This window comes from Serinus canaria, chromosome 1, assembly GCF_022539315.1.
Source record: "Serinus canaria isolate serCan28SL12 chromosome 1, serCan2020, whole genome shotgun sequence".
In the NCBI taxonomy this organism is placed as follows: Eukaryota; Metazoa; Chordata; class Aves; order Passeriformes; family Fringillidae; genus Serinus; species Serinus canaria.
The window spans coordinates 97,593,865-97,665,547 of record NC_066313.1 but is presented as its reverse complement, the minus strand read 5'-3'; the positions used below and the strand labels follow the sequence as shown (position 1 = coordinate 97,665,547).

The window sequence follows — 71,683 nt, the reverse complement described above, 5'->3', positions numbered from 1 at the left end:
CACTCACAGCTCTGCATGACCAGCCAAGGAAGGGCTGAAGATGCCACAGTGTGAGAAGAGCTCCTGGCCTGGGGACAACCACCCTGCTGCAAGGCAGCTCTGTCTTTGGAGAGACTTTGCACCCACCCTGTTGGAGATATGTCCATGTGTCTGTGTCAGCTGAGGGAACAGACTGCTTCTCACAAAAAGCAGTGAGCTGGGAAAGGACTTGATGATGGCTGTAACACAGAGGAAAAAAACATAAAAAGAAATGTCAGGAAGGTTATATTGGTTCTCTATGTGGCAATTGTAAGGCTGCTGCTAGAATAGTGTATTGTCAAGGATGATATTGGAGGGGGGAGATTCAAAGAAAGAACACAAAAAAGGATCCAGAATGAGGAAGGTATTCTTAGAACTGAGCTACTCAGCTTTTTTGAGAAAGGGTAAGAGATCTTACAATCTTTTAGATAGGTATCTACATGAGAAAAAGTGCTGGTTTGGGGGTTACTTTTAATGGATTACTTTTAATGGCTACTTTTAATAAATAAATGGAAAAAGGGAGGAGGAAAGCTTTAATAGAGTTGGACCCACAAATTTCCCCTTCCTCCCTGGGAAAGTGGAGCAGCTTCCACAGCCTGTCTCTTCCATTCTGCAGACAGCAGGTTACCAGCATTCAGTAGCTAGAAGCTGAACTCTGCCAGATAAACTCCGATTTGAAATAGGACAGAATTTCCCTGAAATAAGGTAATTAACAGCTCGAATGATTTTTCAGGGGAAATGCACAGGCTCCTAAAATGAAATTGTCTTTTGAAATAGGCTGTAATCCAGTTGGAGAGAACAGCTTTATGGCCTGTTTATGCAGAAGACCAGAGTGAAAAAATACAGGGGTTCCTTTCACCTCTACAGTCTATGAAAAATGCACCTGATGTTTATAGACACTTCAGTTCCTGATCATGCTGACTTTGCAGTAGTGTGGGCTCCCAAGCTGACTTGAGGCAGGATGTGGTGCTGCTCTATTTGCTATTTGTCAAATTTGACAGTTACAGGGAGGAGGGGAATGGATCACTTGCAAAAACTACATATGCATTTTCCTCTCTTCTCTTTTCAAAAACCAATCAGTGTAGTATCTAGTTAAAACAAAAAAACAGAGGGAAAAAAAATCTAGTGCAAAATTTATGCCTGTTTGGTAAAATTTTTAAAATAAATGTGTGGATGTTGAGAAATTCTACAGAAGAAAGAGGTCAGTCAGATCTCAATAGCCCAGCTCTGGCAGTTTGCATTTCCTTTGGTTCCATCCCCTTCTATGTGGCATGTCTGAGCAAAGCCCAGAGTGCCAGTGGCTGTGCCTTGGCTGACAGGGATGAGGATGCAATCCGGAGAAATGGAACTGCCATTGTGTCCTCCACTTTCTTCTCTGATCCTGATGCTTGCTGGCCATGAAATGGTGCTGTAGCACTTGTGCTTTACACATACACTGGCCAAGCCTTAATGTGCATTCAGAGCAAGCTGTTTTCCTTGGTCATGCCAGCTGCAATGCAGAGTAAAAGGGAAGGCAAACAGGCACTTATATGGGCTTTGAAGCCCTCATTGCAATGCAGTGAGAATAAAAGCCTCTTTGCTGCCAAAAAAAAAAAAAAAAGAAAAATCAATTTGCAGCAGTATAGAGGCTCTTTCTTCACAGTATCCTCAGCTTACACTCACACTTTTACTTATGTTAATCCACAAATTGACACCAGTTAAGATGTGGCAGCATGTGTTGTCTGGCACTATGCTGGCACCATGGCTGGCCTGGGAGAGCATCCCACTCCTCCACTTTCCTGGCTTGCCTTGATCACCTGCCTTCCAGCATGGAGGTGAATATGACGTGGAAGTGGCAGGACCTTCCTGCATTCCTCTGCTCAGTTGGAGCATGAGGTCAGGTGCTGATTGGGTCAGGGGCACCAGTGGGAGCTGGCTGCAGGTTCCACTTTGCACAGGTGGGTTTTGGTCACAGCACTGCCAAAGGCTGTCTTGGCAGCTTTGGCCAGGCATTTCCTTCTCTGAGCCTTTGCCTTTCTCCTCTCATCCTGCAAGCTTCTCAGGTCTGGGGGTCTTTTCCTGTGCAATGTGCAGAATTTCACCAAATAATAAATAAGCAGTCTATAACAATCCATGTTGCTCTATTCTTCCCCTGGCTGCAAACATAGCTCCTCTACTTCTTGATGTTTTTGCAGCAGTCAGTCCAAGCAGGTTCCTGAGCACAGGACCACAGATGTCTACCCTAACCTGCCCAGTTGTTGCTGAGCGAGCACTCCCCAGAGCTGCTTCCAGACACCGTCTGGCAGTGAAGGCAGCAGGGTGGCCCTGGCTAGCAGGCAGTGTGCCCACAGCCACCTCCATCTGCCAGCCAGATGGTGAGCTGGCACAAACATGGGCTGTCCCACAGCAGGCAGCCCTGACTCCCAGGGAAGTTTCTGGGCATGCTTCATTTTTGATTCGAGGCACGTGTCCATGGTCAGCGTGCCCTGAGTCTGTTTAGCCCCAACACAGGCAGTGTCTGACTGCAGACTGTGCACAGCTGCACCCTACAGCAGGTCCAAAAGATGTAAACTGTTTTTTAGAACCAAGCTGGACTGAGCTCGTAGCCCAAAAGGAGTGGAAAGTAAAGCAGCCTCATATCCATGTTATTGCTTTCATTTCTCAGCTGTTCCAGAGACTGGAGTTGTTTTTGACATAATTAGGGCTCTACGGCTCTGCCTACAGAGCTTGTGGCGCAGTCCTTGTGAAGAAACCTTGATAGCAGCTATCCTCTATTGCTAGAAGATTTCTGCAATCATACCCTTGGCTTTTCCTTCATTTACTGAAGAGAAAGGAGTAAGAAAGTATATCTTTATATTGCACAAAATATATGAGAGGTCTGAGAGTAGCATCTCAAAAGCAATAGATTTTAACTTCATGGACAATATTTGAATAACCAACTGGACAAAAATCTGTATTTAAGTAAGTATTCCCAAAGTCTACAAACTTTATACTCCTGGCAGATTTTGATTTTGATATTCTTATTATTCAGCTTTGTACCTGAGGTTGAGAAGCTAGGTGGAAAATATGAGGTGGTCCTAACTGCTATTTATACAGTTTTAAATTATAGAAAACATAAGCTTTTTCTTGAATAACGCTTGCACCACCTTTTTCCAAGCAGCTGCACAAAATCATTACATTTTCCAAAATTAATATTTTTTGCTCGATTTTGGAAAAGAAGAATTTGCCCACATCAGCATTTTGTTTCAGCAACTTAAAAATTATTTCCAAATGTCAGATTCTACACCATGATTAATAGCAGGCAATTTTACCTCGAAACTGTCCAAGTTTTAGTGTAAAAATCCGTAGGTCTTAGTGAAGGACCTGAGTTCATAATGAAATCCAAAAATGCAAGTTTAATTATTTTTCATTCTCAAGCTGTCAGGATAGTTGAACTAGTTTCTCGGAAAAGCAAGCTCAGGTTTGGGAGATGAAAATCCAGCCACAAGATGGCATCTCGTTCTCACAGGAACACCCAGCAATGGGCAGGAATATTGCTAAAAACAAAATGAAGCAGTGATAGGCATTTCAGTAAAACAAAACCATTTTAGGCAGGACATTTGCTGAAAATGCTGCCCAGAATAGGGCTGGCATGAGAATGAAGTAAAATGTGGAGCAAAGAGTGTATCTTGCTCTCACCCCACCGAATCTGTGGTTGTGATCTAATGGTTTTAATTGCTGCGATTGAAAGAGAAAAAAAGTCTGAATCCACCATGAACATAATACAGGCACTTCAGGGCTATTAAAGGGAAGGTGGATCACTGAAACTGGTTTGAGAACTTTTTGAGTTTTAACTACTCCAAAAGACAGTCTGTGGCTAATGTTCTGAACAGGAAAATACTTTGTCACTCTCAGGGATGAGACAACTCTTTTCTATAATTCTTTTTTTCCAGTACATGCATAATATCTCTGGTATGTTTCCAGTTATCAAAGAGTGATGAGACACAAAATAAAGCTATGGGCTCAGCTGAGAACTACTTTAGTAATATTACCACAGGGAAAATGTGACTGGCTCTGGAATTGATATAGTATGAAAGCTAAATTTAAAAATAAACACATTTTAGCTGACACTGCACTTAAAGGCTCTAGAAGGCTCTAGAACATAAATGTCTTTTTATTTCTTATGTGTCCTATTAAGTAGAACCTTTGCAGTCTCAAAGCACTGTATTTATTAAAAACATGAGTGTGGGTCCTCTCTGGCCTCAGACATTTGTTTTTCCCTGAGTAGCACTACACACCTCTGCACTAGAAGCAGTACCCCAGGGACCCCAGTGCCTTGGGGAATGTGCCCCCAAGAGCAGAGGGAGAGAAAAGGCAGCAAGGTTCCCTCCAGACTGCCCTCTGCTTTATGGCAGCAGCAGCACATTCACCACCGTCTGGTTTCAGCTAGGGTTTAAACAGGACCCGTGGGATGAGGGGCATGGTAGGGCCCCTCATCTTCAGCTTCTGGCTAAGCAGTTACCTGCTTAGCCAGAAGCTGCCCAAAATCTCCCTCTTGGCCTGGGTCATGCCTCTGTGCTGGTGGTGGATGAGGTTACAGGCAGCCCCAAGAGCAGGGGAGTGGGACCAAGTGGACAGAAAGCAGATGAGCTGAAAGGTGAACAGAGTGGCCTGTGATATCCCCAAAACCAGCAGCATATTTTGGCAAGAGAGTGCCTTGTAAATCATGGTTCTTCCAAAGGCTGTTCCTCTAAGGGTGCACATATGAGAGACCTTGCTCAGGCACACTGCCCTACTTGCTGCTGCTGTTCTGCTTGCTCTGAAGTGAAATATTTTGTAAATGTTCTGTAAATCATAAGCTAAGACAATACTGCATCTGTCTGAAACTGCAGTGAGAATTTCAAGAGTCAGGCTGCTGTCATCTGTATTGGATTGACAGCACCTCTTCACAAAATTTTACATGGGCCCTCTAAAGACCACAAACCCCCCACAATGGTTCATCAGGCAGAGAGCACCATGATCCCCAGGAAAATACTGAGGCTTCAGCTCATCTGCTCAACCCTGAATATTGACTGCTGGAGTACCTATGTCCTACTGAAGGCTTTCACTAATACATTGGACAAGTATCCTCTGCAATTAGCACCTGAAATCTAAGAAACAAAACTACAGCTCCCTTCAGCTGTGGCTTGGAGAAATGCCTTATCAAAGTTCTCCCAAGGTCTGCCCCTTTCGTATCTGTGTAAAAGACAAAACATTACTGGAATGATTGTGTATTATTCCCATGTTTATTAAAGGAAGGAAACACTTTCTAAAGCTTTGCCTGTTATTGAATAGAAAGAGCCATGCAAAAAAAAAACCCCAAAAACAGTTATGACAGGAGTTCAGGAAAATATCAGGGAAAATATAACTGAAATTGTCCTTTTTTTCCCACATTGAATTCTGTCTTGTTTTTATTCAGCCTGTTTAAAAATGGATGTGTTCTGTTTGCAGTAGAAAAACAATAGCATAGATAATTTACTCAGAACAATCACTTATTTGAGATATGTTATAGTCAGAGAGCTCCAACAAAACCTGTGTCATCATAAAAGCTCATAAATGCTATTACACATCTGCACACACAAAATGTGACAGTCCTGACACTCCACTGCCATCTGAATAGATGGAAAAATACTTTTGGACACACTTCAGAGTTTAGAGCAACTTGCAAGAGCTTCCACGATTTAAAACATTGAATCAAAGGGGTTTTTTTAAATTAATTGTGAAAATTGTACACAGAATTATTAATATTTTGTTTCTAGTACTGTGGCTTAATTGCAGCTTTCTCATCAGCATTGATTTCACCCAGGAGAGCTATGTTCCAACTTGTGCTGCATCAAAGTCCTGACACTTTGAGAAAAGCCCACACTGAATGCCACTACACTCCCAGAACTCACAGAGCTCCCCAGAACTGAATCTTGCTCAGGTAGACATGACTGCTTTGCCTACATACCATGAGTCTGAACTTCCCAAGTCAGAGAGGAAGCAAAAAATGAGTCAGATTTGAGATTTTTGCTCATGGTCTTGCCAGCAGCTCCTCCATTTACTTGAGAGCTGGGACTTCACAATAAAACTGTTTAGCCCTGAAGATTACCCCTGCTTCCAGCTTTGTTATCAAACCTGGGAGCACACTGGAGTTCTGGTACCTGAACCACAGCAAGCACCAGTGATGAAGTGGTGTCTCTCCTCCACTGTGGTTCCCATGGACAGAATGCTCTGATGAGAGCTGCAATCTATCTGCAGGTAAATACAGGTGCAACTTCAGCTTAAACAGCTTACATGGAATGTTCTCCCAGAGGTTCAATAATATGAGCCCATGTTCTAAAACACATGTAACATACATAGAATAGAATACATGCAGGCTTTTCAGACTCCAAAATGAGTGGATCTTCGCCAAGGTTATCCAAATAATTCAAAGAGATAGATTAAATAACAAATGCAATATGTATTTTCCAGACTTAGTATGTCTTCAAGTTTGAACTGGATCATCTAAGATATTCACACAAGTCCCATAACTCCCTTTTTGACCATTATGCTTCTTTTGCCATTGAACATCAGCCTTCCTGACACAGTGAGTTCTGAGGTTAAAAGATCTGCCTGTTCATCATAACTCCTGCCAAAAGAAACCTCTTGACTCTCATGAGGAGTTTATCCCCAAACTCCTCATGTGGCTCCACATGCTGCAATCTTCTATAGAGTTGTGACAAGCACACAATGAGAACTACGTACAATGAGAACTGCCAGGGCCCAATGCAGTCAAAACACCCAGCTTCTGCCTTGGGTCAGAGTAAAGTCTGAATTGGCAGCTGTCGAAGGGAAGGGAAGGGAAGGGAAGGGAAGGGAAGGGAAGGGAAGGGAAGGGAAGGGAAGGGAAGGGAAGGGAAGGGAAGGGAAGGGAAGGGAAGGGAAGGGAAGGGAAGGGAAGGGAAGGGAAGGAAGGGAAGGGAAGGGAAGGGAAGGGAAGGGAAGGGAAGGGAAGGGAAGGGAAGGGACGGTAAGGGCAGTGACGGGAAGGGAAGGGAAGGGAAGGGAAGGGAAGGGAAGGGAAGCACAGTACAACCTTGGCAATTCTGCCTTTCTAACTCCACATTTCATACTGGTATCACATCAGTAGTTACAGATTATAGTGGAAATCTCAGAAGCCACAGACCAGAAGACCACCTTTCCTGACCATGGCAGTAGCCTGTCAACATAATGGGGCTTCAGCTTCTCACCTAAAAAGCCACTTTCTGGATACATTTTCCCTCACAGATGTTTTATCCAGACACTTCTTCCTAGAGAGAGCTTGTATTTTCCCTTCCTTATGCATAAATTCATTTGTGGTACAAGACTTGCAAAGGTTTTAATATTTGTTCTGTTTGTACATGGTCCATAAGCACATTATTGTGACACAGAACAAATGTTTCAGTTCCAAATGTGTACAGCCTGGGGACAGATCATGGACACAGATGCATCTCAGAAATATACCAGAGACTGGCAACATTTACTGTGTGGTTAGCAAGAAAATTTTCTATTTACAGTAGACCCTTCCTAACTTGGCTGCAAAATTTATTAGAAGAATGGGATTTAGGAGATGGTAAAAATGCTATTGCTATAATCAAAGAACATCTTTAAGCCTTAAGGTGCTTGAGGATTGCTCTGGTTCCACAATGAGTAGATCTAATCAATTAGTAAAATCAGTAACAATTCTTCAAAAGGATGTAAGGAACCCTTACCAAATAGCAAATGCAAATTGGTGGCATCAGACCATACTACAGATCAATTGGCCTATAATTTTCTCTTTTCCCTATGGAACAGGGAAAGGGAGCACCACACTGCCAATAAGAGAAATATTAATCCAATGCTGAGACTGCTTTGCCATGTCCACAACATACAGTTAAGGAGAAAAAATAATTTCAGAAGACCACTTTAAATGGAAAACAAGAAAGCTTCTCTCTGATTCACTTCCAGCTGCCACTCTTATGACTTCATTTCAGTGTTCAGAATGCAGTTTTCAATCCAAGGTGCAGGTGTTGCACCAAAGTGGTGGTGAGGATGTTCTGTATGATGTCCAAGGGATGGAAGCATGGACAGCAAACCCTGTGCAGACTTCTGCACTCACAAAACCAGCATGGATCTGTTGAACACCACTGAACGCAAAAGGAAGAAGGAGACCATGAAGCCCAGTGCTCTCATATCTGAAAATAAAATATGAAAACATTTCATTGAAACCCTGATTTAGCCTGTAAGCATCCAGACAATATTTCCACAGTACCTAACACACTAGGTTTTGGAAGGTCTAGGGACCAGAAAATAACACTATTTTTTTCCTAGATAAGATTTAAATAATCATTATAGAACTACTTCAGCAAATTTATTTATTTATTTTATTTACTCAACATTAATGTGCTGAGTATCTTCCTTGACAAAATTAAAATGACCTAATAAAAACATCTAAATGTTTCAGATTATCCTCTGGGCTTTAAAAGAGGATTATCATGAGACCATATTATTTAAGCATTTTTCAGGCACAATTAAGGAAACAGTGATTGGAAAAGTATCCCAATTGGGACAGATAACATTTATATGGTGTGTGGGCTGATGGGAGATTTAAAAGTGCTGTTGTTACGCTACAGACAGTTATGAAACAAATGATCTGGCTCTAACATAAACTGTTAAACTGAAAATATGCCAGAGGGAGACAGCTGCCAGTACATTAAAAAGTCATTTTCTCAGACAACAAAGACTTAAACCAATCATTTTATAAACATATTTCTTTCCCCAACCAGATTTTGGTAATTCTAATGGTTTGCCTACTGCACGGATAAATAAAGTAAGCTTTTGCTCATATGATTTGTCAGGAATTTCTGATTTTGAAGAACAGATGTTGCTAAAAAACTGAACAGGGATAACAGAATTATCAGGCTTTCAACTACAAAATCCATTCTTTCTACACGCGTTTAAAATAGAAGCAATGCATATCACAAGCCTCTGACCACAGCCAATCCACAGTTTGCATTTACTTGGGAACAGTTTCCAGTGCTGAAGATCAAAGTTTGGAGTAATGTTTTCTGGATTTGTGACAAAGATTTTTAATTATAAATTAAAGACATGGCTAAACTTGCCATTGGTGCAAATTTGGACATCCCTATTAAACTGCTGAATGTTGGGATTTACACAGAATAAGGACTCAATGCCACACTTACTAAACAATCTATGCCATATTTCATGCTGACCCAGGTTACTGCCTGGACAGGTCTTAGGGAAGTTGAATATTGAGGCAAAGGTCAGAGAACTGTCTTTCCCCCTCCAAAAAAAATTGTACTTTCATAGCATCACCCAAACAATTTTACAGCACAGTACTGAGAGTGGCAGGTGGCAGCTATGCACAGACACAATCTGTTAAAGCAATAATAATGATCACCACTCAGCATTCCTCTCTCTCCAGAAGTGGCAACACTGATGAAAATGTAATCTGATCTATTTTAAATATGTCATTACCAGGAATTTCTGAGACAAGTCTAACAGCACTGTCTGCATCCACCAGCAGCAAGGCCCACAGCTTCTGTCTCCTAAGAGAAGGCAAGGCACTGGCTCCACTCTGCAGCAAAGGGAGAAAAGGGCAACCACATAAGTCTGCCTGCCTGGTGTCTGGTGAATCTGCCTTTTTCTGGTATGGACCCTGCATGCCTGGCTCTGCCTGGTTCCAGAGGCATCTGCCCTGTGTGCATGGGAGAATGTCTGTAGAATGTCCAGGAATCAAGAGTGTCCCAAACCCCAAAATTCACCCCGAACCTCAAAGCTCACCCTGAGCCCCAGTCAGGCACAGCCTCTCAGCACAGTGGCATCCCTGGCATCCCTCCCCTGGCCAGGTGCTGCTCATCCCAGCTGAGCAGGATGATTCAGCACTCAGTAGAAGGTAAGCAGAGATGCTGCCAAAGTCTCCAAAGTGTTGATGTCTACACTGAAGAGTTATTCAGGGCTCCCAGCCAGTTTCCAGCCTGCACATATCCATTGTTCCCTCCTCAGTCTGGCAATTTCAGTCTGAAGCTGCTTTAAGATCCAAAACTAACCAACCTAGTGTCTGTCTGTTTGTAGGACTGGGTAGGTCTGCAGGGAGGGCTCAGGCAAGCCAGTGTCAGTAGTCCTGCATCCCTGACCCACAGCCCTGTCATTCCCAGGCATGCCAGGGCTCCCATGGGTGGCACAATGGCAGGTCCTGGCACACAGAGAGCTACTGGCTCAATGCTCCAGTACACACGAATGGGTACAGCAATATTGAGTCAATGGGAGCATCCGTCACACTGTGACATGGAAATGTTCCCACGTTGGGCTAATGTGTAAGCTCAGAGCTCCTCAGCTCTGAGGGGGGACCTCAGCAATGTGTGCAGTGGGCAAGCATCAGATCTAAGCATGCACACCTTGGTCTTAAATGAACCTTCTTGTGGAACATGCCAAGTCACACAGAAAGGATCTTTTAAAGCACATCACTCCTAATTTAGGAAATTTTCTCATAAAAATTGTTTTGAGCACACATATAAATGAAAGATAGAAAAGGAACAAAAGCTCTTTTATTCTCAGCATTTTAGTAAATTCAGCCTAATCAATTAAATCAATATAAACTACAACCATTTCCAGTTCAGACTCTACCTGGTTTGCATGATGTTGTACATTGTCACTGATAGAATTTTCCCAGGAAGGAACTCATTTCCCAGGAAATGAGTGCAAATGTACATTCAATAACACTTTCTCAGACACCGATGTGAGCACAGGCTTTGAGCTCTTGCTGAGCATGGGTTTCTGACACCAGCCAGCCCCTGAGGCCTGGTCAGACAGTGAAATGATGGTGGTACACTCTACTCTGAGCCATCTGCAGTGACATTCTCCTTAACCAGAGACTACCCTTTTCCTTACCACTTTCTAGAAAAGAAACAGGAAAGTCAGCTTCACAATAAATGTTTACAAACAAGCATTCCTGTTTCCATTTTTAAATCACTGTTTACTCATACTGTCCTTCCTTTTATGGTGATAAAATTGATGCTTTCTTCTGCCTACACTGGCATCACAAGTAGTTTCGTCCAGCTGCCTATGAAGAGATAACTTTTATTCTTGAATTTGTGAACAAATTAGGTATCTAAGAGAGAGCAGCCCAGCTCTCTGTTTCATTAGGAGATATACAAACTGTATATTCTATATGACAATTCTAAATGCAATATTCTTAGGTGTGAGGCCTTCTTTGGGGGAAATTAAACTGAGACTTTAATTTCTATCTCTTTTCTTCAGACAGTATTGTTTTACCAATATATAGACACCCATACCCAACCACAGACACCCATCTGAGTACCCACATTCACCTGTCAGCCACCACCTCATCTAAGCCACCTTGGCTGTTGTATGAAAATGAGGGTAATGTGGGGAAAGAGCAGACTAGCTTAGTTCATCTGCTAAATGTACTCAAAAATAAAGTGGTGAAGTAAACGATACCTAACTAGCACTTAAGATAGTCTCTGCATCTGTAGTCTTTGCAAGCTGTAATAACCCAGGCACACTGTGTACACAGAAGAGTGAGAAATCTTCTGAAAACTGATGTGCACAGAAGTGTCTCTCAAAGAAGGCAGCTGTGATGGGGAAACCACTGATCTCTAGCTTTGGACAACCATGCTGCTTTCCTGGTTTTGCACTATTTCCTTTTTCAGCTACTTAGCTGTGATGAATTGTAATGGGAGCCATTCTGGGTAACGCAAGTGAGAGTGGGCTGAAGCAGGCAAGCTGCTACATAAATTGGGCTGTTTGTTACAGCTTTTAAGTTGCTTAAACAGCCACACTGATGAAATGTTGGTAACCATCTGCTACAAACATTTGTAAATAAATAGAAACCAACCTAAATATTTCCTGGCTTGTTGCTCTGTTTCAGGCATGGGTCTCTTGTCTGCGGAACCTTCTAAAATTTACCTGTAGTTTATGCACAGGCCAAATTTTTTCAGACTGTTCAGCTACTTGGGGGTGATTTCACTACACTGTTTTAAATGACTAATTATGCAAATTACTCATGACTGAATGGAGAGGAAAGATGCTTAATTCTGATGACAATGATGATGATGATGATTATCATTGATATCATTTATCAGTGTCAAAGCAAACTGTTAAAATTTGAATTCTTCATGGAAGACTGGTTAGAGAATCTAATTTTAAGCTTTCTTTAAATCAAATTTTTCTGTAAATCTGAGCAAGTGGGATCTCCTTACAAAAGGAAAAAATTTCAAAGCATTTAGGAGCCCTATCCAAAGCTCAGCTGTGTTTGGCTCTATAGAAATAAGGGATAGAATTTTGAATGTCTGAATCTTTAGTTTCAGCCTTACATCAGGGTCGACTGTGTTATACACAACACTCCTCATTTTAACGCATCCTATTCAATACTTCCTCTCTAGCTTGTGATCACAAAATATCTCTTTTGTTTCCATAACAGATGCTTAAGAGGAAAAATATTATTATGAAAACTGTACTAGAAATCAGCTATTGGATACTTCTTCAAGCATCTACCACAAAAAATGTTACTTGTTGACTGTCACTATGATTTTGCACCAGACTGCCCCAAGGAAACGATGCTGCTCACTCTCAGATCCACTTTCTGACACCTTTGCCCCTGCAACACACACCACCTCCAAGCTAAGAGTGCTCTAAGCAAAATCTACAATTTGTGGCGAGTGTTTAAAATATGATGAAGAAATGAAAGGACTTCTTGAAAGACAGATTTTTCTGTTTGAGTATTTGTAGGCGAGACTGGGGGTTGCACGGCCGGGACGGACGGAGACGAGAGATCTCTGAAGCCAAGTCGTGGAACTTGCGGTTTATTGCAAAGGGCGTGGGTACAGGGCCCTGCTGGGAGCTGCCAGCTGCAGCTCGGAGCAGGCCCGAGAGAAGAGAGAGGATGAGAGGGTAAGAACGTAAAAGGCAAGAGCTAAGAGCATAGAAAAGTAAGAGCAAGAGCAAAAGCAAGAGAGCAAGAGCAAGAGAGCAAGAGAGCAAGAGAGCAAGAGAGCGAAGTTCCCGTTACAATACAATAAATCATCTTCTGTGTTGAATATTCTGATTCTCGCTAACCAATCTAGTAGAGCATACAAATCCTATAGCATTTACATACAGCCTATAAGAATCACTACATTACCACATTGTGGTACATTTTAAACCCTAAATCTACTCTTCGGACCCCTTCTGTCAAGCTGGCAGGGTCTGCTCTGACCCTTGGACCTGCCTGCTTGCAGAGGGTATTGTTTCATCAAGAGGGGATTACCTTCATCCGGCCACACCATTGTTTTCCCGTTGTTCAGTAACTAAGGGATGTCAAAGCTTGCTTTCATTTCAATCTCGCTTATAGTTTCTATATTCTCAAAATCTTTTGCCAGGCAATCATATTTGTAAGGCTTTCCTGTTTCATCTTCCCCAACAAGTATTACTTTCTGGCAAGGGGTAGTTAAGGTTTACAACATGATTTTACAACTCCTCCAATACAACAAGGACCGTGCTTATTTTAGACATCTTTTCTCCTTTATTGATGATCTGCATTGAGTTATCTCTTATCTGAACAAGACTTCTAAATCAACTGGTCAGATGTAATGTAGTAGAAATATCTTTCAATTTTTTTTTAAAAAAAGGTTCAATTATTCCTTTTCCACTAGAGAACTAGATCAAATATAAGCATAGCTGTATTATTTTGCACAAATCAGTGGTCTTTTTATTTCTTTTCTTGCTTCCACATGATTGCAATGCTTCTGAAAGCTGCCAGGATGCATTAAAATAATTCAGGAATTTATAATAAAGGCCTTGGGTTCCGCACGGCAAGTGTTTTGCAGTAGAAAGGACACACTGCCAAAGGATTCATCCTTGTTAATAGCATGCTCTCTACTTGTGAAACATTGGCCTTTCAGACTTGAGCAAATAATTGAATGTCCTTTTGGCAGTGTTCCACTAATGACCCTCTGGAATAGCACAGAATCCTAAAGTCAGAGAGTAAATGGGGTCCCTTCTTACTGGTCTTCTAAGTGTATTTGATATCCAGCTGTATTAAATAAATCATGATTTAACAAAAACGTGAGGCTTGCACTTGAACAAAATGTTCAGGGAGTAGGAGGAGCTACTTGTTTCTTTTACAGTGATTTGAAAAAATATTAAGATTGGCATTAATGGAGTGAGAATCGAAGTGTCTGTGTGTCTCTCTGTGTGTGTGTGTGTGTGTGTGTGTGTGTGTGAAAGTACCAGAAGAAGTTGGATGTGTTAAAAAGTTCTGTGGACAGAGAGGAAGAACAAACTGACCTAAAGATAAGGTATCAAACAAGACAAAGAACAAGTCCAGGGCAAAAAAATGCACAAAGGCAACACACATTCATGAAATTCATTGATTTGTGAAAAGTGAAACAAAATAGTGAGGCAAAGTATCCCAAACACCACTCCCTCCCAGAGAATATAAAAAGCAAGTTCAAAATCAGGTCACTTGCCAACCAAGAAATCCAGAGGCACAATGAGGAATAAGACAGCATCCTTATTCTCTGTATGATCCCATACATGATCTTGGCCAGACCAATCAAACACACACATTTTGGTATATCCCAGGATATGGGTGTGAAAACACAAGAAACAGTCAACAGTTTAAACAGATTTTGTTTATAAAATCCCATTCCACGAGACACTATGCTGAGCCTTATCACACTCATCCCATATGCACTCTAGTTCTTCAAAATCTGTCAAAACCTCGAGTTCCCAGGTAAATGATGCACATATCCCCCTGGCAGAGATTTTTGCTGTATTGCTGTCCTGCAGCTTTGTGGAAGACTGAGGGTTGCACTGCAAAGACTGGCTTCACAAAGCCTTGGAAATAGTGGTGGTCTAGGCAGCTTGAATGAGAATTCACATGGATAAAATTGTCACAAGTGGATACAGCCAGAACAATATCTATGCATCATTTAAATTCTTCTCGAACCTTTAAAACTAGACAGTAAATGGATTATAGGCTTTGACTGTCCCAGTTTCATCATCTTAAAACACTTCAACCAAAGAAGAAAACAGCAGTAAATGGAGACCTTATGGATTGTGTGATCCCTTTATGGAAGTGGCAGAACATGCAGTATATTTTCTTTAAAACAATAGAGGAAGTTATACTGAGTCTTCCAGAATGATTTGAAATGAAAGCTTAGTGTAAGATAATAGAATCAGTGTGGAAGTTTGGGAGATTGATGAGTTTGATAATAGCATGAAAAATTCTCATTTCAGGTTGCCACCTTAAAGTCAGAGCAGTTTCCAAGTTTTCATTAAAAATTTCTATGTGCTGAAAATTAGGACACTTGCTGTGGAAGTCTGTATCTCATGGCTATGCAAAGCAATGTGCCAATCCAGGAAAGTCAGAGGTTGGAAACTGGATTATCTCCTTGGTGCAAAAGGCAGTACCTCCTAAGGTATGTTAGATCAGTCTCCATACACAGACCAAGAAGCCTTACAGGATCACCAGTTGGGCCTGTCTCAAAGCAGGGGCCAAAGCGGACATAGATGCCTAAATGAGGTCATCAGTGTAGTTTGGATGACCAAAGTGTGTACCAGAAAACCTGTTGCAGCGTCTTCCTCTGAATGTCTGACTTCCCCAGTGTCCTATCCAAAATTATGCCCTGGTATGTTAAAAAAAAATAACTTAATCCAGGGAAACATCGAGTAGTTCTGCACAAGCCTGTCCAGATACTCCTCCATATAAGGGGATGGATACAGCAAGCACATTAACCTGCAGCATCAGCCACTTCAGCAACCACAGTGGCAGCAACTGCTTTCTCAGGATTGCCAAAGCGGGAGCAAGATATACGTGAGGTGCGATATCGAACAACTCTTTAGAGCATTGATGCAGTCTCAGAAATCCCAGCCTCCTCTCCTTTCCTCTCTCCATTCCTCCCAGCCACTTTCTTGTGAGACTAAAAAATCAGGTTTCCTCACACACTTCCTTCAGAAACTGTTCGGTTCTTTGCCGCACTATGGCAGTTTATAGCAGTGGAAGAGGAGGAAGCATTAGCAGTTGTAACAACTTCTTCATAAATGTCTGCAGTGCAGTTATTTTCTTCACTTTTGGGGCCCCTGAGCACTACTCCAATATAAACAGGGATAAGCAGAAGATAAAAACATGACCTATATAAGAGAAAAATCTGCAGCTCACTAACCTAATACAGCCAGTGCTGCCAGCTGGTTTGTGCGTGTCCTATTCAAATGGCTCCTGTGTCTTGCACCAGGCTGAGGCTAATAAATACGGCAGCTAAGAGGAAGCCCTCACTGACTGGCATCTACCATACTCCCTTTCCTCATTTCTACACTTCCAGGTACTTTCAAAAGCAAGTTTTTATTTTCCAAAGCACAGGACACATGTAAGGCATGGTTTAGACTATAATTCTCATAACCAGGCTGCACACTTCAGCTTCAAACTATTCCTTCAGCTCTGAAAATTCAGCTTCAGGGATAAATGTCCACGATAATCATTTTGGAGCTGTGCCTGTCACACATGTGACCTGGCATCTGTGTTCTTGAGAGCCATATGTGTCTGTTGAAAACCAACTGTGTTTAAAAGAAGACAGGCAAACTGGTAACCCCCACAAAGAAAAGACAGAGGAGTAAGGACACCAGTCACAATCTGATGATTTAATAGCACCTAGCAATCAGGCTACTAGATTGCACTTAATAGTATTTCATCAAGACGGATTGCTCACTGTAAAAAAAAAAAAAAAAAAAAAAAAAAAGAGCAGAACAATGAAAACTGTCCTTTGTGGTCTCATTTATACTTCCACTGGTTCCACTGGGATTAGTGTTCTGCATGAATCATAATGGGACACTGATAGCTTGGCCAATACTCAGACAGCACATGAGGGAAGGGAACTGCATACAGTAACGTAACATCCTGTTTGGAGGCTTCAGAGGCAAAAATCCAGCAGCAATCACTTCCAAGGGTAGTAACTCAATTCTTATTGCCTTCATAATGACTCCACAGTTATTCAGTCGATGAAAATGTAGCCTGATATTGAGCATCAAGAAGATAAATTAACAGTAAAGTGAGTCTGACTCACACATCCACGCCCTATTTTAGTAGAGGACTGCAAAAACACAGCATGTACTCCCAAAGTATGTTGCCCTCCCCTGTAAGGTGCTGAAATGGCTGAAAAGCAGGCAGGAGAAAACCCTTTCTTTACAAAATACTGTGTGAAGAAAAAAAAAAAAAGCTGTTTTAATTTAGTAAGCAAATTTTCCATAGCAATTATTGAATAGTTCATGTTATCATTTTGGCTGAGAGTGAAAACACAACAAAATTATTTTATGAGCTTCAGATTTGGCAATAACAACATGGATAAAGTGCCAAATACCAGGAGGTTATGGCATTAATTTTTGTATAAGACTCACTATTACAGACAAAACAACTAGAGTCTAATTAAATAAAAGCAAACAAACAAATCCACCAAAATTGACATAAACCATGCCAGTCAAATCCAAGCAAATTTAATCTTGTTTGATGTAAGCTTCCTTCCTGCCTCTCTCCTCAGCTCCAGGCAGTTCTCTTCTGTTTCTCAAGTCATGCTGGAAATAACTTACAAAGCAAACTCTTGGCTGAAGACCGCAAATGTCTTATGGTCAATGAACATATCCCCTGAAGATTTGCCTGACATCTAAAATGGAATACAAAAGATTCTCCAACTATACAAAGGATTCTACAACTATAGCAGCTTAAAAAAAAAAAAATCCATCCAAAATAAATCAGGGGATTATTATCAAGCTGGATATAAGACAATGAACAAAAGCTAATGAACAGAAGACTCACTGTGTCATGTTAAAATTAGACTGCATTGACATTTGCACTGTCATGGGTTTGTGGAATACTCAAAGGCACATTATTGTTGTAAGCATCGTATATATCTTTATCAGTTCGATAATTAGAGCTAATTCAGTACATTTCTAGCTCAATGGGCAAGTGACAGGATAATGTCATACAGGAACAAATGATGGAGTTGGTATTAACAGGCACAATTAGTACAAATTTTAACACTGAAAAAAAAAAGTGAACACCAAGTCTTCTGAAGTTCCTGAAAGAGACAGCAGGAACAGAAGGGACAGCATTACCTTTGTCACTGTCCCCCAACACAGGTGCTCAGTCCTGAAGCCAACTCCCTCAGTCACCTGTACAGCCAAAACCAGCCTTGTCGGCAATAGGAGATGAAGCAAAGTGCCAGAACAAGAAAAGGGACGGGAACACAGAGGTGGAAATGGAAGGAGAGGGTGGTAGAAGTTGGTGTTAAATGACCTGAAACTGACATGGAATCACACCTTTAACTGCTTAAAATAAGCAGGGTCATTTTGAAAGAAATTAGTTAAGGAATGATCATATGAGTGGTAATCCCAGCAGGCTTGAGAACATTGCATCCTCTGTCTGAAATAGGGATGAGGAGGCAGGACAGTCTGTGGAAGATAGAAAGCTTCTGCCAAGTTGCATCTGGCTAGAGTTTACACCAGTGCATGTAGCACAGGTCTCACATGCCTTATCACAGCACCTAAAACTGTGTATAGCAGAGTGATTCTGCCGAGATGTAATGAAGAAACTCCAGGTTAGAGTCTGAAGAAATCCAGCCAAGTAAAAGAGTGAAGGGAGAAAAGTAGTGGAACAATTGCCCTTGTATCACTGTATGAAATGATACACTGCAAATGAACAGTAAATTCTGGCAAAAAAAAAAAAAAAAAAAGAAGAAAAAAATATACAGGACTGAAAAACAAAACAAAAAGAATCTGAAGCTTCAAGACATTATGCCACCAAAACTTGGACATTTCTTGAACTGTGTAGTTTGATTTCAATCAACTATGTCTTTGAAAAATGTGTGGTTTGATCCATATGCAGAAATATTCCACTGAGCTGGGAAGTGACAAATCATAACACAGGTCTGGTGTAACTCCTTCAGAAATTCATTTTGGAGCTCCCATTACCATAACGATGCTAATAAACTGGAAGTTGCACAGATGAAGAGAAATAAAAGTTGGTTGCCAGCTTAAATTATGATTTAGAAGTCTCAAAGCCCCTGAAGTGTACATGCACTCAGAGAATCACGTTGCTGAATTCAAAGATGAGCAAAACGCTGATTAGGAAAGAGACTGTTTATGAACGTTTTCTGAAAAACAGGGTATTTTAGACCACGGAATAACCTCACAGGAAAAAAGCAGAACTGCAAAGCCTGGCAACTGCTGGGACAAAGTAACAGCCTGGTGTAAGGGCAGCTTCTCTGAGGTAACAGATCCACACACAACTGTTCCTGTGCTTGATGAAAGGCAGGTTAACATGAGAACAGGACAGCTGCTCAACGAACATTAAATGTGACGGGAACAAGCCCCTACAACAGCAGCTCTCATTTTCTACACGACCTCTAATACTGCAATTGCCTGATCCATTCAGCTTGGTTTCACATATGCCTCCTTGTCAGCATGCCACTTCACTCTCAGAATTATTAGCTCTTCTATAAAATCAGGAATACATCTGCAGTTTTCCTCAAGTACAGTTAACTATAGCATTCCTTGAAACGTCAGAAAATTGGCTTTCCTTTCAGACCATGCACATTTTCACACAAAAGCATTTCCAGCCCCAGTTTCTGCTGCCATAGCCGTTTCGTAGCCAGAAGAATGGGCGTTTATTTAAAGTGTCAATAATAGAAAGTAATAAAAGCGTGACACATCCTGAGGCGCTCTGAGCTGCTCCTGAGGGAGAGCTGCTTTGGGAGCACGACTCTTTCCCGGGTTCTGTCGGTCACTGACACATCATTATCGGATCAGCTCGGTCAGGGCACTGCTGATCATTTACTGCTGGGGGGTGGTGGTGAGCAGCGACGATGCTGAGAGCTTTAGGTGCTCGAAACATCGTTTTTACAACAAGGGGCTCCGAGTTCGGCTTGCTGAGACACCGCTCTGTTTCTTCCAGCTAATTAATCCGTTTTCAGCCCACCTCCATTAGAATTTTAAAACCAAACCAATGCACAACACAACCAAAACGGGCCAACCAACCAAACCCCACACTGAGCTGTTTCAGCACGCAAAGCCTCTGTAGACACACATGAATGATATTTTTAAAACCAAGCAATAATGGAACACGACACCGCTAAATCACTGTCGGCGGCTGCTCCTGCCAATCTAACTGCAGCTCTCAATTAAGGTGACTTTAGGGGAAAAACTTCCCCTTGCAGGGACATCCCCTCACAGGGTCGGTCCCTCAGAAGGACAATCCCCGGAGGGGGACGGTCCCCTCAGAAGGACAATCCCCGCACGGACTCGGTCCCCTGAGAAGAACAGTCCCCTCAGACTCTGTCCCCTCACGCAGCCCCTCAGCCTCCGCCCCCCGGACGCGCACGTGCTGGAAGCAAACACCGCGCGGCGCATGCGCGGCTCGGCCGCCCCTCCTTTAAGCTCCCCCAGTTCGGGGCTGGAGGGGCCGGGGGAAGAGCCTCAGTCTCCGGGCGCCTGATTGACTGATGTCATTTCCCCGGCTCCGTGCCGCGCCCGCTCATTGGCTGCTCTCGGACCGCTATCTGCACCGCGCCGCCTGGTTGGCTGTTGCCGCGCCTGCCGTTGCCTTATCGCAATTCGGGCCACGCGGATTAGGGCATCTAAACCCCGCCTCTTGCTCCAGCCCCTCCTGCCTCCAACACCAGCTCCGCCTTCCCCGCCTTTTCCTGCTTCTCATTGGTCGGGAACTGCTTCGCTCCTCCCTCCCGCCCGCGCGCTGAGCTCTCCGATTGGGTGACGGCCGAGCTCTCCCCGGTCCTCCCTCCCGCGGTCGCTGATAAAGTTTTGTCCTGAGGCTCTCGGACCACGCCCCCTCCATCCTGGCCCCGCCCTCCCGCTGTCCCGGCCACGCCCCTGACCTGCCCGAGGGGGGCGGCCGTTGAGGCGCGCGCGCGCTCGCGGCGGCGGCACCTCCCGTCCCCTCCCGACCCCTCCCTCAGTCCCGCTCGGCGGCCGCGGCGGCAGCATCGCAGTACCAGTCTGGGCAGAGCTGCCTGCTTCTTCTTCGCCCCATCTCCGTTATCCCCCGGACACGGTGAGCACAGCCGCGCGGAGCCGGGCTCTCCTCCTGAGCCGCCCGCTCCGCGACGGGGGAGCCGGGGCGGTGCTGGGGCCGGCGGGGAGGCGAGGCGGGATGTTGGGAGGCTGCGGGGGCTGCGGGGCTCTGCCCCCGCCCTGGCACCGCGGAGCCGCTGCGGGCGCGGCCGCCGCTCGTCGCGGCTGGCGCTGGTCACGCTTGTCACCCAGGGACCAGGCTGGGCTTTCGCATCGTATTTCATGTCTGTCATAATTGCCTGGGAAACTTCTCCAGCCCGATACAACTTCGAGCAAAAAGGCAAAAGAAAAAAGCCTGAACCTTTTCATTTAATGTTACCGCTGCTGGAAAACACAGCTCGGCAAGTTCCTCTTAAAATATAATTGCAACATCACTCCTTTAGAGGAAGCGAGACCGCAGGGAAAGCACTTAATCTCTCCTTTTGTGTAACGTGGGAAAAGACTGGGCTTTTCTGTGCCGTAGGACTCTCCGCTGGGAGGTTTGATGTCTTTTAAAGTATTCCGAGGCTTTTCAGAAAGATTTTAAGTGCAAATTGCTCCTCTAAGGCTCTAATCCGGTGAATTGGAAATGAGGCTGGGTATTGGAAGAGTCTGCCGTGCTGTTTTTCTGTCATTTTGGGTAGAGAACGCAAATGAAACCATAGGAGTGCTGGACGTGGCTGGTCTGAAATTCGGGTGTATTCACTCCCCAGCCCGTGGTTCTGACACCTTTCTGAAACTTGTGTGCGCTTTCTTCTGCCTTTGGCTTGACTGACCTTGCTCTGCAGAATCCTTTGTATCATTGCTTCTTCCAAATCTTGTGTAACATCTGCCAGTGCTATAGAAATACGTAATGTAGTTAGGGTTTTGGATGTCCGACTTGCTTCCTGCTTGGTTTTTCTCAGATCTTTTTGAAACTCGGAGACTGAGATTAATGGTTTTTGTTTTTTTTTTCCCCTCCTTCCAATTCAACAGATGCAGTTTATGTTGCTTTTTAGTCGCCAGGGGAAACTGAGACTCCAGAAGTGGTATGTCCCATTATCTGACAAAGAAAAGAAGAAAATCACAAGGGAACTTGTTCAAACAGTATTAGCCCGTAAACCGAAAATGTGCAGCTTCCTGGAATGGAGAGACCTGAAGATTGTCTACAAAAGGTGGTTCTGTCTCACTAACCTCGTAATTGCCATACATTACAAACCGTGTATTAAGTAGCACGAAAATAATGAAGGTTGTTCCTGTTTTGTTGTTTTTTTTTTCTTTCCTTCCCCCTGCTGGTTACAGAGAAGACTGACTTTTGCCTTGCATCTAATTTGATAACTAAGCAGGAGTCATTCATGTGTGGAAAATCACTCATGCATTTAGAAATGTACTGAAGAAATGAGCTTTCCTCCTATTTTTATAAGGAGTGGCAGTTCTTCTTGGTAGTCTGTTTAGGTTCACGCAGTACGTACATGCTTCATATTTGTACACATTTCAGATTTAATAAGTGATAAAAAATTTATAAATATTTACCTCAAAAAGTGGCATACATTTTCATAAATCACCTGAAAATGTAACTTGCTTTTAAAGGGTTCTAGAAATTAGGAAATAGTTTTTTGTAGTATTTGGTTTGGGTGTTGTTATTTTTTTCCCCCCCGTATGTACAAAAAGCGATTTTTCATTATTGAAAAAATAATGGCTAGCTTTCTTTTGGTGGAAGTACTGTATAATTTTCTTCACGATAATTTCATTTTTCAGTTGTTCCCTAACCTTTGTGGGAGTATTTGGCAGGCATTTTTTAGCTTTGTGCTGGTCTTTAAAATGTATCAGAGTGTAGTGGTGTGACCATAGTTCTTCTCCAGAAATAACAGTAATCCTCCTCCTGATGTGGTATGCTGCATCTCTTCCAGCTAAAGGTGGTGCTACAAAGCCTTGAGTTATCTCTCTTCCCTAGTTAGTTGTAAACCTGAGAATGTTTATGCATTCCTGTTTCTTGTGGAGATGGTAGATAGTTTGTGCCCCACAGTAAATATTGTTGTATTCCCTGTAGATAGGACAGAAAGGACTGGACCAGAAATGAGGAGTTTGTAACTCTTCTCCAGGATAACAAATGGGTAGTATCAAATATGTTTAGATGTTTTAAGTGCTGCTCTCATATATACATTGGTTTGTGTAAAGATATGTGTGTGAGTATGCACATAGTTCTTCAACATGAGGAGGAAAGAGGAGAAACAATGCATGAAGCTATGCTGATAGCATACACAGTTCTTTCTGCTGCTTGATTTCCTCACAAAACTCCTTGAACATGTATGTAGACAAGCTTGCTCAAACACTTGCTGTGCTTCCTTCCATATTAATGCCTGCAAGTGCCTTTTCAGTTGGGCATTCATGGGACTAAATCAGAAAAATGAGGCATTAGTAGGCCTGCCTGTTTCCTTCCTTACCCAGCTTTGAACAGCAGTAGTTGTTCTGGGGATGCTTCCACACAGCTGCTTTCCCTCCCTGTATGTTGCTGTTAACAACTACTTGCCATGTCCTTTTGTGTCTAGTGAGCTGGTGGAAATTGGGATAGGACTCTTTGAATTGCTAAACGTTGTGGAGTTCTTGCATGTCAGTGGTGTGTTGTGGGTCCTGTGGTCAAGGAGAGCAAAGAAATTTGCTGGGAGACATCTATGTCTGGCTAAAAATGGTCTAAATACTGCAGTCTGTCTGCTGGACTGCTGGTGTGCACAGCTGACTGCAGTAGCTTATTTCACTCTCTGCAGACCAGTCTGGCACAGAGAGCCTATGAAACTGCTGAAGATGAGCTTGTACCAAGCTAATGAACACCTCAACTTTTTTTTTTGACTGAAACATCACCAGAAGGATTAGGTGTTAAAGTTGATAGTTTAAATGTCTGTATCTGGTAACACTAACAGCTCTTAGGTTTGTGGGACTTGTTCCCATCATTGCATCATAATTTAAGATGATGAGCACCAGCTAGTATGATTTCTTTGTAAAGGGTGACTTTCTGTAGCTGAGAAGGTGGTGGCTAAAAGCAAAACCCACCAGAAGGAGCTCTGTGGCTTATGAAATTGCAAAATGTGCTTGCAGTTCCTATTGAGCATCTCTAGAGGATTTCTGCTAAGATTTGTTCTTGTCTGATCTATTGCTGGGAATGATCAGAACCTGCTGGTGCAAATGTTTTACAAAATAAGTTCTAAAAGTATGTTCCCATTGCTATTTGCGTCTTAAGTTCTTGAAAATTAAATGCTGGTTTTGTTTTTAGAGTGTGTTTGTTGTTCACATGTAGGAGAATGGAACCTAGATATTGCAGCTCAAAGAATGATTGGCAGTATCAGAACCATATTCAAGGGTCTCATCATACCTTTTTGAAGGAATAAAATGAACTTAAATGCAGCAGTTGGCAAGACAGTAGCTTTAACTTCCTTATGATACTTCCATTTATTAAGACTGCTGGGCTATTTTGCTTAGCCTCCTTAGCTGTGTTGCATTTTGTCTTTATAGGATGTTTTCTGAATTTTCAAGGAAATAGATCTTAAAATTCATCTAAATTTAGGTGATGTAGCTTTTATTTCCCTCTGGTTTTGTACATGTACCATTTATAATGGTTGCAACATCGGCTCAGTCATTGCCTTCTAAAGTTTTTTTTCCTTCAGCACTATAGAACACAGAAAGGTGCCCAGCTTTTGTCATGGTGCATGAATTGGCTTAAATGTATTCTGTAGCTGGTTTGGAAGATAGTTTTTCAGGCTGATAGACACTGGAAGATTAAAAAGAGGATGTGAGCTTCTAACTTCAAGAAGCGTAGAGATATGACGTGACTTGCTGGGAAAATAAAAAATAAAAAATGGGAAGCCAACCACAATTATGCTTTATGAAAATAGAGGGGGAGTCATCTGCAGACAGCTGATTAGAAATTTAACAAACACAGCTGATGTGTTTGCTCTTCACATTTTGTCATTTAAAAAGTGACATAGGGGTTTTGGAGCATATAGGGTAGAAGTTCATGCAGCTTTCTCCCTGTGGCAGAAAAATGTGTTAAATGTGAAAATTCCTAATTTTTTCTTGGAAGACTTCTGTTAATGATTTTAGCTTCTGGCAATATGCGTTATTTTCATTGTGCAGTATATTGCAGTCAAAGTCAGAACTTGGAGAAAAACTTATTTTATATAAATTTTACTTTGCTAGCATTTGTTTAGCTGCGTTCCTGGGATGTAGTTTAGTTATTTAGTTGTTTGATTAAGGATTATGGCTTTGCTTTTATGTGTCAGTTTGGAACTGTATTTGGCATATGATATTATGAAACTGCAATAGCTTTTGCTCCTCTTGAAGTGGCAGTTGTCTTTTACTTTTGCACCACATAACCATAATCAGAGGTTATGTTGAAGACTTAGAATAAGTTTTAAAACTTTATTTCTACCACTGAAGAAGCAATGAAAGAGCCCATTGTGCAGGTACTGTGTCTCTTAAAGTGTTGTGAGCTGAAGGTACAGTCATGTGGTCAGTGGGATGTGCCCAGCTAGGCATGATCCTTGTTTTTCCTTATATATAACTTAGCAGCCAGTTGTACCTCTTAAAAGTATTGCTGTGATGTAAGTTAGGTAGCTTTGTAAAACTGGCTGAATGCAATGTTTTTAGTGAATTAGGTACTTGGACTTGACAAATTTAATTAGATAAAGTCTTCTTTGTACAGAGTTTTAGTTTGTGTGGCACTAGGAGGACTTGAGTATCAAGAAGCAAGAGTTTTTTCTTAGAGAATTAGCAGAATCAAATCCTTGTTCATTTTGGAGCTGCTGGGGGCTATTGCCTTGCTGAAATAGAAAGAAACTGGAAAAGTGCTTCACTTTGATAGACTGTGTCCTGGAGCCTCAGAAGTTCATGTTTTTTTAAAGAAATGTGTAAAGTTGTGGGACAAGAAAAAAATTACGTCAAGCACAGCTTATTAGTTGTACCAATTTTCATTGGGTTAGCTATCAGCAAACCACAGATTCTTGGGCTCATTAAGCACTTGTCTGCCTCCTCGTTGTCATTTAGAGTTCAGTTTTGTTCTTACCAAGCCTTGTAAACTTTAAACTTCCAATTAGGATCTACATGCAAAGTGACTTAGATGCTGACAGACTTATGGCTTGTTTGCAGGCTTATCTGGTGCTGAGCTTCCAGGGGTGACTTCAAGCAGGTGTTCTCTCATCTAGAAGGAGAACACCACTGAGCTGGTAGGATTTGTAAGTTGTGCTCTGCCCACAGTGACCTGATCTCTCAGCAGAGTTACTGAACCTGGCTGTGAGAGCAGAAGAGGAGAACTCTGCTGAAACATTGCCTGCCTGTTTTGAGGCTTCCTACTGCTGAATTATTGCAACTCTTGATGGGAAGATGCATGGAGTTGTTTCCTATCAAAAAAGAAAAATCTCAAGGCCATCTGTCTGAAGGCAGGAATTTGCATAAGTATTTATACCTGCTGTGTTACCTTTTTTGTTCTTTAAATCCTGTATTACATTTTCAGGTGATGTGGTCCAAACAGTTTTTGGTCTCTCTGGTTTTGGTCTCCTTTCTGATAGGTGGAGGATATTTATCATAAAATATTTTCCTAAATGAGGGTAAGCAGCTGAGTTGAGTCTGACAATTATTTTCATAAAATTTAGTGAAATAAAAAAAGACCAGAACTGCAATAGGAATAAAAAAGGCAGAATGTTTCTTATGAACTACACTTTTTTTAACTTCTGAGTATGTACTTTTCTATCAGGGTTTGCCTTTTCATTGGGTGCATATGACAGATTTCTGTCAGGCTCATTAGGAAGAAACTGTTTCTGCAGAGCAGAAATCTTTTTGAGCCTGACTAGTCTACTTGTCTTTGTGTGGATACTGTCCATGTAAACTTCTGCACTTGGCAAAACTTCCAGTGTCTGCTGGGGATTATAAGTGAACTCTTTTTTTTTTTTTTTTTCTGAAGCCCTTCCTGCAGGGAAAAAAATTAAAATAATGCCTCTGAGAGCTTGGATCTGAAGCATTCCTTTGTAGTATGCTCATGCCCTTTGGTATGACTTGTTTTTACTCTTCTGCCTTTTGCCATTCAGGCTCATTAAATCTGCATTTGTTTTCTTTTGTTGAGTAGTGATCCATTAGTCGTGGTTGCTACCTAAAAAATGAATACTAAAATATTCTCTGCGTATAATAATAGATACCCAGGCCTCCATTTTGTGTCAATACCCACTGAGTAGTTTTTATTTCTTGGTCTTATTTCTCCAGAACTGCAGTTGGCAGGGGTTGAATGTGCAGTCTACTTGCTAGCTGCCAAATACGGTCTTTTGAAAGTATGTTTCATGCTCTCTTAAATGAGGACACTGAGAGCAGACAATGTTCTGAGAAAGTATTTTGTGTTGGACTCCCTCCCTCCCCTCCTCCCTTCTTTTTCCATGGAATAGTTCTGTGTGTCAAGAAAGACCTCTAAGTACTTCAGGAGCAGAGAGTGACTGTCCCATGTGGATAAAGTTAAAATATTTGAGTCAAATTTGATTTGATAAGGTCTGCTGGTACATGGTTCAACTTGTGTTTAAGCACTATGAGGAAGCAGTTGAACTGCGCTTCATCATAATCAGTGCTGATCTTCTGCAGGTGATGAAAGGCTTTGTTTAGTGAGTGCTGGTGATTAGTGTAAATAGCAAATAATGTGTCAATGCTCTTTTTTGCTACAATGAAATATAACATGGAGCTTGACTTACAAATTCCTCAGTAGTTTGAAAGCATGTTTTTTCTTTATAATATTTCTTTCCAGTAATTTTAAAAATAGTTTCGGTTCCTCATACAGATTGAATGTTGCAAGCTACTACAGTGACTGTAAATGTCCTTGAAAAATTAGTGAGGCATAAACAGAACAATGTAAAATCAAAAGAACTGTGCTCAGATAGGACTTCTGATGAGCTGATGAATCCCCGTGGTGAAGAGATGAAAGAGAGAGGGAATGAAGGTGTCCTTCACTGGAGGTGTCTTCCTCTCTTCCCCCGTCATGTTTTGTGGTAGGATAGGCAATAATATTTTACAGTAGTTTAAAAGATTTTGTACAAAACCTTGTATAAAAGCTATTCTGACTAATCTTTCATGTTGAAGCTGTAGCAATTTGATTTGGAGCAGTCTGGGAGAAGGGGGGATGTATGAAGATCATAAATGGTACTGGATAGGTGTCTTGGAGATGAATTTCAGCATAGCTGAAAATACAGCGGGGTTTTTTCAGAACTTCGGACTTCTAAAAAGTCTGACAAGTCCCAGCTGATAAAATGTGTTTAATGTTTAAAGGATGGATGGATTTCTCTGTATGGGAAACAATTATGCACCTTAAACTAGGTATTCACATCTGAATGACTTATTTTTCAGTAGGGCTGGCTACACCGAAGTGTTTAATGTGACCAGTTGTCCCCTCTAAAGAGGCAAACAAAAGCTGTTTCTGATGTAAATTAGCAGTTGAAACAGGTGGTACTTGAAATCTGGTTTGTGCCATGTGTGACTGAAAGGCATATGGTTTTGGCATGTTAGAAAAGATTAAATGGGGTTTTCAGCTTTCATTCCTGGTTTGGTGTTTTTTTTGTTTTTTTTTTTTTTCAATCAGGTTTCTTTAGACATGGCTTGAACAAAAATATAATAGAGCACAGTAGAATTGGATGGTCTTTTTCTTAAAGTGGAACTTGATCATATCTGAAGACTTCCCTGTCTTCCAAGATGGAAGTGGATTGCTAGGAACTATTTGATGGCCTCTCGTCAGTCTGATGCTAGGACAGTTAGTAGGGATTGCATCGTTGACTTAGTATTAGTTGGGGTGGATGACACTGGTGTTGGTTTTGGAGTTTTTGAATTTTTAAAATTCTCTTTAAAGACCAAACCTAATTACTAATTCAGTCTATGTTTCTTGAGGCATTTTCTATGGTTTTTATTATCTGTGTATAGCTTAATGTTCCAGTTGTATGGCTGTTACAGAGAGAAGAGAAGGTATGTCATTTCAGAACTCTGCCATGATGCCATAAAATCAAATATATTTAGTTTTCCAGCCCCCTCTTTGGCTATTTTAGTTCTGTCAGCTAAAGGATGGCAGAGAGTGAAGTCGTGCTTGACTCAGAGACATTACTCCCATGTACGTGTGTGTGTTTTTGGGTCTTTCAGCCATTCTTTGGTAAGACTTGCTTGGTTGTGATTTGGAGTACCAATATGCTGAATCTGAGCATGAAGACTGTTGAGAATGTGATACTCCTCAAGTGCATTCATTTTGCTTATGCGTGTATGCTAACCTCAGGATTATTTTGTTATTACAGATATGCAAGCCTCTATTTCTGCTGTGCTATTGAAGATCAGGACAATGAACTAATAACTCTGGAAATAATTCATCGCTATGTAGAACTTCTTGACAAGTATTTTGGCAGTGTGAGTTAGTTTCTTTATATTTTATCATTTTGTTTTATGCCCACCACATTTCTACAAGAACATAACCAACTAGTAATTGAAAAGGTGTATTTAATACATTTGGTGTGGCTTGCTTGGCCAAACTAAGCTGATGGTTCCGTCTATTAAAATACAAAATTAAATTATTGATTTGTACAAGAACTTTCATTAATCTGGTGTTAATTGCCTGTGTTTGTTTCATTTCATAGTAGTCTCACTTGGGATTATATAAAATCTTGCTCTTAGCAGGAAGCTTTTCTTCTCCCTGGCACTGCTCTGGTGTGAGCACCTCTTATATCTGCTTCCAAAGGAGGCAGTTGGTTGTGAAGTGGCAGGAATGGTAAGGAAAGATGTGAGAGACACCTGCTTACCCAGACAGCAAACACAAACTGCTACAGTAATGTACATGAACACTCCTAGAAAAGCTGGTGCTCATTCTGCCTTCCTTTGTAGTCCTTCTGACTATGAAATGCACAGACTGAACAAGAAATCTGAGATTATTTATTTTCATATCTTTCTGTAAGATTGCATGAGCTGCCTTTGCATACTGCAGGCAACAAGAGAACTTTTATAGGGAATGTTCTCTTGTGTCTTGAGGAGCTGTGTCTTACAGGCTGCTGTGAATTGAAGCTTTTATTATTGCCCCAGTCCTTACAAGGTTACAGCCTTAGGCTAACATTTTGATTGGATGAAGCTGGGAACAAGTTTTGTGAGAGGATATACCTCAAGTGAGAGTGTCCTCCCTCTTTGCAATAATGCTTGATGTTCTTTTTAGGTCTGTGAACTTGATATCATCTTCAATTTTGAAAAAGCCTATTTCATTTTGGATGAGTTCCTTTTAGGAGGGGAGGTTCAGGAGACATCCAAGAAAAATGTTCTTAAAGCCATTGAACAAGCAGATCTTTTACAGGAGGTAAGCACATCCAACTTCTCTGGCCAAAGTGTCAGCATGGTAGGCTGTGGCTCAGAAACCTCCTATTCCTCTAAGCTTCTAGAAGATATTTTTTAGCATGCTTAGCATGTAGTTTCAGCTGGTTGTTCTAAGTGTGCGATAGGATGATGTTAGCTGCTCTTTTCGTTTGGTTTGGCATGTTGATGTTGTAACCTACTGTGACTTCATGTTCTGCTAGTCAATGCAAGTGGCTGTTCTATGTTTATACCTAGATAATTGTAGATCCTGTTAATTTAACTTAGTGTTGTTCATGTGTCTTTCATTCCTTCTTTTTATTTATTAACCATTAATTTTTTTCTCATACCTGATGCATGTTCACTTCTTTACTTTTTCATTGCTGAAATCCAGAAGCTAGACTCTCTTCTTTGAGACTTGTTCAGGTATAGTTCTAATTAGTTCTTAGACCTGCTTTTCTGCTATAGGCTGCTTACTGTGGAACATTTCCAAGCTGTCAAAGCAGTAATAGTAGTGCCATAGAAACATACAGAATAAAGTATAAGAACATTGTTTTTTTACTTTGAATGCTTTTGTTGTTTGTTAAAGAATGATGGATTGCATGTCTACCATTAAAAAAAAAAAAAAATTGATGTGAAGGCATTCAATGGTATAGAAAAACTTAATGTCATTTCTCCATATTTCTCCATCCTATGCTGGTTATTTTGGATTTATCTGATTCTGTTTGGTTTTTTTTCCTTAAATGTACTCTGTTAAGGTCCTTGAATGTCTGTCTGAATGGGAGTCAAAAATGCTGGTGTTCTGGGGGAATCATCAAGTCTTGTAAGCAAGTCAGTGAACATATGTTTTAACAGGGAGAGTTCACCTTCAAAAAATAAAGTGTATTGAGGTTTACTGCCTAGATGCTATATAGATCCTAGTTGCTCTATTTCCCCCTATGTGAACCTTCAATGTGTTATTTTCTCCTGTGAATTAATTGCTTAATTCTCTTACAAGCCCTCTGTGTTCCACTTGGTAGTTTTTTGTTGGACGTAGTATTAGTATAATGGAGAAACACAAGGTGTTTTTTACCCTGGCAGCTGTTTTTTTAGTCCCTTCAGAATACATGCAGATCCACTGCACATTAAAGTTCTTGTCATGAGCAAGGTCAGCCATTACACACAGATTTGCTACTCTATTTTTCTAGAAAGGAAGTATATGCACTTATTTACTTCTTGTGTTTTCATTCAATTTAAGTCCTTACTCTTTGTAGGAATTATCTTAACCAGAAGTCCTGTTGGAGTTTACAAAGAGGGGAGAAAAATAATCTGTTCATTCTTTTAAAATATTTTGCTCCTTATATGAAAACAGGTGTAACATATTAGTTATATATTCCAGTTTGTCTTCTGCAAATACAGATAATTGTACATAAAGTAGAATAAGTATATTCTTTCTCATAGTTACTGTTTTTGAATGTTATTTTCACTACTTTTGTGGGCCTCTTCTAAGGAAAAAATATATTTCTAGGACTTCATTAATATTTTTCTTTCCAAGCAACAAACATTCTCTTTTTACAAAGAATATAATTTCATATTAATGTAACATCAAGTTAGAAGTCTTAGGCAAAGGGAAATACCACTTTTTCAATGTGAGACTTTTCCTTAACCCTGGTAGTTTTTACTCTGATTACCCTTCCTTTCCTCATCTTTAGAAGATTTTATTGCCAATGTTTATTAAATAATTCTGATTAACTTGAAATGTAGCTGTTTATCACAGCACCACTGGAGTCCTACATTGGGCTTCTGTGTTTTTCAGTCTTAGTTGTATTGACTGTTGATCAAGTATAAAACTACTCCCTATACCTGTATTTTAACTTATAAACCCTGTAAAAATCTGGGTTCATATTTAAACTGAGCTTCCGATAAATTTGGACTCTTTTCTATGGAAATTTGGTTTTTTATCAACTGCTTCTGTGTAAATGCATGTTGGATGAAGAAAATTGTTAAAATAAGTTTCTCACATGTGGAGAATTTTTAGTATTTTGGGTTGATATCTGCTTCCCAGAATACTTCAGAACTACCAAACTGAAACATGGTGTGATTCCAAATGCAAAATTTATTTCTTGCAGGTTTGTCATGTGTTTGTTTTTGACCATTCAGATTTTAATTATATGCAACAAAGTAATTTTTTTTGGCCCTGAATACTCATATTGCCAAATATATATATGTACATATGTACCCACATACATATATATATATAGTTAAATATACAATATTATTAATTGAATATGCAACATTATTAATTAATAATCCCATGGGCATTGGTGTCTGAAGGACCTTAAAGATGAAGAGCTGTACAGAATACTCATACAAAAAAAAATCATTGCAGATCTATTAAGTGACTGTTTGTGTAATGTTAAGAGGAAATACACTAAGGCACAAATTGTTGAGTAGCGAATTAGTTCTTAACAGCTTTGCCTACTTGTATTTTCTGTTGAAGTTTTCCAGGATGTGCTTCTGTGTTTGAGCACCTGCTTCAGTTTGTCATAAAGTTTTTGGTGCTGTGAGATCCCTTCACTAACTGCTACAGTTTGTGTGATGGAAACACACCAACTTCTTTACGCCTCTCACCTTCACATTCTTGTTAGTTCTTCAGGAATGTACTTAGTTCAAGTATTCATTCCCTATCCCCTCCCCCATATTTATTACCACCTGATAACTTATCAGTAGTCAGTCATCAATACTGGCAGTGGTACCCAGATGAAGGGTAGTAAAAGGCGATTAACTCCATTGCTTCCTTGTCTCTTCTTTTGTAGAAATGCTTCTGTTCAAAAGAATGCTGATGATTTTATATCTTGTTTGCGAGAGAGATTTTAATACTTAACTAGTGATTACAAAGGCACTGCTGAAAAGGTGGTTTTTGCTTGTGTGAACAACTCAATTATACTGAAAGAAATTGGTCGATGCAGTGTGTTGTTGCATGAATTATATATACATGTGATATGTGGAACAGCTAAAAGATAAGCCTGTGCATCATTTTGTGACACTTGAGTTAAGGCGTGAAACTACCAGTGATAGATGTTCTATACAAAAGAGAGGATTTATTTCTCTCAAAAGTCTGATTGCTCTGGATGTATTTTTTTTTTTGATGGCTTGACTAATTCAGTATGGTGCTTGGAAGTTTGTGGTCATTTCCTGTGCTAAAATGCTGAAATCAAGGAGTTAATAATTATAATATTTAAACCGGGCAGTCATGCATATATTTTAAAGCAAATCTGTTCAGACTTGCTCCTCTTCATTTGAAGTAGGAAAAATTTCCTAAGCATTGGCTATGAATGAAAATGGTTTTTGTTGATTATCCTAGGTAAATTTTAGAAAAGTATTTTGGAAATTACCCCCATTTTGTTCACCACTGTTCTTTTGTAGGATTTTTGTGTATTTTTTTAGTATTTGATTGCAGAACATCTAAATACTCAAACCCACATATTTTTAAAGAGGTTTCTAAATAAAAAGGCTAGTGATTCTGTCCACAAATCAGACTTGCTTGTTTGTGTCACTGCTTCAGTAATGACCAAAAACTTTAAAACTATGAATGGATTTTTTTCTTAGGCTCTTGCAGTTTGGCCTCAGGCAGTATTTACTAGTCCTTCCACATGAAGAATAAGAGATAAGCTATCAATTAACCTTATTTTCTTTGCTTTTCCAAACCCTTACCTCATCCTATATCCAGAGGGTGCTGACAGTATTCATGTTGGCTGAGTTGCCTTAGATTTTTAAGGGTTGCTGCATAGATTTAAGCTTTTTGGTTTAGAATGAGCATCTTTGGAAATTAAACTCTGGTGAATTTCCAGCATACTCTGCGAGAATTTTCTTATTGGAAATGAAATGTATTTATTGGAAACCATAGGTTTGAAAGTATGCATGATTGTAGATATTAGGTTGTTCTTGAGATGTGCCAGAACTCCTTCATTATGTCATCAGCACTGGCAAAATTCTTACATTTAAATTTACTCCAGTGGGCCGGAGTGAGTGTAAGGGATTTTGTCTAGTTTAGGAAACAGCCTTTGTAAACACCTTTTTATTACCATTTGCCTGAGAAACTGACCACAACGAATGCAATTAATTCAGTCTTCACTTACTGTTTTTTCTTAAATATGGACTGTTGAAATAGACTGCCTTTCTCAGTTGGCAGTGGCATTATTTGCCTTGGCTGTACCTGTGTTCCCCTGAATGTGAAACAAGAATGAATAATGGAATCTTTTTTATCATGGAGATCCAAGTGCCTTGACTGCCGTCTTCACATATAACTTCAGTCTCAGTTTCAGGTGGTCAGCTTTGTTGATCAGTTGGTCACTGCAATTTTAAGACATGTATCTGCTTGATTTTAGGCAGAGATAAGGATCTACAGTTACGTTTTAGAAGATATATGTGGGGACCTATGAGAGTTACTGTGAATGAGAAATGATAGATTGTTAGTTCATTATTTGGGGATTAGGAAATAGCTATGATTTTTATGGATTTGGAATCCCTCCCTGCTCACAGAAAAGCAAGTTGTAGTGTTTTGGTAGCTGATGCTTTTGTAAAATGTGTTTCAGAACTCAGTCTCTGGAGATGTATTTATAGAAGAAAGGGGTTATAGTGCTGTTAGAGTGTTTGGCACTCTCCATGACCCTCAAAAAAGTCACGGCAATCAGATGTAGTCCCAGGTGACTGGGAAGAGGGAAGCTTTGTACCCATTTTTTGAAAGGGTAGAAAGGAGGACTCTGGAAACTACCAACCTGTGGCATCCTGACTGCTGTCCATACCTGGAAGGATCATGGACCAGATCCTCCTAGGAGCTGTGCTAGGGCATGTGGAAGACAGGCAGGTGATTTAGGACAGCCATCACAGCTCCACCAGGGGCAACTCCTGCCACCCCCTTCTACGGGTTTACCTTCTATAATGGAGCAACTCTATCAGTGGGCCAGGGGAGGGCTACAGATGTCATTTATCTGGACACAGTTCCCAATACAATTGCTTTCTCTAAATTCAAGAGGGGTGGATTTGATGGGACAGTTACATCCAAAGGATAGCAGTCAGTGGCTTGGTGTCCTGATGAATTTCAGTGGTGTTCCTCAGGGGTCAGTAATGGGACCAGTGCTGTTTGATAGAGGGATTAAGTGCACCCTCAATAGGTTTGCAGGTGACATGAAGCTGAGTGGTGCAGTTGACACATGTGAAGGATGGGATGCCATCCAGAGGGACCTGGACAAAGCTGGAGAAGTGGGCCCCTAGGAATCTCAGCAAGTTCCACAAGATCATGTACAAGATGGTGCACCTGGGTCAAGGCAATCCCTGGTATCTGTATAGGCTGTACAGAGGTCAAGAGCTGCTGAGAAGGACTTGTGGTGCTGGTGGATGAGAGGCTGGACATGACCTGGCAATGAGTGTTTGCAGCCCAGAAAGCCAGTTCTACCCAGGGCTGCATCAGTAGCAGTGTCCCAGCAGGTCGGCGGAGGGGATTCTGCCTTTCTACCCTGCTCTGGTGAGACCCCATCTGGAGAGTTGCATGCAGCTCTTAGGAACAACCTCTAAAGACTATAAATTTAATTTTAACAGACAGGTCTGTAAACCTTGATATTTCTTTTTTTTTTTTAACCAGATAATTTTAAATTCTCCTTCTTGCACTGCAGAGTAGGCTTTCCTGTAAATACTGACCAAATCCTTCTTTCATGTTTAAAGCAATAGAAAGTATTCCAGAAAATGAACAGTAGAACCTGCATCTCTTTTTCCCAAATAGTAGTGGGGGAAGAGGAGGTTAACATTTTAAGATTTAAATATCTTATTGAAAAAGTGGCACTGAGTATCCAGGAAGTTAGCATTATCATGCTTTGACCTCTTCCCATGCTCAGTCTGATTTTTTTTTTAATTGTTGTTTCTTTGTTTGAGTATGTATGCATGTAAGATGTGACTAGTTCTATTACATCAAAGAAATCAAAATTAGAAGATCTTAAGACTCAACAAGTTGAAGAAGGAGTCTTTCATAAAAGTGTTAAATGTGCATTCATAAGCTTTGCAAATTGAAACATCAGAACGTTTCAATTAAAAATAAGACAAATTAGCATAGGCAGTCCTTGCTGTCTCCTGACTATCCAGTACGCTCTCTGAATTCCATTACTGATCAGTTAGCAAACTGTGAACTTGATCATTTATTGATATAAGCAATTCTTGTAGCACTGTTGAGGGTATATTAACAATACACTGAACTCTTTGTAGATTATAATTCTAGTTAGGACGTATTTATTCTGTACGATAAGCTGAGAGATTCTTTTCCAGAAACATTCTTCTGTCCTCAGCAATAGAAGCACTGTGTCAGGGTGATGCAGTGGAAGTTTTAGCACTGCTGCATGTGCCATAGCTGTTTTCAGGGCTTGAGTTGTGTGCTGCTCATCAATTAGCATAGTAAATTCAGTGAACAATTGCAGGAGGCTGCTTGAGAGTAAGGAGTATCTTATCTTCAAAATCAGGTGCTCTTTCTGAATGCTCACATTAATCTGCATTTTAATGGAACAAGTTCATTGGATGTGGCAGGATGTTGAAAAGATCAATGTTAATGTTTGGATCTCGAGATTGTGAGGAGAAAATTCCATTTTTACTCTGTTGTCTGAGATGTATCATGTTGCAGTGCTACTACCCTTTCCTAGAATTTTCACTGCCTGTGAGATGGTCTTAGAGTGCCAGAGAATATTAGGTGAAAAGAATATGAATGTCCCCAGGAGGCATCGTCTTGTGTTTGGTTTTAGATTCTCATTTCTTTGTGGTCTTCTCTGTATGCTGTACAGATGTTGGGGCACATTGCTGGTGTGTGTTTTAGGGCTTCTATTTATTTTTAAAGGAGAAGTCTATTTTTTGTTGCCAAGCTGTCTAGCAACAGTAGTACTTCTGGTGACGGATATCAAGATACAATAAAAGTGTGTTTATTAAATTTTATAAAGACTCAAAATTTGATATTAAAAGGCAAAACAAAATCTGAGAAGACCTATTTTTCACAATTCTTTGAGAATTCTAAGTATGTTTGATTAATAGATGGATGGATTAAAGTGAAAATGTTGAACTTTTGCACTAAGCAATACCACATGAAAGTCACTACTCAGCAAGTAACAATGGTGACTTAATAAATACTTTGAATTAAATTGTGAAATTACTTTGAATTTTGAATTAAATTGTTAAATTACTTCAAGGATGATAGGTTGAATGAAACTTCATTAAACAAGTCTTATTATTAATGTTAATAGTAATATTGTGTGACAGTTAATCAGTGGATGAAATATATGTTAATTTTGTATTCTATTTTGCTTCTAATCTGTTCCAGCAATGAACAACTGCTCTTTAAAAAAGTAAAATCTTGAATTAATATTCCTTCATGCACAACTGTAGCTTTCTAAAGAACTCTTTACAACATACTCTTTTAAGGTAGCAATATTCTGTACCCAGTTAAGAAATGAAAAGTAAACTCTAGAGGTTTTTAATGCATCTCCTTGAAGTCTTTGAACAGATGTTTTCTTCTGGTGCATTTCTATTTGCTTTCTTAACCGTGGACTATTAGGAAAACTTATTAAAATTGTATTAATCTAAAGAATAACAGTAGCTGAAACAGATTTAAGTGAAATAATTGAATTTACTTCTGTATATCGTTTAGAGTATTTTTAAGTCTTATTTGAAATGTAAATAAGCTGTACATGATTGGGTGAATGTTGGGTTTTTATTTGCCTTTTTTTTTCATTTAGTAGTTGATATTACATTTTCACTGCTGCTTGATTTTGTTTGTAGAGCCAGAATGAAGACTGGGGAGGTTTGTCTGAGGATATCTTATGATTAAGAGCAATCTAAGGCATTAGCCCTTTTGACCCCATCTAGATGATTGGTAACTACCAAGTTTACCATTTTGGTGGCATGGATTAAATGGGTGCTATGCAAAGAGTGCTGCACGTGTAATTAAGTCCTTGCAAGGGTAAACAGAAAATGGGTGATGGGCTTAACTTTCTGCAACACTTGCATGATGGTCTTTGAAGAGTGCTTTGAGTGTTTCCTTTTATTTTCCTTTTATGTACTAACCGCATCAACCTGAAATCTTTGACTTCTACTGGCTTTCTTTGGTGTTGGTAATTACATGGGATAATGCAAGTTAGAGAAATGGATACCAAAGCTAATAACTAAACAGATGTTTGGCTTTGTTTACTTACAATCAGCCCATATAAACATGTATTTATTGGAAAATGAGCTGTTTACATCTGCTATGCAAAGAAAATGGGCCCTAAAAAGACTGGGTGCTGCTGCAATTGACTGTGTATCAAAATGCCGGATGCTGCATGACAGAACAAAGCTTATTTGCATATATAGTGCATTGCAACATATTTTTATCCAAAGCATAAGTGGAATACGTTGTGGCAGTCCTACTAATAAAGGTAAGATTTTAATTTGCATAAAGCAAGTTTAAAACATACATGAAAATGATTTGCTGGAGAAAACTTAATTAGTCTGCTTCTTACTTGATATAATGATAAACAAGTAGTTCAGTAAACAGATTGGCTTTTGTACTGTGGAACTGTGGTAATAGATCTAATTTCATATGCAGCTTTATAAATACCAGGATTTAGTTTCCAGATAAAAGAAAACAATTGTAGTAGGCAAAATTATTTGTAATATGTTCAAAACCAAATTCAGAGCTGTTGTGTGGGTATTTTTACCATTTAAGAGTTTCCTAGTGTATGACAGAGCCATTGATATGTGTTGGGAAGAGGAGAGCAGCCAATAATCTGCTTGCAAAGTAGACACGAAGAATTAGGGCGGTCAGTAAGTCATTAGCTGAAAACAATTTCTTTATGAGCTTGGACATATTCTAAAACAACTGTAAAAAAAAAAACCTAAGTGCTCAAGCTTGATACTTTCCACATTCCCTCCCCCCTCAATTTTATTGCTTTTTCTGTGCTCTTCATGATAACAAGTTCATGTACAAAGAGTGTGATTCTCATGGTGAGGTTAGAATTGAAACTGTGCCTCTGTGCCTATAAAACTTTCCTTGTGATTAGAACTTTAAAAAGCTACCTACATTGTTCAGCACCTGTGCTACGAACAGAGCTTAGGAGCCCTAATCGGTTTTTTTTTTTTTTTTTTTTTTTTTTTGTGTCTCAGATGGCTACAAAGACCAATTCTGACACATACAAACTCAGGCTTAGATAATTGTGTGACTCCAGTTTACTTGCCTGCATTATGTCCCTGGGTGAATTCTGTGTGTGGGCACAGTTTTGGTTGAAGAAATGTGCTTTGTCCCCATTAAATTAAACACAGTTGTATTATCAATAATGTCCATTCCATGGACATTATTGATGTCCATGGAATGCGACTTATTGGCCTGTACTGTTCCTTGAAGGAGTGAAGGAATAGTTGCTGTGTTCAGACCCTTATTTACAAGGTTGTGGTTCTGCAGAATATGGAGAAATAGAAATGGCATCTACTGGGCTGAGTGGAGAGGGAGAGATAGATGATTGCACATAATCAGAGAGAGGGAATAGTTAGCCTGCAGTAAGGAGATGCAGGCTGTAAACAGGAATGAAGATCATCTGGGTTAGAGAAAGATCTGAGGTAAAGTAGGTTTGCCTTAGGGCAAGGGGAGGAGTTTGGCTCAGGGTTTGGGTGTTTGGATTAGCCTGATGTTTAACTAATTGGTTATACAACTTTAAATTACTTTAATCCTTTTTACTCTGAAGCATAACCAAGCCTAGAATGAGTAGGACTTTGTTTTTTTGTTGGCTGTTTTAGAGAGATTTTCTTGTAAGCTAGGGTGTTGAGTCTACATCTTCCATGTGGCAGTTATAATAAGCCTGTTGTAATAAGCCACATATTCAGTAGTCGGTTTTGTAGATAATGTGGCGAAATTTATGGTAAGCCTTGCATAATATTGAAAAACCACGTGAAATCTTGATATACATTCAAATTGTTCTGTGTAGAAATTCTGCTTTCTACCGAGAGCATTTTACAGTGGTAAAGTCATGGTCTTGAGTCAGAATGCAGGTTGCTCATCACCCAAACTCATGCTGACAGCAACTCTTGTTGAGGAAGCTGGATCCATTCTTACTGTCACCTTTGTGTTGATCTACTTGCCCTATGGTTCTGGAGCTCCTAGATGGTTAGCCAAAACTTTAGCTCATGCAGAGGGAGCATGAGGGAAGTGCCAGGAGGAAAAAACAGTGGTATTGGCAGTAAAAAGCAGCTGCTTTTGGCAAGCCAGGACTTTAGCAAAAGTTGATAGTACAGCTTAAATTACATCCTATTTGTTAAAAAATCACAATATCTAAGTGCTTGAAAAAGCCAGTGTTCCACATATCTTGTGCTGACTCACTGTCTGCTGTGAACCCCCCAAAGTCAGCCTGCAGAGGTAGGGTCTAATTTACTTGTCATATGCTGCACCCCTGCTGTTGGCCTGAGTCATAGGAGTATAGTGAGGAGCTTCAGCAGCAGTATTGACTTTGGGAGTTTTCAGCTGTCCTTTCTCTCCCTCTTTCCTTGTGCCAGAAAAGCTATTTATACAGCCATTCTAGAACTGGATTTCAGATCCATTTTAACTGATCCAATTCAAATTGCTTTTTTTAAAAAACATAAAAGTCAGCAGCTTTTCTTTTCTGTGTTTACAACTTGTGCCTGCAAACATTTGTCCAAACAATTGTAGGAACGCAAAGTGCTGCAGTACCAGGAAGGAAGGGAGATGCTTAAATGCCATTGCCATGGAAGCTGAATAGTATTGGACGTGACATGGCTTGTTGCAGCAGTATATTCTGGTCAGCTCTTCAAAGATAACAGCCCTGCAGTTTAAGAAATGCTTCCTTAAGCGAAGGAGAATAAGTGATGCAAACCTGTATCTGCAGTGCTGAAAGAAAACGTTAATGAATCCTAATGTGCCTAGTTTGACAGTTTGCCAAACATACAGACACTGTCAGATTATCTGATGGAGAACTCAGTGATTTTATTTTTTTTTTTAAATAATTGTGGCTCTAACTTCGCAATACAAAATGTTTAGCCGTAAGATGTGCTTAAAGCATTTGTGTTTTTGTGGTGGCGAGGTGGAGCCTCTGATGGATTCTAAAACCATCCTTACTGCTGAAGGCTGGGCTCTCGATTGTTCCTGGCTCGCTGCATAGCAACTGATTGGCACATGTGGAGGAGAGCCTCCCGGAGCGATTATCACCTCTGAGCTGGCAGATCAGAGCAGCAGCTAAGAGGCAGGAAGCGCCTACTATTATCCGGTTATAGTGCACAAAGCTTCACCTGATCTTTGTAGTGCTTCTGGGAGAGAGGCAGGCAGGCCACTGCTGTCCTACCCTTCTGCTCTGGTCTGTTGAGGTGATGCTTTAGAGCTGAAGTCTGTGCATATGCTTGGATGTTTTGCTGAGTAACATTTGCAGGGCAACTTGCTGTTTCATATCCTAGTTGAGAATTCTGTCGACTGGTTTGCATCAATCTTGAAGATTTTTTGTTTTCTCTATATAGAAAGCTTCAGACAAGATCTTGACTAGGAGTTGGTATTGATGAACCATCCTATTTATTTGTTTGCTTGTGGGTTTTTTTTGTTTTTTGTTCATCTTTTGTAAGAGCATTATAGTTAATACTTGTCTTTGAAGATGTTCAAAAGATGTTTGTAAGTGTTTCTAGGTTCTCTGAGATAACACTTGGGTCATCTTTGAAAGTAAAAATTTCTTACTTTGAAAGTAAGAATTTCGTAATAAAAATGCCGTAGTGGGAAATACCAAGGCCAGAGTAGATGGGCCCTGAGCAACCTGGCCTGTTGGAATGTGTCTGCCTATGGCACAAGGTTTGGAACTAAATTATCTAAAATATCCCTTCCTACCCAAACCCATCTTTTTAATAGAAGTCTCTGAACAGTTAGCTAACCAAAGATCAGGAGACAGGTACTCTCCTGTTTTGAAATCCTTGAAAAGGCAAGTGTACAGCAGCAATTTCCTAAAGCAGCCGTTCATTAGAAATATTGCCTAATAATGATTCAGAAGTAGAGTGTGAAAGTAATTGCTTTTGAAGCATTGCTAAGGAAGTACTTGTTAAAGGTGAATTTCTTCCTACTGCAAAAGCTTCATGTTTCTAAACATAAACCCTTATCCTCTGCTCTTGATTTCCCCATAGCCTGCTTCTGTAGAACTCTTCCCAAACTTCCATGCCCTCCGTGGACCCCCATCTTGTGTGTTGTTTGAGCTAGGGTTTTGTTAGATGCTGAATGAGGAAAAAAGCCAAGTCTTTATCGAACAATGGCAGTTGTAATTTTTGTGTGCAGTTTAACATGGCTTGCCTTCACAGGCTTTGTGCTGGGTTTGATGGGAAAGAAGTTAAAATAATAATGTAAGCAAACTTTCCCTGCAAAAGAAGTTGAGCAATGTGTTGATGAAGTCTGTGTCACTGCCATGCGATGTCATCAGTAAAATGGCAGCCCTGCAACACGCTGGACTTGAGACAGTTTGGTATAGACATAAAGAATTTCTTTTCTCCTTCTTGCCTGAGGAAGTAGCACAGTTTTTTTTGTCCGCTACAGACTTAAAATACCTTAAATTGCAGCAAATAAATAATTCAAGGTAGATGTTAGGCAAATTTTCCAGTGGAGATGATAATGTAGCATTTAAGTAGATTGCCTGAGGCGCAATAAAAAGGCATCACTGGATGCCTTTAATAGATGAAATATATCTCAGGAAAGTTACAGGTATACTGTTTGGGAGACTGGATTAAATTAAGTCCCTTCTAATTTTATTTTGGCTATGATTTTTAATTAGTTTGGGTCATGACAGAATTGGCTGAGAAAATGTCAGCTGGGTTGGACTGGCTAAATAGTTCTGTTTGCTCAGATCAACTCTACCATTTTTCTAATTTAAAAAATCTTCAATGACTCAGGCTGACAATTTCAGAGAGTATTATTAGCTTTTTAAAATGAGTTGTCAACACAGATGTCGTTTTGAAGAAGATTAATTCTAGTAACTTTTAAAATACTGCAATTCCACAATATGCAGCTTGTGTTGTAGAGCTATTACTTTTCTGGCAGTACCAGGATCTAAGACCTTTGTGTTAAAGTCAGATAAATGGTTTACAGCCAAAGTTTTATGTGATGATTTTTCAGAGGTGGTATTTCATGTTAGTTTGTCTTTATATTGTACACTAAGGATACCATTGCTTCTTCCATAGCTTCTAGACCAACTAATTTAATAACTTATTAGATCTAAATTGTTATCTTAAACAACATCTGAGCCTGTGAAACATGTCCTTGGGGTCTGCACATTCCCACCAAAGGAAAGCAAGGCAGTGTAGATATTGATTGTGGAATTTGACAACTGTCCCTTCCCCATATTGTCTTTTCTGGTATTCAGACCAGCAGGCCAGCTGCTCTGGAGACAGTGTAGTGGGGGGGCACAAAAAAAGGTCAGTCATAGTTGAAACTTGTGAGATGCTGTAGTTCTGTGATGGCAAACAATTTGTCAAAACTTCATATTCCTTTTGGTTGCTTGTCAGGCTGCCCACAGTGTCAGGCCCTCTGTGTGGGATGGTCCTGGGCGTTCGTGGTGGGGTGCAGAGGCCTCCCAGGAACCCCAGTTTTCCTTCTCAGTATTGCTGTGTTATCACTTTGTATCTCCATTACTGTTGTCTTCCATTTGATCCCTTAGGTTCACTTCTACAAGATCAGTTTATTGCTAGTCTAGTTGCAGGTGGTGTTTACATTCTGTGAACTAAAAAGGAGTGAAATAAGCACTTTCTCCTTACTGTTGTCTGACAATGTGTCTTGCTTTATCAGTAAACCATAAGTTTCTGTGAAGATGAGCCACTAATGCCACAACAGTAATGTGAATCTATCATCTAATTTTGTGTACCATGGTTCTAACATCAAAGAGAGTGAATTCCTCAAGGTATAAACCATTGAAAATACAAACAGGGTTGGGAATACCCCAGACTTTGTGGGACTGTGCAAGTTGGGAAAGTACATGAAATGAGCACTTCCATGGACTTATTTGTTGATGTTTACAGTTATGTAAAACGGGACATGGTCAGCATTTCCAGGGCAAAGAGGATGCTTAAGAATGGTACACACATAATCCTTGAATACAACAGTAGGTTGCAGTCAGCTTCATTAGAAGGAGAATGAGCTGCTCTCATTCTTCTTTCTGTCCAGAGAGCTAAAGTAAAATTAAGGAGAAGTCTGTTAGGAGATTTGACAAGAATTTCAGTGAAAACACAGACTTTGATGGCTCCACATTCCAGTGGTATACACTGGAACACAAGAGTTTTTTTCAAGGAAGAGGAGAATCCTATGTATGCTTATATAACCCAGATAAAAATTGGGCATTTTAGATTGTTACAGTATGACTGTTCTTCGTTTGTCTGCATGAACAGTCACCAGTGTAAGTAAAGCAGAAGTTTTGCCTAGGGACCTTTCTGGGAATATTTATGGGAATTCTAAGGTTAGTAATTTATTCTTTTTAGTCAAAACTCTGCTCCCTAATAACATACACTATTACCATGCAGTGCCTTTTGCAGTTAGGAATATGTCTAAGGATTTTGTTTTTAATGTAGACTGATGCTTTCTACTTAGGCCATGCGAGAGGTGTTAAGTGTTGAAATTTACATTTGTAATTCTTTATTATATAACAAATTCTTTTCAATCTAAAAATCATATAACTTACTTGTAACTGTCACAGAGTTATATAGGTGCTATTATTTTGTGAACTACTGGATTTGTAGTTGGCTTGGTCAGGATAATTTAAACTACTGTGACATGATCTTCAGATTACTAATGCTGAAAAACAGTATAAAAAACTGTACAGCTTCTGGAATATTTTTGTTATAGTTTTTTTGTCATTTGAGAATAGAATTTAAAAACATGCAAGCTTGGACATGCAAATAAACTGCGATGGCCCAGAGGAGACAGTTTTAAAAGTCCATGGGAGCTTTCTGAGTTCTGTTTTAAAACTTCTGTCATTCTGGGAAGTGGGATACTAAAATAGATTGAAGATTGTAATTGTTACAGGATCAAAGATGGAAACTGACATGCAGAGAGTTGAGTTTTGTGTGTTTTCATCCCAGAAAAAGTTAATTTGGCATATATGGGGCTGATGCCCCTCAATTACTGTTACTCCATTATTGAGTGTTGCTTTCTTTCTAGCTCATCTTTCAGCAAATTGAATACTAATGTTCATGCCAATCGTACAAGAGTGTATTGAGTTCAGCAGCACAATCCAAAAGCAAAGAAAACTTTGCCTGCTTGAGAGGTGTATCAGAGGCCTCCATTTTTCTAAACAGACTCTCTTTCAAAAAAGGAATTTTTGTCACCAGTAATGTCACAGCTGGACTACCCTGGCATGGTGTGCCCACAGCCATGTTCTGGAGGGCTGGTACTTCTAAACCTGTGTTCTATTAGAGCAGATGTGGGGGGTGATGTCAGATGCCACTTAGCTCAGTGTCTGTCTCTGACAGAAGCCAACAGTCAATGCCTGATGGAGACACAAGTAATAGATAGGGTGGCCCATCTCTGACGCTTCAAATTTTTCGGCTAAGAAGAAATGCTGAGCTTATGTAATAAAGTATTTATGATACAAAGTTTTTCTGTCTGTTGTTGGACACAGCATGCAAGTATGGGGAGGGGGTAAAACAGTGATTCTGGCCACTACCCTCACCCCCTGGATGTCTAGAGTAGTCAAAAATACAATATTGTATTTCCATATCAAATTTAATGTCAGAGATAAAATAGCAAGGTAATATTTTTGTTTTCTTGCATATCTGTCCACCTTTCTGTTATGTATAAGAATATGTACATTTCTTTTGTAGCCACGTCATGAATACTTTAATGTACCAGTGTACTAAATGGCTTCATTCATCATGCATGCAGAATTTCAGAGGAGATAGACCTGTGACTTACTCATGACAGAACATTATCATCAGCTTGCTGAATCCAGTCATCCTGAATCTAATAGAATGCCACAACCATTCTCTGCTGTTGTACTTTCCTCTTCCCCCTCTGTTTTACAGTGTTGTCTCTTCACATGTCTCATTTCAACAAAACTTGTGCTTGTTGCCATATGGTTTAACTTTTTTATTGTGTGTAAGCTTGAAGTCTTATGCTTAAGAGTTCTGTAGCATTTTCTGAGCTAAACATCTATATACTGCAATACCTATATTGTAGCATTCCTCAACCCACATTTATCTTTTAAATAGGTTGTGGTGGTATTTAAACAAATTCTAAAATTAAGCCTGCAGGTGAAGTTAAGACTTACAGAGAAAGTAGTGAAGGAGAAGTATCATGTGAAATGTGTATACACAGAAGTATTAAATGATGCTGAATGAAATTCTATGTAGACCATGCATCTTACTTAAAGGTGCAAATAACACTATCCCTTTCTGAGGACTGGCACAATAGTGTGCCTCACCTTACAAAAAGGAGAGGGGCAGAATTGAGTAGGTCAAAGAGAATGATGAGTAAATCTGAAATTAAAACATTTGTATTTAAATGTGAAGAAGGCTCATGTGAGTAATTTAAGTTACTGCCACTGAAAGGGAGAACAATACCTTTGCTTGACGAATAATGGAATCACAGAAACATTAAGGTTGGAAAAGACCTCTTAGCCTATTGAGTCCAACCATTAATGATTAGGGTTGGAAAGATCCAAGTCCATTAACAGTATGCTTGCAATATGCCTTCTTAAATTGGCATTTCCAGTTTTAAATGCAGGCTGCCTTGTGTATGGGAGAACTGCCACGAGGGTGAATATAAGTGCATTCAGTTGAAAAGTGGGCAGAGTGAGAGAGCATGTAATGCATCCTGTTTGTAACTGAAAACCAGTGCTGATTCTGAAAATTGTTTCCATGAATTGTCAAGGAAGCAGTTACTAAAATGAACCCCAAACAAGCTAGTTCCCTGTACTATATGTGGTAATGCACTACCTTCCAAATGTGTTAAACTGACAAAAAATGGGATTTAGGGGATTAGACAAAAGATTTGGATTGGATTTGCAGCATTCTGAAATCTTAGAAAACAAGATCATAGGAGTGGTTTTCCATTTCCAAGTTTGCCTTTTTTCTGTAAGCCATTAACAATGTGTTTGGATGTCTGGTTAATGCTGCTTTAGCCTGCATTATTTCATGCCTGTTGGCTTAAAATGCTGTGCATTGAGCTGTAATGAGATGCTGTTTTTCTTGTTATCTGTATACAGCTGCTTGCTTCTAAATGACTAGGTAATGAATTAGCTTTTCTGGCATGTTTGAAATAAAGTATTGCATGCACTTTTGTCTCATGTGAATGACTTTTTTCTTCATCTGTGTTCTGATATTTCAAATTTGTTGTTTGCCTTGGGTGATTCTGAGCTGCAGGTAGTATATAACACTGCAGAATGTTTTACCTAAGAATTGGATAAAATGTTTGACACTTAGTAAAACAAATCATGTGAACAAAACATAATTCATTCTATTTGCTTCTTAAAAGTAATAATTAATGAAGTCATTTTTCTAGCAAAAGACGTTAGCCTTTAGGTGTTCCTTGAGATATATTGTTGATGAGGAAGGCACATCTGTCTCAAGATTACTGCTTTAGTAATAAAAACAATTACTGAGTTCTGAGTCTGAGTTCTGTTGGTGATGTATCTGTGGACAAGTAGCTAATGTCCTTGAAATAGGTTGCTTTTAATGGTTAGCCAAAGACCTTGATTTACTTGAAGAAATGTAGTGTTTAAGTATATGCCTGCTGAAAATCATGTCAGACTTCGAAATGTCAGTGAAAACAGCAATACTAATCTACTCTAAAACCAGTGGCAGCACTGCTCTCTATTTCTTTACAGCTATAAAGAACTTTGTTTTCAGGAAATATCCTGTTGCACTCCAGAGTAATTCTTAAGTGCCCACTGCTGTCTAATCAATTTAAGATTAAAAAATTATTTTATTTCAAATATTTTGAAGACTCTGAAATGCTTGAGAAGTTGTATTCTTGTAGAATGCTGTTGAGTTCTGGTGTCATAGTTAGCTAACTGTATAGGATTTCTAGAGTAAAATGCCTTACCTTCGTGGATAGGGGAGGTGTGTGTCTTCTAAAATGAATGCAACAAAGTAATCTGGAAATATAATTTGAAAAGTTATATTAGAAATGCTACATAGCCATTTCTTTAGTCAGTGCCTCCTTTTGGGCATTTGGTAAAATACATGAGTAAATCTTTAATCCTGCCATCCTGTCTGGCTTTCAGGTCACTGCAGGTTTAAGAAAATTTAAATATTGCATCAGTGAGGGGAAAAAACCAAGCCAGCACTACATCTTTAATACACCAAGTGTCTTGTTTTCAATTTTAACTTGCCTTTTTATTGCAATTTTTTATTGCAATTTTTTATTTTGTGCTGGATTTTAGAAGCCATCTTATTATGCCTGTTCCAAGCTCTGACTGATGTTTGAATGAAGTTGACTTCAAGTATCATAGCTTGTTGCTTCACTGCTGAATCACCTTATACATGAGCTGAATAGTCATAGTAAACTTGATAATTTTGTGCCACATAGTCAAGGCTGATAGAGATAATATTCTGATGTTATTTGCAAGGTTTGAGGTGTTTAATTTTGTGTTTTACTGACATTATTTTTCTAATAAATATTTGCAAAGCAGTTGAAAAATAATTTGTTGGCTGCCTTAACTGTTCTATGCCTTTTTTTTCTGCTGCATGACATGTCTTGTTTTAGGATGCTAAAGTAAGTTTATTCATAGTCTTGCTGTTAAAGCTTTTGTTTTGATACAGACACAGTATCCCCTTTTATTTATCATGGCATTGTTAATAGTTACTAAAAAAAGCTTAGCCTAATGTTTCTAGTTTAAACCATTTTTTTTCAGAGGCTATGGAAGTAATGAATACAAAACTGATGATCATTTTTTTTGGAATTTGGTATTAAACATCTTTGTCTGAATCTAAGGAAAGCTTTCTAAGGTTGGAATTAACTTAAAACTTTCTGCCTTGTGTGGAATAATAAAATTCCTGTCCTAAAAACTCCACCCTCTTTGAAAGGGATCGATTTGACACCAGGCATACCAGGTACCGTGACCTGCTTTTATTAATTAAAAACATGGGATCACTGTATAAAAAACCAAACAAACCAAAACTCTTATAAAGATCTTAAGGGATACTGTATCTGAGTTGCATCTGTAGTTTCATTCATCCACTTACTTGTTATTCCCAAAGAGATTTTTAAGACCTTTGAAACAATTCACCACAAGATTCACTGATTCCATTGCAAGCTCCTTCCCCATCCCTCCCCAGTTCCTATCTCTGTTACTCACTTGTGATTTGTTCCCTGCTGGTAGATCTAAATTGTATTATTTTTATTATGCTTAAGGACAATAAAATCTACCAGCTATTCTTGTGCACCATGGCAATCTAATTAATAGCTCTGTGAAAAGTGCAGCTAATACCATGTTTGCAAACTGCAGTGCTTCCATGTTTTCATGTCTTTTCAGCTTGCTTTTTCAATTCAGCATCTTCCATACTAATTCATGTACAGCGCTGCTCAGTAGAAACAGTGTTCATTTACTACTGTCTCAAATTTTCCCTCCGTAGGAAGCAGAGACCCCACGTAGTGTTCTTGAAGAAATTGGATTGACATAAATCTTCTCTTCAGCTGATGCCATCTCAGTGTTTCATACTGTAAATGTTCACTGCCTTCATTGTAATGTTTAGCTAATGGTGTAAGATGCTGTTTGTCAGTATTACTGTTTTGCTAAGCTGCTTCATTCAGGCCTACAAGAAAAATACAAAAATACTTTTTTTTGAAAAGGGAACAAGAAACCTAAGTTCAAAATTTATAAATGAAAGGGAATTAGATTTAAATTGACTCAGCATTTCTCTTCACTGCATTTATAGGAAAATTGCATTTGACTTGGATAAGCCTACTGTTTTTTATAAGCTAACTTGACTTCAGGAAATAAATGTATTATTATGACATAAGCATAGCCTACCTAAATGAAAAGGAACTACATGGACAACTCCAAATATGAAATTTTACGGTGTAGAAATTGTGTTTATGCAACCAAAGAATTTGTTCATCTACATTTTAGTCACCACTTGTGATTATTCTGCTTATTTCAGTTGTTGCATAATGATTGGAAATATCTGTTTACTACTGAATTTGTCATTATACCAAAGAATCCTGCCAGGATCTGCATATCAAACTGGTAAAAAACTGTTAAGGTGATAACTGCTTTTTTAAGAAAACTGATCAACTCACTAGACATGAAGGTGTATTTTAGTGTAGCTACATTGAGCAAAACTGTGCAAGTTACTATACTCGAAAGGGAATGCATGTAGCAGAGAGGGAAAACCAGCCCAGGCTGAATAAGGAAACCGGTTTTAGGGCTGATATTAGCTTGCTTTGACCATGAACACAAGAAAAGGAGGTCAGCTTTCTAACTGAATAGAGAGATGCAGAATGAAAACTGAATACTTTCAAAGATGGGAAAGAAGAAGCTTTACAGAAGGGACCTTTTATTATTATTTTCTCTCGAAGTCTACCAATTAATTTGTATTTTTTGGTGTTTTGTAGTTTTGCTTTATTGGGTGTATAGGTACCTTTAGGACACACTAAGTGTCAAAGTCATTTAACTGATTTTCTTGATCAACATATTAAACATGTGATACATCCCTTACAATACTCCTGCGTGATGTAGTTGAACCAACTGATTTGCAGTGAGAGCTCTTAAACATTAGATTTGTATAGTATATTCACTACAAATCATGTGAACTGATATCCAGTAATATTTAGACACTTGAGCAGACTCTCAGTAATTACGGACTGAGCCTGTTTCACTAGCAGAAATGTGATCCCTGTGTGATTTTGAGGGAGACAATGGGAGTCTACACCTGGGAGTAGCCAAGTTCTGTTGCCTGTCCCCTTCCTCTCCACTCAGACACCTTCCCCTAGGAGTTTTTGGCTTGTTCACTTGAGTGGTGCCATGCTTTCACAAAGCTCAGCTCCGGCAGTGCCAGCTGGAGAGTGGGTTCAGTAGTACCAGCCAAAGGAAAGATGCAGTGCTGCCACTTCTAAGGCCCCTGATCCAGACCCCAGCACCAGTACTTGAGCCAACAGAGCAGCCAGCCAGGCCCAGGATGTGTGTGCCATTCCTGGGGCAGTACCAGCGTGGTGCCTGTGAACTCAAGCCATTAGAACTTGTCTGTGGATGCCCATTTCAGTATTTACACACAGATTCCAGATGACCAGAGACTGTTTTTGTCCCAGGGCATTTCCCCAGTGCACAGTGGGCAGGGGTAGATGAGGGTAGAGGGGTAGCAAAAGAACCCTGTGGGTGAGATTGTAGTGGTAAAATGGATTTAAGTCAAACCAGAAGCAATTTTATATGTATTAAACATGTTTTTAAAGTTTACACTGTCACTTGTATGTGCTTGGCTGGATTAAGCTTCGTTGTGATTGTGACAAACTGTTTGACTTCTGTCTGTCACATTGGTTTAGTTGTAATAAATGTCCATTTTTACACCATTGCTGTGTTTCTATGTAATTAGTGCCTGTATTCACAGAGAAAAGAAGAGGCCACTCAATGCTGGCTTTAAAAAAAGGGAAATTTTATTACAGTGCTTAACCTGTTCTTGAGCACTTCATTAAAAAAATGTTGAGGATACTGTGTCCAAGTTTAGTTATTTACATCCATTTAAATTGTAGAGAAAGCAATAAATTAGCAAGTTTTTTGAAAGCTTGCCACATTAAACATGAAATTTATTTAAGTGGATGTTAAATTGATGGGGTAGTACCACTTCATTTGAAAATTAAACCACATGTTGAGAGAGATTTCTGGATAATAGAGACTGAATATTCAGTTCTTTTCATAGAATTCTGAACAAGTCAATGCAGTGTTTACAATCCTGGTCTGAACCAAAAATACGTCAGATGAATCTGTTCTCCACCTTTTAAAAATAACTGGACTGCTTGATGTTACCAGCAAAAGCATGGGGAAAAATTAACATCTTTGGGCATTTCTGAAATTAATTTGAAATGAAATTCCAGTTTTTGAATTTGCTGTCTTGTGTGGAAGGGTTGGGGAGAGCTAAAGAATAAGTAGGAATTTCTGGATTGTTCAGGCAAGCTGATTGTTGTCTTGAGTGTCTTCAGCTTCACTGACTTAAGTCTTTAACTCAAAGAGGCCTTCCTGAACATCTGCTGTTCCTTTGGGGGTAAGGCCACAGTGATGGTCACCCTGTGGCTGCCTCTGTCAAGTCCCCACATACCAGGTTGCAGTTGTCCAGCTTGTTTTGCAGTCTGTCCCACAGCTCGACAAAGTGTTACCTGTCCATGCCACATCAGTTTTGGTTTTCAGCCATAGAGATACTCAATTCACCTGATACATCAGTGCTGAGCAAGAGTATATGTGGAATAAATGGGGTTCATTTTAATTACAAGCTTACAGTGAAAGCAAAATGAGCTGCACTCTTTGGATGATGTAAGAAAGTAAATTAAGCTTTTAGGTTATTAACTATCATAAACTTTCAACATTCATGTTTTGTAGGAAGTGCTGATCCAGGACAGGAAGCAATAGCATCTTTTAGCAGGCTCTTGCATGTCTTTAGAAAAAAACCAAGTTATTTAGCGCACAGGAATGTCACTGGTAAACTGGAGGGCAGTTTCCAATACACTGAACGTGCTAATGCAAAACTGGATGCAAAACAGCCATGCTGCCATCACAGGGCATAAAAGTGGGAGAGGAGTCACTTGGGATGCATTTTGGACAATGTGCCCTATACACAAGGGCTGGGTCCAGAGAGGGAAGGCCTTGTTGGGTGTACACAAGAAATGCCTAGCATTCAACACACAGACACATGCCACCCCTCCTCAAGCCCTGATGGGGGTTTGTTACTCTGGATAGGCAGACAGGGAATGAAATCCCACAGAAGTGGCCACCAGCTACAGTTGGAGGGAAGGCATTCTGCTGCGAGGGGGCAAGCCCAGTTCCCTGATGCCTTAATTCTGCTGGGCAGCAACAGTGCCCATGCCTACAGGGGTTCCCCTTGTGCTGCTGAACAAGGCAGCACTGCTGCCTGGCTGGGCTGTTCCACCTCCACCAAAGGGCAGCGGCAGAACCTGCTCCCCATCCTGACTGAAGTAGGGTGTCTGGCAGGCCCTGGCACTGCCACCCTGAACCTCTGTGTAAATGCCAGAATTACTCCAAAGCACCTCTGTGATCCCTGCATAATTCACAACTGAAAGTATTTTGAAATACTGCTACTTTAAAATAGTCATTGAAGACAAAACAAAACTTGGCCCACATTAATTCACTTTATAAGGTCCTTTTCTGGGGAATAACACACAATGGGAATAGGCTGTTCCTTACAAATTTAAATCCTTTCCATGTTCTTCTGGGGTTTTTTCCCTTTGGGAAAGAAAATAATTAAGCTTAACATTGAAATCTTCTAGTCTGTTTGTCTCTCCAGAATAAAACCGCTCACTCAAATAATAAGGAAACACAAAACCATGCATATAACACTACTTAAGATTATGAAGCAGAGAAACAATACTGAAAAATACGAACTCCAAAGTTAGAAAACTGGTGGAATCCCAGGTTTCGTGCTAGCAAATGCAAGCTAAATGTCAGATCTACAGCACTCAAATTCTGTGTAATAGACAGTGTGTGAAAGTGCAGGGCAATCACAGCTACCAGTCGTACACTGTACAGGTACAGCCAGCACATTTGGGTCCAGACCTCAAGAAAAACAAGCTGAAGCTTCAGCCATTGTAATAGCAGAAATAAAGTATGTTTAAATTTTTCCATGCATTTCTGAGCAAGTTTTTTTTTTTTTTAAATACAGCCACTTAATTTCCAAATCCTGTTGCAAAACTGTGGGGACAAGGAGCCTAATCACCTGTGGAATTCTCACATGGTTATTAGTGGGCACTTAATTTCTAATCCCATGGAGGCCTGGTTTGCTTATTTCACCTGACTGGTCACAGGTTCCCACCACCCACTCCACATTTCCTTGAGCTGGGCAGCTGATTTTGCTGGGCTGATGCTCCATGACATCTGTGTGACGCACGGTGCACAGCATCTGCATGGGCACAAGCCAGCTCTCCCACAGAGAGCTGTGGGAAGCAGGGCAGCCCAGGGAATGGAGGATGGAACCAGCCTGCTGGTGGCCAACTGAGCCAGTTTGTCACATGCAGTGCAAGTGACCCAGTGAGACAACTGAGCATCTATAAAAAAATAGAAACCTCAGGGAAAATTTGTCTAAGGTGTGAGAAAAAGGAACATTATAAGAAACTGGCAGTAACAAATTTCTCAAATGGAATTAAAAACTTCGTGCTGTCTATCCTTTGAAATATGCCTTTTAAAAAAGTTATTTCAAAAGTTATGCTAATTAATTACAATTCCTACATCTGTTAATAACTAAAACATTTAATAAAATTAACTAAGCTACAGCTCTGCCTACAGTTATGACAATATATCATGAAAGTTGGGTTTGAACTGAACATCACTTTTGTTGTATTACTCCATATTGGACCAGTTACACATGAAGAAAGAAGGAAAAATATATAATCAGCATGCTAGGTGCACTATGCATTTAGAAAAGCAAAAATATATATATATCATATCCAGAAGCAATGTTCACTTGATCTTAACTATCCTGGGGAAAAACATTCTCGTGCGGAAGTTCAGATAACCTAGATTTTCTAAAGGAGTTCATGTTACATTGCTGGGAGTTGTAATGAATTCCTATTTGGGAGCACTTCATGCCTGCTTTAGGCTTCTAACTCTTGGGGTCTGATTGGTTCTCTGAAGGCAGGAGCCCAGTTCTTTGGAGAGGCTAAAGACAGGGAGGTATCGCTACAGACCGTTAAAGCACCTGCACCTTTGGTGCTACAAGCTCTCTTTAAGTGCCTGAGGACACTGAGGTGCCCAAGTTAAAACCTGAAGATAAACCATGTGAAATACAGTACATCTAACAGCACAAATCTTTTAAATAAATGTAAGAAATATTGGTAAGGATTTATCTAACTGCAGGTATTTCGCTAATATAGCTGTCATTTCAAGGAGGTTTTGTCCCAATAATTTCATTTTTACGTACCCTACTCTTCACCTTGGCTGTAGGAAAGAAAGGCAGTAGGGTGCCTAAAACTATTTGTAAAATAAACCTAAAAAGGCTCTAAGTCAAGTCCTCCTCTCCCAAAACCATGAAATAGTCTTTCATGTATAAACCCTTCAGTTTCTTCAGCCACTGTGCAGCTATCTTGACTGAGCCTTCACAATCACATCTTTGGTTCCCTGATGGACACTTTCCACCTCTCCAGCACAATTTAGGCAGGTCCGTTTCACCTACAAATGGTGTGCAACCAAGAAGTATGCAAAGTAGTTCTAACCTCACTCAGGGATTACAGTTGCATGGTCTCCAGTCTTACTTGGGGATTAAGGTACTGAATAAACTGATTGTTTCTCTGTGTACTTTCTGCTTGGTTTTAGTCTACTGCAATCCCTACAAGTGATCAGCTCAGCAGCTCAGTCAGGGCTGAGAAAAATCCAACACTCATGACCAAAAAGCTCCTACTGGGCAAGTACTGTACAATCAAACACTGATGCCTTTGAGATCCCTTTTCTCCAACTCATAAAACGATTATATTTTCTTTGTCTAAAAAGCAATTTCCAATAAAACAGATGAAAAATACAAATGGCAATCATCTACACAGACCTGGATCTGCAGTGTGCTGGGGTGTGAATTTACTGCACACTGGCTGTTCTGTACTAACTCCTTACAGGAACAGTAAACACTTAACATACACGTAACAGAAATAAGCATATACCAAAGAGGCTTCACTTCTCTATTTGTACTCAGTGTGCATCCAGGTGTTGCAGCTGTTCAGAGGGACAGAGTAGCTAGAGTACTTGACATTCACACCTTCTATAGGACTGAAAATTTTAAATTTTTTCAAGCTTCGCACACAGTAAACTACGTTCCTTTATTAGGAAGAAACATTTTAATGTGCAATAACACTTTATTTGAAATTCATATATATCTGGTACCCTATTGGGAAGATTTCTTTGTCAGCTCTATTTTTATCAATTAGTGATTTCTGAAAGGAATTCTCACTTTGTTTTGGGAGTTTCACTATTTTTTCCTCTGCTGCTTGATCTCTTTTTACCCCTGCTCCTGGATCGAGAGGAGCTCCTGCTCCTGCTCCTGCTGCGTGTCCGACTGTGACTCCTGCTGCGACTGCGGCTGCGGCCTCTCCTCTTCCTGCCCCTGCTGTGAGACCTCCTCCTCTCTCGGCTCCTCGACCTCCCCGAGCGGCGCCGCCTCTTGTTTTTGCGGCGACTCTTTTTCCTCTCTGATTCTCCGTTTCTGCGGTAGGAATGGTCTGGGCTCGGGCTGCCCCTTCTCCTGGAGCGGCTGTAATAGTCGTCACGATGGCTCGATCGGTTTCTCCTCTCAGAGTTCTTAGACAACTGATGAGTCCGTTCAGGAGAAATACGTATGTCTCTATTGGCCTCCCAAAACTCGTTGTTTGGATTTTTGAATACGTGAAGAAAGTTGCAGTGTTTCCCTCTTGGACACTTCTGCCTTTCAAATAAACCTGCAACAGATTAGGGTTTGCTTTTTTACGAACTAGACCTGTTAAATCTCTTTCTTCATTATGTACCAACTGGAAGAAATTTAATAAACTGAATTTTGCTTCTCCAAACAGAAGAACATGCATCTGACCACCTATCAATTTAATTCACACAAGATTAATTTTCATTGTGTACTTTTCTTGGAATTAGCTTTTTAACAGCTATGAAGATTTGGTTTTAGCTTAGAACAAACTTAACTTTTAATTTCATTAAGTTTTATTTACCTTAATGTAAGAAGGTAATTAAGTCACACGTTAGTTATATTTACTTCTTAGAACTGTTGATGGTTCAGAAACTGCTGTTGTTTCTCAAGAGATAAATTAGTACTTCCTGGAGTTTCACCTTAAGATTATTAATTCCAAAGACAGAATCCAATCCTTTTTTCCTAGACCACGGTAAATCCACTAGAACAATTCAGACACTTACATGACATGGTGTAATACTCCCTTTCTTTCCTGGATCTACACAAGCAAGTTAGCACATTTGTCTTCCAAACAGAAATGAATACAACATTAGGCAGATCTGAAAGCTACAGCCTAATCCCTCTTTTTCACTTCCATGAGAGAGTATTCTTTCAGTAACACATATTCTCTTTTCCAAGACTCACCACATATGGCAGTTTTCCACCTCGTCACAGGACAGAATTCACAATGAAGCTGTCTGCCTGCATACCATCGTCCACTGAACAGAGCCAGAGCTGCCTGACAGTCCTTCTCCCTTTAAAAAATAAAAACAACAGATGGCACGACCATCACGCAATCATTTCAGATACCCCTTACCAATTCTGGATTCCCACTACAGTTTGAGAATGAACTGCATGGATGATACAAACACTTATTCATTACTCAGCTCTGGAGTTTAGCTCTAACCCTTGGTAAGACTGTGAGTACTTACGACTGGTACTGGACGTACACGTTTCCTCGCAGGTGAGGCTCATAGTTGCAGCTGACCTGAGGGGATGGAAACTTAAGGTTAGGGCAGTGGAAGGTTTATGCTGTACAGCAGCTCACATATTTTGAGATGGGCAATTCTCATTTAAGACAGTTCATCCATATAAAATTAGAGATGATGTTTTTCAAAACACTTAAATGTTAACCCCCCCAAAAAACCCCAAAAAAGCCTTTCTGGCTTATGGTTAAATTATGCTTTGATTACCTCTGGGACCTTGGCTTCACTTAGTCCACAAGAAAGCTTGTACTCCATTGTCTTGCACTTGTCTGGGCCAACCCTACTGTGCAACAGCCAAATCCTGCTCTGACAACAATTATTAGTATTCTCACATGGAAATGAGGGATTCATTACTGTAAGAGACTCTAGAGCAATGCCTCTTCACAGCATCCCTTTAAAATGGCTTTAAAAAGCTGATGACACCATCTTCCACTGTACAGTTCTGAAAAACCTTTTTTGTAATAATTAAGCATTCAAAGTAGATCTAAAGCTCTCAAAAATTAACTTTGAAAAAGCTTGCTCCTAGTTACAAAAGATTCCAACAGGCAGGTCCAGGCAGGTGGAACCCAGTTCTACAGGACAAACTGTGATTCCAGCCTCTGTTGCCCGCAGGCCTCTTCCAATATCTGGAGCAAACTAAGTTAGCGGCTCCTTTCATCCCTGAACCCTGACTGACCCTCAGGGAATACCTCTTTGTGTGCTGGATCAGCAAAGAGCTTCAGCCACAATAACAAGCACTTGTATAATTAAGTATTACAGGATAAAGAGTCAAACTATTTGAGATAAACAGTGTCAATACAAGAACAAGTGAGAATGATTTTGCCATAGACATTTTTGGGTAGGAAAAGAACCCTAGTGTTCTAAGTTAGTGTTTTATCAGGATCTTCCAGATTCTGGAGCAGCTACCCAAAAAAACAGCCAGAATAAAACCTTGGGCTACACTGGAAAAGTAAGTAAGCTGACAGAGGGGTGTGTATAATCTGATTCTAAATGGTCACAGAGGCTCAGCTCACTCACAGTTAAGATCCCTGCAGCCAACATGTTTTTCTGAAACATCTCTAATGTAGTGAAAATGTGCATGAGAATCATTTTGCTGTTGCACAATCGCCTCAGCAGCCAAGGAATGGCACACTAATAGTCACAGGGACCCAAGCAGGTGCAGCTTAGCACACCTGCACAGAACCACAGTACAAAGCCAAGGACCTGACTTTGCTGATAAGGGTTTTCAAGCCATGCTCCACAGGGAATCTGCATCCTGTTTTCTAGTAGAGGACAACAGGCTATTATTCCATGAGTCAAAATATGGAGGGGATGCTGCATTCCTCCAAACAAGTGAAGGTTTCTTACCTATAAAGCTCATTATACAACTACTGAAAACCCACTCCTTCTACTTTCCTCTAGCTTGAAATGCTAATGCCATCTCAGTCCTGAGGCTGCTGTAAGTAGATGAACACAAAAGAAGAAAAGGCACTATATGCCTCCTGGTGACTGCAGGAAAACACTCAGGAATGGCAAGCAGAAAGGGATGCTGCAATAGATTCAGATCCAAGGAGATGGCACCATCCAAGCTGCATATTTCTGGGGCAATATGGGACTGTTAGCACACATCATTCATCTCTGAGGTCTCCATTTACAGATCCCTCTTTATCCCCATAAGAAACAACAATATAAATGGGAAAAAATCAGTACAAAACACTGAGCAAACCAAATGCATAAACTAAGGATGGATGACAAATCTCAAAACCATTTATGTAACTTACCTTTCTACAATTCTTCCTACTGAAATATCTGCTATCTTTTCAGTTCATTGTAATCTGGTTTTATTTTATTCAGCCAGTCCTAAAATGACATTGTTTGGGTGTACACTCCAAATGCATTTCATACCCCCAGTATTTAATTCCTTAGGCCCAAATACAGTAGCTCAGATGTATTTATACTGTCCAACAGTCTTAATGGACCCTCTGGGACTTTGCACAGGATAAGAAAAGAAAGGAATATGAGATAGGTGGACTGTTGAATAATGTGAATAATGTGCAATAGAGAAGCCCAAGCTTTTGTAACACTTCAGAGGATTGGGAGGGAAGATTCACCTAGAGTAAGATGGTGCTCTGTAAGAGTAGTGACAAGTTTACATGTGCCATGAGAGATGCACAGTTTGTTGTAAGGACACAGCATAGTTCCCTAGTGCCCAGAGGATTTAGCTGGGGCATGCTGGACAGAATTCCTTGTAAGGCTCATAAGCTGCACTTAGATGCATACCTTGAACTGAACCACCTTCCCCACATTCTGAAATTCGGGGAGCACATCCTCATAGAACTCCAGGAACTGCTGGTAGGTCTCCTCATCACTGTACTCCAGACTGGCATCTGTGTCATAGTCATCCCTCCGGCACTGCTCCATGCCAAACGTGATGAACATACCTCGCACGAGCAGCGTCTTGCTCGATGTGGGGTAGTTGTGCTTGCGAGAACACCTGGACAGGTGTAGTGAAGAAAGAAAAGTGGAAAAATTGGCACTTTCAGCAGAAGATACCCTTCTTGAGGCTTCAAACATGTGTAATTTTCAGTTACAGTTACTATAAAAGAAACTTCATTAGTGGAAGATCAAGATATTTCAACTACAAAACCAAGTATTTTGGAGTGAGTTTGTACATAATCTTAAGGCTTCCTTAATGCCATTAACAAACACATTCTTGCATAAGAAAGCAGAACTACAAAAGTTATAGATACCAATGTCACAATGAGAGCTGAAGTAATTTCTTTTAGGCTACAAGGGTTATTGTGTTCCCATTTTCTGAAGGGCTTAAAAGACTGTCAGGAGTCTTTCTATAAGGAGATTTTAAAGTAAGTCCCTGCTCTTCTTTTTGCAAACTGAACAACTTTTACTGAAGTTGTTTTCATCATATGGGAGTGGAAGGTGAGAATGTGGGAAGAACAGCACATCAGCACATTTAGACCTGCACCTGGATGAGTATAAAACTGGTATTTTTCCACTTCTAGCAAAAAAAAAAAAAAAACCAAATGAAAACAAACAAATGAAAAATAACCATCAACAAAAAACCACAAACAAACACAACAAAAAATCTCAAAATTGCCCCCCCCCAAAAAAACTTACAAAAACCAACAAACCAACCAACCAAACAAAAAGATTCAAAGATTCTTCTAAATCAGTCATATCTTAATATGCAGCTTCTTGGCAGCCATAAAAGTATTAGATCTTCCTCACCATCCGTCATATTCAGGCTACCTCGCTAACATGCTGAACTACAGTTCTCCCCTAGACACCTTTAGATTCAGTAAGAACACAGATGTTCTCCATGTTTATTTCACTGTCCTTTATGACTCCCATTCAATATATCCCCAAGCAACTGGGTCATGCACTCTCCCAACACTTTTCTCCTTTTCATGACATGACCAGAAAAACATCCAGACTAGTCTAGTCTCTTCATGCCACTGGGCTGCACAGAACTGCAGGGAGGTCAGGTCTCAAAATGGACAATTACAACCCAGACTTCAGCTAGGAAGTTCTTCTGTATCCAGTCAATCAGAAATGGACTCTCACCTTCTGGTTGGCCCCTTGGACTTCAAAAACCAAAGAACAACAAAAAAATGCAATCTCCAAACCCAAAACTAAACCAGGAAACAACTGATTTGATGATTATTGTTTTTTTACATTTCAGAAGCAGCCTCCTTTTGCTGTTCAATTTCAATAATAGAACAGAAAATATTATTATGCTATTGTCTGTACACAAAATGATATATTCACATGACAGAACAAAAGGAACCCCAAGGAAAATGAATCACCCAAGAATCCAATATTACTGCAGAATGTTAGGGTTTGAATTATTGGGGAAATTGGTAGTAGCAAACTCAGCCAGTTTCAGCTTATTCAGCAAATAGTGAGCTTTGTCAAGATCCAATAGTTATTTGTTGATAACACTGGCTCTTAGTTTTTTACCACTCCTTTCAACCCATCCTTCCAGTCCTACCCTAGCTCTACCAGTCCTTCAACTTAGAGACAGCACCAGACGTTAAAATTACCAGATTACGAAGGAAGGCAGGTATGTGAAGAAAAAGAAGGAAGATGAAAGGGAGGCAGCTGAGATCAACAGGGGTGAAAGAGGAAGGGCAGAACATGGTGTTTCTCAGTACTTATTTTCCAAGGGTCATTCATAGTTCAAATGCAAAGTTCATAGCCAAACTGAGTTTTATGGAATCCATAAATAATCCATGGAAGTTATCTCCATTAAAGATCACTACAACAAAAATACTGCAAAGTCTACAAAGGCCCAGACATTTGAAAAAAAATGCTGTCTGCAGTGATATAGCTGGTGAAATTTTTATTATGGAATTCAACACATATTTCAGAATAGGAAAAAAAAAGATGTGAACTTGAAGCTTCCATATAGTTGAATTATCTTATAATTATCTGCAATATACATCACACTGGAACAAATTACTCCCAGGATAAAGAAAACTACAATAGCTAGACTGCACATGTTTCAGTGATAGAAGTTAGTAAAATAACCTTGTAAGTTTTTGCTGAGATTCATGTAATAAATATCAGAGTCCTTCCCTGCTAAGCTGTTGTTTCTTCTTAGCACAAAAAAAAATCAGGGATTTTCAAACCAGAAGCTGCATTTGGGTCATCATTGTTCCTGGTTGCCAATGAACACATACTCCATAAAATCATTTATACTTCTGGTTTCCTCTGGGAACAAGTTTGCCATTTGTTTCATATGAGAAAGTCTTTCCTTTGTCAAAGCTGGTAAACATTCTGAGATACCTGACTAAATTGCAAATCACCATTCCCATCCTACTCTTGAGTTTACTGCTCATCTACCACAGACCTCTTCCATCCCCCTCTTTGAAAGCAGAGTCTGGATTTGTCAGCCACTTCTACAGAGGTGTTACTCATCTCTCATCATCCTGATGAGCTTCTCTGTTCTTCCCTTTTACTACACTACCCTCCTGAGACAGGAGCAGCCTGTCAGTGTACCAGAATCACAACTGAATGCCTCACACATTTAAATAGTGAGAACTCTGGAAGCTACCTAACAACTTTCCCAAGTGTGCAGATTTACCTTAACTTACTTTCTTTAGTCCATCTGGGATCTGAACATATGCAAATTAGAAAATATAAAAAACTAGCATCTGGCATATCAGACCTGTACTAATACCAGACCATATACATTCTATCAGAATATATCTGTGCATGAGTCTAAGCTAAGAAAAAACAATGTAACCAGAATGCACCATTAGTAATATGCCATAACAATAAATAGCTCAATTCCAGCTAGGCAATGCTCTGCTCTCAATCCACATCCAAATACAGAAAAATATTTTATGCAGCAATTTTTCCTCAGTTTGCTTATGACCTAATTAAGTTGCCTCTGTTTTATCTCCCTAACACACTTCTATCCTGGTAAATATTCAATGGATTACCTGTCTCCAAATCGGCAGGAACCTGTTTTAATATAAAATGGGCAATTTGCTCTATCCTTCTCTGTTCCCAGATTCTCTGGGGGCTCTGGGTTATGCCAACTCACACCATTCTCCAGCTGTGGAAGAAATAATAAAATAGACAAAAGTTAGAAAACAGTAAAGAAATGGAGTGTCAAAAATAAAACTTAACAACTGAATTCACATGCAGTTATAAGCACTATGTTTCTACAAGGCAAGCTGAACCTATTGAAAGCACTGTTTTTCAAAGCTGCCTTGTGCCTTGGGTCTCACTTTATACATCTGTGTCATGGTTTAACCCCAGTCAGCAGCCAAGCCCCAGAGAACCACTTGCTCGCAGCCCCACCAGGTGAGATCAGGGAGAGAATGGAAGGGTAACAGATATAAAACTCATGCATTGAAATAAAGACAGTTTCAGAGGGAAAGCAAAAGCCAGGCAAAAAAGCAAAGCAAACCCAGGAATTAATTCATTGCTTCCCAGGGGCAGGAAGGTGTTCAGCCATCTCCAGGAAAGCAAGTTCTCATCACATACAACAGTGATGAAGACAAGAGAAGACAAACACCATCACTCCAAATGTCCCCCCTTCCTTCTTCTTCCCCCCACTTTATACACTGAGCATGGTGTCAGATGGTCTGGAATATCCCTTTGGTCAGCTGGGGTCACCTGTCCTGGCTGTGTCTCCTCCCAACCAACCATGCACCCTCTGCCTCTTCACCAGTGTGGCAGTATGAGAAGCAGAAAAGACCTTGGAAGAAAAGGCCTTGGGTCTGTGTAGGCCCTGCTCAGCAATAACAAAAACATCTCCACATTTTCAACCTTATTTTAAGTGTAAATCCAAAACAAAGCCCCATACTAGCCACCAAGAAAAAAATTAACTCTACCCCAGCCAAAACCACCACAACCTGGCAGAGAGAAAGCTGAGACTATTTACTTATTTTTCTCTGCAACAGCCCAAAGCTCAGCAAGGTCATCATTATCACTGTTATGTGCATCTAGAAAAGGCTAAAATAAAAGTAACCTGCCAAAGGACAGAATTTAAAAAAATTAAATTTATAGTTAGCACTGGAAGTAAAAGTGTCCATACTGATCATCTTGGGTCATTAAAAATTCTCTAATTCAAAATGGCCTCACCAAGTTGCAAGCCTAGAATGACTACAACCAAGACACATATTTTAAAAGAAATTTTCATTCTAACCAAACAACCTGTAAAGCTGACTGGCCTAAGTTCTCATTTTGAATCAACTGAAAATTCTTTTTACTCACAAGCAGCATTTGACCCAGCTACCAATTCTGCACATGACTTGCAGCCATAATTTTCTATCACCAGAACAGCCTGTTATGTCAGCAATAAATGAACCCTGAACTGCTACTCTAATGCAGTCTCTAACATACCACATTTCTGATATTCCTTTGCAGACATGACTGCTAATGCATCTTGAGCTCTGGCAGGCAGCAGTTCAGAGCAGTTTCCTACCCATCTTATGAAACAGATTCCCTACCTAAAGAACTGTTTAAACATGATTTGGAACCAAATGTAACTCCAGTGTAGCTATGGCAGTCAATAAACAACAGACAACTAGGTTAAAACTTATTTTTCAGATTCATGCAGTGGTTTAAACAGAGCAAGAATCTTTACAAGTTTAACCATGTGAGTGGGATAAAAATTCCAAATTATTCTTTAAGGCAATCTCTAAGACACATAAAAACTGCAGTTTTATTTTGTACACACTGCCAGCTTGAGATCCATGCTCTTCCAGGCATCCAAGCAGTCAAGCTTCTCCCTCCCCCACCTTATTTTCTTTTCCTTAAGGATCTCTGCCCTCCTCTACCACTGAATCCTCTTATTTAGAGCCTGACATCTGTTTAAAAAGACAAGTTTATCCTGCCACCCAGGACTGACAGATTTATTTAGAATTACAATTCACAAATAAACCATCATGCACAGTGGTTTTTAACAGCACACAGCAGTATTTCCAGGTTCATTTTGACTCAGACCTCCTGAACAGTCATCAGCATGCACAACTGCACTGCCACCAACCAGCCAGAAATATGTTTAATTATGTTCCACCCAGTAAATAATTGTTTACAGCTCATGCAAGCCACTATATATTAAATTTATTCAGGCCATTAGGTTCTGGAGAGCAGATGGACAGCATGCTAGAAGGCAAACACTAGATGGAAATTAAATTACTTTTCAGTTCTTTTTTCAGAAAGTCTCTGAGCATACCTGGCTTTCAGCTTGATCCAGCATCCTCTGCACAGCTGCCTATAAATGGTGCAAACACAGGACTAGTGAAAACCCTGAGGACACACAAAACATCTGGTTTCTTTAGTTAAGAACCTAATTTACAATGCTCAGTGATTATGCATAATGAAATTGTGATGGGGTTTGCTTTAAAAACAGGAGATTTACTTTGGCTCTATAGCAATTTATGTACTACAAAACTCTTAAAGGATACATCAGACAAGACCCTCATGTAGATGATCTTCTAAACTAAATGATAGACAACATACAAGTTTAATTTTCTCTTTTAAAACTATCAGTGAACTATTGATGCTTAAATCTATCTCCTGCTCTAGTACACAGCCTGGTTACAGGTAAGTCCATAATTGTTTAGTTGCACGAAATATTTTAACTTACACATTTTATGGAACACACAGAAAAATGCAATGCTTAGTGAGCCTCTGTTAAAGCAAGAGATGCAACTGGTAAGAAACTTAAACATTGCAAGTTAACCATAACTCGCCTTCCAAATACAGGAAAGCAATGAGGATATTCTTTCTCTTCATTTTTCTAAATGGGCTGAGCATAACAATACCACTCTCCAAAACTGGCTGGACACTACTTCTAATAAATTGCTCTATGAAGTTCCTAGAAAAAAGATATTTTAACATAAACAGTACAAGAAAATATGCTAGGACTTGAAGAGAATTAATTAAATTTAAAAAGAGCAAATAAAAATTTTAAAATGCAATTAAAGATGAGGACCCAGACAGCATCTGGTACTGATCACGAAGGATGTTAGACAGTACCCACCCTAATAAAGAAAATGAAACAGAACTCCCTGAACCACACAAACAAAGAAACAACCAAAGCCAAAACTATCCTTCACCCTCTCCAAAAAAGCCTCTAACCAACACCACCCATCAAACCAGAAAATCTGTTTCTTCATTTTAGGGAGGGAAATTAGTTTTTTTATTGTATCACCGTTAGAACTTGAATAAACTGCTGTTTCAAGACATAGGCAAAACCAATAAAACAACTTTCTGCTGCTAAAATGGGTGGCTCTGCTTTTAGCTGGGTAATCAGTTTCCCCCTGGGTGCCTGTCATTGCCCTCTATGAGACAATTTAATTCACTATCCCCATAAATAATAACCCAGAAAAACACAAAGCAAAGAATCCAACAACCAAATAAAAAAGAAAGCGGCTTCCATCTAGTTCAGGGACACCAGTAACTCCTCTGAAGGCTTGGACACACCCAGACACAAGGATAGAAGGGAGGAATAAAATCCTGCTGTTATCATGGTTCAACTCTCTCCAAACTGCATCTCAACCCTAAGTAAAGGACACGAGCATAATTTTCTCCCCCTACTCTGCAAAGACAGAAATGGACACCTGAACACCAGAGGAAGTAAGACAGGAAATACAGTAAGTGCTGTTTTTGGCATCCCTCATTCAAGTGTTACATAATCAGTGGCACAACCAACTATTCAGTGCAGACAGCCACAACTGTCTGCTCATGGCTCCTCTCCTGCTGTGGCTATCAGGCACAGCTCCCAGTGAAATGACTGGAAACTTTGTGACTGTGGAGAATCTAAAGTGACCAGATCCTAGAAAGCTGCAGTCACTCTTCAATAAGAGGCCAGTCCTCACACTGGATTACTGCATATGACATCTTACATCCAGGTCACTGAACTTGTAAAACTTAAGACAAATGTATCATTAAGAGAAATGTCATCAATGACTTGTATCTTCAGTCTCATTTTTATTCCACCCAAGGAGCTCTGAAAAAAGATACGTCCTGTTGGATGAGTCGGGTAAAGAAGAGCAGTAACACATCTTTTGATTAAGAACAGTGTTAAGGAAGAGCAGCAATGTACTTCCATATTCCATATCCTCTTTGGGCATTTTCTTCAGCACTGACTGAGTTTAACTGGGACATTAAGGAAGGATTATGTTTAACACATGATGCAGAAAGAGCACTTATCAGAACCTGCACTGGCACAGTACCTTTGTGTTTACCTGATATAAACAATTACATACTGTGAACAACCAGAAGGGTTAACAAGAGGTACACTTCAGTAAATGGACCCCCTGGATGCTCTTCAACACTTAACAATGGTTTAGTGTTAGACAGAATGGGTTAACTAATGGATTTGCTAATTATAAAAAAATCTCTTTTCAACATGCATAACTGTTGCATCTGATCATGTCACAGGACATATAACATGTATATCTTCCCACCACCAAAAATCACCTCTCTCTCTCTCTTCTCCTGTTGCTTCTGCTGTGCCACTTCTCTCTCTTTTCTTTGCTGCTCTTCCCATTCTTCTTTGATCTTCCTCTTTATAACAGAAAAAAAATAAATTAAGGAACAGTGCTTTACAATCAAAATCAAAAGCACTATGTTGCATTCAACTCCTTGACCATTAAGTTTTCATCTAGTCAGAAGCAACTAAATCTGACAAAACACCCTTTTAAGAACTGTTGTTTTCTTCTCTCTTCAATTCTGCTTTTCTATACAAGAGTGAAGAGTCTATGCTTTCAAACACACCAGCATCAAGAAAAATGGGTCCATCACAAAATAATCAAAGTTACTACACTAAGCTACCTTGTTGCCTAGCACAACTGTAGGGTTTTACATCTTTATACCTCTTCTTCCTCTTGACGCTTTCTTGCAGCCTCTTCTTTTTCTTTCTTTAGTTTGAACTCTTCTTGGGCCTTTTCTTCTCTCAGCAACCACTGCTCATGTAGTTTTTGTCTACCAAAGAAACCAGACACCACTTAGACCACCACCTTAAGGACTACCCATGACTGATGCAACTGTCATAAATACAATTCAATATTGTATTTATTACTACAATAATAACTGCAACTTACCTAATCTTATTTAAAAGAGAAATTTCCATAGGAATCATTCAGGCCTTAGAGGAAAGGACTGTGTAGCCTGACATATTCAATAAAGATTGTGTTTCACAGAATATATTTGAACTTTTCAATGTACTGAAATGGAATTGATTATAAAAGTGTTTATTGCATATATGCCATTTCTAGATTTCTCACCTTTCTGCCTCAAGTTTTTTTTCTTCCTCTTCTTCCTCCTCTTCTTCCACTTCCTCCTCTTCCTCCTCAGACACAGATTCATCTTTTTCTGCAGCTTCTGAAAAAAAGCACAATTCAACACCTCTACATAACTGCATGCTACGGCCAACACAGATACACAAAATGATATCTTAAAAAAAAAACAAAGAACCAAAAAATATCCAATCACCCAATCACTTCTAGTTCCACTGACAGTACCAAGTACTTCAGTTACCTGAGTCCCTTAGTTTGGCAAGTGCCTGCCGCTTTTTTTTCCTCTTCTCCTTCTTCAAAATAGCTCTGTACTTTTGATGGCTGAGGATGAGAAAACATTACTTATGTTAAAACAGACAAGGAAATAATTTTTACTGTCATACATGTACTTAATTTCCTTCAGCAATACAAAATTCCACAAACGGCATTTATATGAAACAGTAACTCCACAGCAGCACCTGATGTGACAATGAAATCTGTAAATCTGTGGCTCTCCTGTTCAGACTTGCACATGGGCAGCAGCAAGAAGATACCTCACATGGAGTCTCATCTTTTTTGAGCTCTTCAGTGCTTGACATCATCACCAACTCCATGAAATTTCCTATAGCTCCTGAAACTCAGTCACTAGATAAGGGAGAAAAACTTGGGGATCTCCTACCTTACAATTTTGGTACAACTTTCAGCACATTCTATGCTTTCTTTTACAGGACATGAAATTTCAAGTTCTTTCTTTTCTCCTTTGTTGTTTTCCACAGGCAGCAGTCTCAATGCACAGCTAACAAATCACAGTCCACAGCCCCCACAGACAATGCTCAGCACTGCTCTTCTGCTACAGAAGCTTGGCCAGACTCCTCCTTGCTTGTCTGACAGCTTTGAACAGCTGCCTACAAGCAGCACCATGCCTTCACTATGGTTAAAATGCCTCTAATGTCTAAAAGCCTTTTCACATCAAACTCTTTTCTGTCAAGTTTCATTCTATCTTTCCTCTTCCTAGCCAGGTGATAATGGAGAAATAGGAAGGAGGGATCATCTTCTGCTCTTGTCATTGTGCCACACCAAATGCTGGGAGATTATTACCTTCCCCTTTTGGAGTGTGTAATTTTAAAAGATTCCACAAGTGTAACTCAGCCAGCCAGAATTTCACCCACATCTCCAATCTTGGTCAGGATTGCTCACATCCTCAGCACCTGCACACCTGTGCGCGCCAAGGTGACACCACGGTGCCTGTCCCGACAGCAGCGCCTGCCCGCACAGACCAATGTCGCCACCTGGGCCCTCTGCCTCTGACCCGGCCAGCCTGGCCGCTTCTCACCTCCTGTCCCTGCCTGAAATGGATCGCATCCCTCAGCAGGTGCCTGGGGCTGACAAGCGAGAAGCTCCTTCCCAGTTCCTGGGAACTTCTTTTTCTTGAAACCCAAGGAAGGAAGGAAGGGACGGAGGAACTCCCCTTACTCTCGGGCCAGCACAGGAGAGGTGGGCACACAGCTGACGCGCAAGGAGCAGCGGCGCCCAAGCCGCTCCAGGGCTGGGCTTCGCCTCTCCCTCGAGCCGCACGACGCCGGAGCGAGGCCTGGGCAAACACCTGCAGACCCCGGCCGGGAAATCCCCTTGTGAGCATGGCTGCCCTGGCCCACGGCCTCCGCGGCGGGGCTGGACGGGGCTCAGCCCGGGCACGCATATACCGCTGCCTCCCCGCGCCGCGGCCTCCGCTGTTCCTCACATCTCCCAGGGCCGCCGCTCTCCCGGGCGCGCAACGCTGTCCCGCCCCGCCGCAGGGAGGGCGGGCCGGCACGGCGGCCCCGCTACCCCCGGATCAGGCCTGGGACGGGACCGGCATCGCCCCCGCCCGCGGCTCCGACGCCTCCGAGCCCGCTCGCCGCCCCCAGCGCGGCCGCGTTCCCGTCCCGAGAACCACCGAGCCCAGTTCCCCCCGTCCCGCCGGGCCACGGCCGCGCGGAGCTGCGCCACTGCCGGGCCCGGCCACGGGGCGGCCTCAGCCGCGGCCGTCGTCCGCTCGGGCGGTCCCGGCCAGGACGGGCACATGACTCTCCGCAGGGACCCGCGGGCCCTTCCCCTTGCCCCGGGGGGTCCCAGCCCCGGCCCGGCCGTGGCCTCACCTCGGCTTCCCCAGGGGAGGTTCGGGCACCAACATGGGCGCCGCCATCTTGCGGGACCGACGGGACGTCACGTGACCCCGCGGCGGAAGGGCGCGCAATCGGTTCCGGCGGCCGCGCGTGGTGTTGGCCTCAGTCCTGGGACTGAGGGCGGCGGGTTCGGTGCTGGGGTTCTTGGGGCCGAGGGCACGGAATAGGCGGCGCCGGGGAGCCGGATTTACCGAACTCTCCCAAGGACCGCAAGTGAGCGAATACAGAGAACGTTCCGTTGTCACGGAATCACAGAGTGGGTCACGTTGGAAGGGACCACAGTGGATCATCTGCTCCAATCTCCCTGCTCAAACAGGGCCATCCCAGGGCGCAGGGCTATGTCCGGACGGTTCCTGGATATCCCCAGTGAGGGAGACTGTACACCCACTCTGGGCAATCTGTTCCAGTGCTTGGTCACACGCAGTAAAGAAGTTCTTGCTCATGTTTAGGTGGAATTCCCTGTGCATCAGTTTCTGCCCGTTGCCTCTTGTCCTATTGTTCGGCACCACCGGGAACATGGACCCAACCTCTGACACCTCCTTTTAAATATTAATATGTGTTGATGAGGTCTCCTCTCGGTTGTCTCCTCAAGGCTGAACAGGCCCAATTCCCTGAGCCTTTCCGGACTCTGTGCCATGTCCTCAGTCCTGTTGGGTACGTGGGTGCCCGTGCAGTGCTGTCTGAGCGTGCCTGGGGTGCTGCTGCACATGGCAGTACCGGGCAGTGACTGCCTGCCCACAGCCTGTGCTCTGTGTGAGCTGTCTTGGCTGCATTGGGAATTGTGTGTGGGAGCGGGCTGTTCAGTGCCTGCCATAAGGTGAGCTTTCCG

The 71,683-nt window shown here is 40.6% G+C and overlaps 2 protein-coding genes across 5 annotated transcripts; one reads left to right on the top strand and one right to left on the bottom strand.

The window, feature by feature from the left end:
• Nucleotides 1-20,903: 20,903 nt before the first annotated feature.
• Nucleotides 20,904-51,892, top strand: AP1S2 (adaptor related protein complex 1 subunit sigma 2). 4 transcript variants are annotated; one of them, XM_018913568.3, is made up of 6 exons: nucleotides 20,904-21,073; nucleotides 22,048-22,226; nucleotides 29,349-29,457; nucleotides 30,251-30,388; nucleotides 38,170-38,263; nucleotides 46,207-49,953. In XM_018913568.3, the coding sequence occupies exons 2-5, from the start codon at nucleotides 22,048-22,050 to the stop codon at nucleotides 38,212-38,214; spliced, it is 471 nt and encodes a 156-aa protein (XP_018769113.1). In that variant the 5' UTR covers nucleotides 20,904-21,073; the 3' UTR covers nucleotides 38,215-38,263; nucleotides 46,207-49,953. The 4 variants fall into 4 exon arrangements, with proteins under 4 accessions (XP_018769113.1, XP_009087927.1, XP_018769111.1 ...); XM_018913566.3 differs by lacking the exon at nucleotides 46,207-49,953 and adding an exon at nucleotides 49,960-51,892 and having other exon boundaries at nucleotides 20,905-21,073; XM_009089679.4 differs by lacking the exon at nucleotides 38,170-38,263.
• On the bottom strand, nucleotides 51,222-71,159 carry ZRSR2 (zinc finger CCCH-type, RNA binding motif and serine/arginine rich 2). The gene is made up of 11 exons (XM_030234935.2): nucleotides 70,828-71,159; nucleotides 68,952-69,031; nucleotides 68,699-68,795; nucleotides 68,288-68,396; nucleotides 67,893-67,979; nucleotides 65,641-65,679; nucleotides 63,395-63,510; nucleotides 60,210-60,423; nucleotides 57,897-57,952; nucleotides 57,610-57,719; nucleotides 51,222-56,965 (listed from the first exon to the last, which is right to left on the bottom strand). The coding sequence occupies exons 1-11, from the start codon at nucleotides 71,142-71,144 to the stop codon at nucleotides 56,478-56,480; spliced, it is 1,713 nt and encodes a 570-aa protein (XP_030090795.2). The 5' UTR covers nucleotides 71,145-71,159; the 3' UTR covers nucleotides 51,222-56,477.
• Nucleotides 71,160-71,683: the final 524 nt, after the last annotated feature.

What these genes read in the sequence shown, in the direction of transcription:
- AP1S2 (XM_009089677.4), top strand. Translation starts at nt 22,048, where the DNA reads ATGCAGTTTATGTTGCTTTTTAGTCGCCAGGGGAAACTGAGACTCCAG. An exon ending in TTGACAAGTATTTTGGCAGT is followed by an intron (nt 29,458 to 30,250) that starts GTGAGTTAGTTT and finishes TGTTCTTTTTAG; the next exon opens with GTCTGTGAACTTGATATCAT. An exon ending in AAGCAGATCTTTTACAGGAG is followed by an intron (nt 30,389 to 49,959) that starts GTAAGCACATCC and finishes TTCCCTCCGTAG; the next exon opens with GAAGCAGAGACCCCACGTAG.
- ZRSR2 (XM_030234935.2), bottom strand. Translation starts at nt 71,144, where the DNA reads ATGATCCACTGTGGTCCCTTCCAACGTGACCCACTCTGTGATTCCGTG. An exon ending in CCTCCCCTGGGGAAGCCGAG is followed by an intron (nt 69,032 to 70,827) that starts GTGAGGCCACGG and finishes TCTCATCCTCAG; the next exon opens with CCATCAAAAGTACAGAGCTA. An exon ending in GTGTACGTCCAGTACCAGTC is followed by an intron (nt 57,720 to 57,896) that starts GTAAGTACTCAC and finishes TATTTTTTAAAG; the next exon opens with GGAGAAGGACTGTCAGGCAG.